The sequence below is a fragment of the Typha latifolia genome, chromosome 9 (genome assembly GCF_019914945.1).
Source record: "Typha latifolia isolate L0001 chromosome 9, TyphaL0001v2, whole genome shotgun sequence".
NCBI classification, from domain to species: domain Eukaryota; kingdom Viridiplantae; phylum Streptophyta; class Magnoliopsida; order Poales; family Typhaceae; genus Typha; species Typha latifolia.
In genome coordinates this window covers 5526416-5598504 of record NC_133094.1, presented here as the reverse complement: position 1 = coordinate 5598504, position 72089 = coordinate 5526416, and the positions used below count along the sequence as shown (strand labels likewise).

Below are 72089 nucleotides of genomic sequence, written 5' to 3'. Positions count from 1 at the left end.
GCCATAGCACCAAAAGAGGGTTCGTATCAAGCTGGTATCAGAGCCTATAGCCGAGGAAGGATCGTACCACATTGAGTCCTCCCTTGTCGGTGTGCTCTCCATAGGTCTCCTTGTTGATGTCATCTTTCTTGTTTCAACCATTAATGGAGGTCTGAGGATCGTTTGCTCTGATACCAATTGATAGGCTATGATATCAATTTGATAAGATCTGGAACCAAAGATAGGCTACGCTAAGATTCCTTCAAGAAATCAAGAAATCAAGAATCTAATTCCCTTCTGAAGTTGGTTGCCATTCACATATTTATAGAGGCTAGCCAACAAGTAAACCCTAATTCTAGAGGATTCCCGTCAATCGCGTTTGAGCGCACTCAAAAAGCCCCTTCTCTGGATTTGCGAACGCGATACAGGCGTTCACAAGTCGTTCGAACGCGGGCGTTCACAAATGCGTTCACAAGGCGTTCACAAGCATTCGAATGCGACTCCACCTACGTTCGAACGTGACTTTCATGAATTTTATTTTAATAAAAATAAAGGCCTAATGCAATAAAAAAAGATCATAACTAAATGTATCAATGGTAGATGTTGTTTAAGTAATGAAGACAAATGGAAAGAAGTGGTCGAGATCTCAAAAAAGAGGGAGGACTCGACAAACGAGGGATATTAGAAGTTAGGAGGGACCTTGCCAACAATAGAGGTGGTAGGTTGGTGAAAATAGAAAAGGAAGATTAGGGTAGAGAAGATAGAGAGAAGATAAGATGCAAGAAACCAATAATCCAATAGCATAATAATTTTGGCTGCCATCCACACCTTTATAGAAGCTAACCAACAAGCCAAAATAATAATTATTAACCCTAATTCTAAAAGATTTCCGTCGATCGCGTTCGAACGCACAAAAGACGTTCTCTGTCGATGCGAACACGATGCAAGCGTACGAACGCCGAGTTTGAATATGCCTGACCGCGTTCTAACGCGCATTTCACATTCTCTATTTTTGCAAACCTGATGTAGGCGTTCACAAATACGTTCGAATGCGACCCCAACCGTGTTCGAATGTGACCTACAAAAATTTATTTTAATAAAAATAAATAACTAATACAATAAGAAAAGACCCTAACTAAGTGTATCAGTCAGTGGGTAGCCACATTGGCTAAGATCGGTAGCCACCTATAAAGCATTATGATGCGCATCGGGTTCATTATCGATTATTAGAATTATCTTGACCTAACTATCTCTCTCTCTCTAACCCTAGCTCTCTCCTCAACGGTAGCCCTAGCGTCGATGCCTTCTTCCTTCTCTATCCGATCGAAGCCCCTAATCTCGTAGGAACGACCTCCTTCTCCCCCCTCTTCTCATCCTTGGTTACTTTATCACCTTCACCATCATTCCGCAAACACCGCCTTCATCTTAGCTAATCATAACTACCACCACCATCCCATGGGTAGACCGCACCACCTTACTCTATCCAACCATTGCTTCGGCCTAGTCAAGCTACTTATTGGAATGTGAATGTATCAAAGAGTAGTGATCATTTTTCGAGCTCTTCATCCATCCTCCCTATGATTTTAAAAATATTTATAGTGCAATTTTTGAAGTTTTTGTTCATCTTATTTTCTTACTATGATAACGTCATGAGCTTTTCAATATGAACTCCGATCAATATTATTTTATATGCATTGAAAAGTTTATTTAATTATCAATAACTCTATCTTTAATGAATATCTTTAAATTCGAACATTTCGAAGGTTTAAAATTTAAATTTGTCAATTTGACTAATAAAATTATCCTTCATTCATTGTCCTTTTATTTTCTCATAAGAACTCGAATTGATCTTATTTTATTTATAAGTATTGAAAAAAATTTCAGTTCTCTACAACTTCATCTCTAATGAGTATTTTCAAATTCGACCATTCTTTAAGCTTAAAATTCACTTATGTTGGTATCTACTAAATTCTACATATACCTATGCAATTTCATCGGTGAGTAAGGTAATTAACTTTTATTCAATTCACTATTTTGCTCTATCTTTTCATATTAACTCTGATTGATATTCTTTTTTATGTATCAAAAAATTTATTCAATTCTCTACAACTTTATCTCTAATGAATATCTTCAAATTCGACTATTTCGAAAGCTTAAAATTTGGTTATGTTCGTACCTATGTAATTCCACAAATATTTACTTAATTTTATCAATAAGTAACGTAATTAACTTTTATTCATTATTTTTCTCATATCTTTTTTCATATTAACTCTCATCAACATTATTTTATATGCATTGAAAAGCTTATTTAGTTCTCTCCAACTTCATATCTCATAAGTATCTTTAAATTTGACTATTTAGGAGTTTTAAAATTTACTTACTTTGGTACCTACGTAATTCTATAGATACCTAAGTAATTTCATTACTGAGTAACATAGTTAACTTTTATTGATTGTTTTACTCATAGCTTTTTTATATGAACTCCTATCAACATTATTTTATATATGTCAAAGAGTTTATTCAGACCTCTACAATTATATATCTTATGATATCTTTAAATTCAATCATTTTGAAGCTAAGATTTAAATTTGTCAATTTGAGTATTATAATTATCTTTCATTCACTCTTTTTTGTCATATATCTTTTTTATAAGAACTCCCATCAACGTTATTTTATATGCATTGAAAATCTTGTTCAGTCTTCTATAAATTTATGTCTAATAAATATATTTAAATTCCACAAGTTTGGAGGCTTAAAGTTTACTTATGTTGGTACCTATGTAATAACATTCGTGAGTAACATAATTCACTTGTATTCACTATTTTGCACATACCATTTTCATATGAACGTTGTCGATATTATTTTATATCTGCTGGAGAGTTTTTTAGTCCTATACAACTTCATATGTCATGAATATGTTCGAATTCGACCATTTCAGAGGTTTCAAATTTAAATATACCAATTTGAATACTAAAATTATCTTTTTTACTCTTTTCGTCATATTTTTTTCATAAAAAGTTCGATCAATGTTATTTTACATGTGTTAGAAAACTTATTCAGTCTTCTACAACTTTATCTCAAATGAATATATTTAAATTCGAGTATTTAGGAGGCTTGAAGTTTAATTATGTTAGTATGTACATAATTCCACAAATACCTCAGTAATTTCATTAGTGAATAACGTAATTAACTTTTATTCACATTTTACTCATATCATTTTCATATGAAATCTGATCAATATTATTTTATATGCGTTTAAAAGATTATTTAGTCATCTACAACTTTATATCTCACAGGTATCTTCAACCATTTCGGAGGTTTAAAACTTAAATTTGTCAATTTAATAATAAAATTATTTTTCATTCACCTTTTTTATTATATTGTTCTCATAAGAATTCCAACTTATGCTATTTTATATACATTAGAAAGTTTTTTCAATTCTCTACAATTTTATCTTAATGAGTGTTTTCAAATTCAACTATTTGAGAGGCTTAAAATTTAATTACCTTGATACCTGCATAATTCTACAAATACCTATGTAATTTGGTCTGTGAGTAAAGTTATCAACACATACGTAGCGCCTTAAGCAGTGAATACATATATTGTGCCACGCCCCTGTATTGCATACCTACAGCTACGCCCTCACATGCTGACCTCTTTTGAAAGTTCAATCGCCAAAATTTCAATCACCTCCACCTTTGTCTGCCCACGATGTCCCTATCAGTGTACAGTATTTGAAACTCTAACCACCAACCTCCATCATGATTTAGAAGACACCTGCTCGACCTTCATTGCAAAGACCCCTCCACTGTGATTTCGACATCTTTGTGTGAACCCTTGATGACCCCCAACGAAAACTCTTCTTGCTGTCTAGTTGGCATTTGAAATGGTAAGTATTGCTGAACTAGTTGGTTTTCTTATTTGTACAGCTCCATTACTCCCCATTGCATGCCATCTTCAACTTTGTACAAGTTCAATACAGGCTATGTTTAACTCCGAACAATTTCATTACATGCCATCTTCCACTTTGTACAAGTTTCAATACAGGCTATGTTTAACTGCGAACAATTTCATTACATGCCATCTTCAACTCTGTACAAGTTCAATAGAGATCATGTTTAACTCCGAACTATTTCATTACATGCCATCTTCAACTGTGTGCAATTTCGAAACATGCCATGTTCAACTCTATACCAATTAATTTCTGTTCAATTCCATTACAGTACTTTGTGTTTCTGATTCTGTTCACTTTCTATACAGTTGTGTTTCTGAAGAATAATTTTCTTTTTGTACATTATGATAAAGATGACATGGGCTTATGTGCTATAGATACTGTTATCATGGATTAGGCAAATAAGCAATATATATATAATATTTTCTTACATAAATTTTCATATCACAGGCTACTGCACCTTCTGAGTGCAATGATATTGTGCCTCGCAAAAGGACATTTGTTTCAGGTAGTTGTATTTCCTTCGTATTAATTATTTTGATAAATTTACATTTCTATCTTTCAAACAGGAATACTACTTTTCCTTTACACACGAGCAGCACTAATATAAAAACATTTTTTGTTTGTGTTAGGTTTATTTATGCTTATATAATTGGCAAATTGTATTTCAAAATATAATTTATATTCATGTAATGTGTCTAAATTTTATGTATGAGCATATGCACAAGGTATGAGATATTTGATGAAAAATATTGAATTGGAAGATTAATTTAAAATTAAAGTATTTGAAACGATTTTAGAATCGTTATTGAAGTGCTTAAACGGTGTCATGATGGTTGAAGTATGAAATTTTATCTAAAAGCATAGGAAAAGGCACTCTACATTCAACTGTTTAGTCTACCATTTGAACAAGATGTTCGAATACACTCTGGGCTTGTTCGAATGCACCTTACAGCCGTTCACACCACGTTCGTACATATAGATAGCTTGTTTGTCCAATCAAACACACCGTATAGGTGTTCACACATACAAAGGTTCATATTTAGCCATCCACAGTGCGTTCACACTTTAAGTCATTATGTTCGAGCACACTTGGGCTGTGTTTGAATGCACCCACATAATTTATAAATTTTGAAGTTATGTGAGATCTAATTTGACTTAGATTTGACTTTATCTCTAAGAGAATCCGTGGAGAATTTTTGAAGAGATATTTATTTTATCTCAAAAGAGATACTTATCTTATCTCTAAGAAGTATATAAAGGGTTTTCATCTAAACTTAAGAGAATTGCCGATAAGTATTAGATTGGATAACACTTTTCTGTTTTAGATGGAATGTACTGAATCGTTCTCATCTCAATGCATCTACATTTGATCTAGAAGAACTACTTCTAGAGGATCACTAAGATGGAAGGATCAACTTCGATGGTCACTAAGGTTTGAAAACCTATCACGGGAAGTAGTGTGTCGCTGGGTCTAGCTAACAAAGTTTGTACAAATTGAGTCGTGAGAATCAACGGGTGATTTGTAAACTTCTTGTTAACTACTACAGGTTTTAATGATTGGTTTCGATCCGAGTTTGGATCCGTAGTTTTTACCCGATTTTGGCTTTTCTACGTAAATTTTTTTATGTTTGCAATCTTATTTTTTACGCTTTATTTTTCGCACTATTATTATCGATAACATATGATAGATCTCATCTTCTAGGGCATTTCTTATGTTTTTTAATTAGTATAAGAGCATACCTGAGTATTCACGTAAGTTATTTTTTTTTTACTTTGCAGTGCCTCGCCCTCTTGGACACAACATAAAGATGATGGAGAAAAAGTTGACCTAAAAATTACTAGTCGTTGCTTTCCAAAGAGTACACGAGACACTTCCCAAAAAGTACACGAGACGCTATGAAGAATTATGTGCTTGAGCCACATTGGGAGGTTCTAAATAATACTAGATTCACTATTTTGAATAATACTCGATTTACACATTGTATCATCAATGGTCATTAGAGGATGAATATTTCATATCAAGTGAATGTAGTATGGAACTGACCTCTAGTGATGTTGCTATATTTTTGGGGGCTTCTACTACAAGCGCAGAAGATATCTCCTGCAAGCAGCGACGAAGTAGAGCTTTTGGTCCGACCACATGTTGTAGGAAAGCAAGATAGGTGATACGATCTTTGCTCTGATACCAGCTTAATACGATCGCCCATTTTTGACCAAGGTTCAATCTATTCTGATTTGTAGATCTGGACAGGATCTAACACAGAATTTAGAAATAGATCTAGAAATATACTGTCCTCGGATTGACGTTATGTTGTAGCCCCGGAAAAGGGCTTTCTAACGAATCAAGTTTTAGGCGAATCGGATGTCGGGATCTCGAGATATCGTCCAATTAGTGGATGAACATTAGGTAGTCTATCTTAAGATCCGTGGATGGAGGCACAAGATCCTAGATGATGGTAGATGGTGGTGGACCGACGTTAATGGGTTGGCACCGGTGAGTAAATGGTGGTGGAAGGGTTATGGATGATGAAACGATTAGGGCAAGTGATGGATAGATTGGAAGAAGGGAAAGAAGATGGCTGCCCCTAAGGGATTAGGGTGATTGGCCGGTCGAGGGAGGTTAGAAGCGGCATCGCCGGGGAACGAGAGAACGAGAGAGAAGAAGATGGAGGAGGTAGGGCAATAACTCAATTCATCAATAATAACTCCATGGTTGCCATCCACACTTTTAGAGACTAACCAAGCAATTCAAAACTGACAATTATTAACCCTAAATAGTACATTTTCGTCGACCGCATTCGAACATGCCCGATCGCGTTCAAACGCACATATTTTGCACTTCTCTGGATTTGCGAACGCGATGCAGGTGTTCGCAGGCGCGTTCGAACGCACATTTTGCACTCTCTTGATGTGCGAACCTGATGCAAGCGTTCACAAGCGCATTTGAATGCACTCCACCCGCGTTCGAACGTGACATATATAAAACTTATTTTTTTTAGAATTAAACACTAAAGCAAGAGGCAAAGACATCCCTAAACTGTATCCATGCACGAGACGACATCGGTGAAGTCCGAATCATATCAATCCACCACGTTTTCGCAACCTTGTCCTCATGGTTTGAAATTAGGGAAGCGATCTTTGAACTCTGACTCAAGCTCCTCCATGATTTGATCCTCTGCATTGGCTCCCTATATATCTAAAAATAGAGGAAGGATTGGTGCTGAAAAGGAGGCGAGCTCACTTGTGTCCGGTTGGTGCGAAAGGGTATCGGCCGCTCTATTCTCGATCCCCTTTTTGTAGACTAGTTCATAGTCATACCCAAGGAGTTTTGTGACCCACCGTTGTTGTTCTGGGGTGTGCACACATTGCTCCATGAAGTAGGGTAAGCTACGCTTGTCCGTGCGGATAGTAAACCGTTGGCCAATCAAGTAGAGTCGCCATTTGGTGACGACACGTAGAATTGCTAGCATTTCACGCTCATAGGTGGATAGCTGTTGCGACCGGTTTGATAATGCCTTGCTCATATATGCCACGGGTTTGCCCTCTTGCATCAAAACTGCTCCAATGCCCTCACACGAAACGTCACATTCCACTACAAAAGGCTTGCTGAAATCTGGTAGTGCTAGAACCGGTGCGGTAGACATGGCTGTCTTCAATGCTTCGAAGGCCTTTATCGCCTTGCCCGTCCATTGAAACCCTCCTTTTCTAAGTAAGGAGGTCAGCGGGGCAGTAATCTTGCCATAGTTGGGAACGAACCGCCTGTAGTACCCCGTCAACCCAAGGAATCCTCTCAATTTCCAATTATTAGTGGGAATCAGTCAATCCATCATATTCATGATCTTACTTGGATCGGCTTCTACTCCTCTTGCTGAGATTATATGTCCCAAGTACTCCACTCGCGGCTCTCCCCAAATGTACTTGCTCATCTTGACTTTTAACTAGTTTTGTCGCAAGATATTTAAGACCTCACGCACATGCCGCAAGTGCTTGCTCCAATTCCTACTATACACTAGAATATCGTCAAAGAAGATGAGCACGTACCGACGCAACAACAGGCGGTAAAGGTCATTCATCAGCCCTTGGAAGGTGGCCGGTGCATTGATGAGCCCAAACGGCATGACTCAAAACTTATAGTGGCCATCGTGAGTTCGGAACGCCGTTTTGTGCACATCTTCCAGGTCGACGTTGATTTGATGGTACCCCACTCTTAAGTCAAGTTTGCTGAAGTAAGCCAACCCTGTGAGTTCATCCAGCAACTCCTCAATCACCAGTATTGGATACCGGTCTTTGACGGTGATCGCATTCAAGGCTCGGTAGTTGACGCAAAATCGCCAATTACCGTCTTTCTTTCGAACCAGCAACATTGGCGACGAGTAAGCACTTCTACTCGGTTGAATAATCCCTTGCTCGAGCATTTCTACTACTAATTTGCTGATCTCTTCCTTCTGGACATGCGGGTACCAATAGGGCCAAACATTTGCTAGTTCAACCCCTAGAATGATCTAGATGAGATGGTCGTGCCGACGGGTCGGCGGTAGTCCTCGGGGTTCCTCGAAGAGATCCTTGAATTCCTACAGCAGCTCTTGCATGTCAACGGTAGTCCTCGGGGTGGTGAAAGTTTGGGCTTGCGCCTTCAATTCGACACCTCCACAAATAAAATCTGCCATCAATGTGGTGCCATCTCCAATCATCACATCGAACCCTTCCATGGGTTCCGACTCGAGCCTAATCTTCCTAAGAAGCCTCTTATCAATGAAAATTTGGGTGGACCCGGTGTTGATCAAGATTCTCACTATGGTTTTCTTGACTACACCGTTCATCCGCAAAGTCTTTCGCGCTGCTGTCCCAGAATAGGCGTGGAGGGTGATCTCGGCCATCATGTCTTCCACTAGTCGTTCCTCAGTTACTCCTCCTTGATGTCCAGCTACACCTACATCTTCAGCTAAAAACTCTTCCTCCACATCCTCCAATCCATCTATTAGCATCACCGATCTCATCGGTTTAGCGCAACGATGTCCGAGTACAAACTTCTCATCACAACAAAAGCATAGGCCTTTGGCTCTTCATTCCTCCACTCGAGCAGGTGTGACTGCTCGTCCCGGACCTCTAGGTGCATACTTCACATCTTGGGATGGCTTTAGGGGTGCTCGAGGAGGCACCATTGCAGCAGCAATTCTTGGTACTCTGGTAACATTCCCTGTCGCTATGGTTGGTTGAGCTTGATTGCAGTAATTCTTTGAAGGCCTCCTTTATGGTTCTAAGCCTTAAAGCCATCACGTCGACTTGTATGTCTCCCCGTAGCCCGAAGATGAAGGTGCTGCGAAGTTGCTGATCCGACCATGGGGGTTGGCATCTGCTACTTATCCTCTCAAATTCTTCTTGGTATGCCCCAACCGTGGTCTTTTGCACCATCTTTGAGAGGAGAGCATCGAAGTCTTCATACCACAACGCTTCAAATCACCGCGTGATATCAGCACAAAAGTCAGCCCAAGTTTCGATAGCCTCATTGGCATTGGCTGCTCGAAACCAATGAAGCGCTGCATCTTCAAGGTGGAAGCTCGCAAGTGTCACCTTATATTCTTCCACCGTACCCTGGTATGTGAAGAATTGCTCCGCCCTATACAACCAATCGATTGGATCGCCACCTTTGAACATGGGGAATTCGAGACGCACGATTTGCCCACGAATGTCGTTGTCTCTATCTGGATCATGTCCAAGTCCTTGTCTAACCGGAGGAGGATGCACCATGAATGGTTGATGATCCCTCCTTCGATTTTGATTAACTCACTGTAGTTTCGGTTCGTATTGCCCCGCCCACGGATCTAGATCTCCAAGGTGATCTCTATAGTGGTTCGCTCATCGGATGGGCTCACCTGCAATTGAACCTAGTGGAACCATTTTTGCTTGTCTCTCTTCCCATAGGGTGGTGGCAGTAGTGGCTCTTGTGGTTGCAAATTCTAAACCGGTGGCGGCGGGTTCATAGGAGTGGACTTGCGTCGTGGCATCGATGGTGCATTCCCATTCGCCATGGCTTCCCTTGTCGCCCGTGATTCCCGCATCATCTCCATCATCATTTGGTTGTTGATGGTCATTTGTTCGGAATGAGACTCCAACATGGCTTAAACACTAGGTTCTTTCATATTCTGATTTGATCGGGCAGTTCCGTAGGTGGAAAGTCCCCGCAACTGTTTCCCCCTCCTCTATTGAGAGAATCTCTTCTTCATCATCTCGTCGTGCAGCCATGACTTTGGTTATCTTCATAGGAAGCGCGTGTTCGAGGAACAGTGGCCTCGATACCAACTTGATACGATCTCTACTCTGATACCAATTTGATACGATCTCTGCTCTAATACCAGCTTGATACGATCTTCCCTTTTTGACCAAGGCTCGATCTATTCCGATTTGCAGATCTGGACAGGATCTAACATAGAACTTTAGAAATAGAGGTTAGAAGTGATGGATAGATTGGAAGAAGGGGGAGGAAAGGGCCGCCCCTAAGGGACTAGGGTGATTGGCCAGTCGAGAGAGGTTAGAAGCGGCGTCGCTGGGGAACGAGAGAACGGGAGAGAAGAAGACGAAGGAGGCAGGGCAATAACTCAATTCATCAATAATAATTCTATGGTTGCCATCCACACCTTTAGAGGCTAACCAAACAATTCAAAAATGGCAATTATTAACCCTAAATAGTACATTTTCACTGACCGCGTTCGAACGTGCCCGATCACGTTCGAAGGCACATATTTTGCACTTCTCTGGATTTGTGAACGCGATGCAGGCGTTCGTAGACACATTCGAATGCGGCGTTCGAATGCACATTTCGAACTCTCTAGATGTGCGAATCTGATGCAAGTGTTCATAAGTGCGTTCGAACGCACTCCACCCGCATTCGAACATGACATACAGAAAACTTATTTTTTCAAAATTAAACACTAAAACAAGAGACAAAGACATCCCTAAAGTGTATCCATGCTCGAGACGACATCGGTGAAGTCCGAATCGTATCAATAGAACTTTAATTGAATGAGCACTTTAAGAATTGTATTCTAGTGTTGAGAAGGAAAAGGCAGAAGATTTTGATAGATATTTTCTACTCCTTATGTTCAATGTTATCTTCTTTCAGCGCAACAACTATTGCTACCCACCTCAATTGCCGAACTATCTCGAAAACATCAACGAGATTAGTGTGTACTCATGCTCCGAGTTTGGATCCGTTGTTTTTTTTGCCGTTTGGGTTTTTCCACGTAAAAATCTTGGTGTTTATCTTTGCTTTACTTTTTAATATTTATTCTGTATATTTACCTAAGTAAAGGGTTGAAATTATTGCTTAGGGTTTAGAAACATACGTGTGTCTAAGTTTTTTCAAAAAAATTTGAATCTTGAAGCAAATAAGTCATGCCATTCAAGGTTATTGAAGCAGTTCTAATAATCTTGAAGCAAATAAGTCATACGTGTTCGAAGTTATAGAAGGTTTTTAGCAGTTCTAATGCACCCTAGCTACCACCCAAAGTTGTTCAAAGATATAAAAACTTGAGTCAGTCCGTTCGAACAGCGATGATTCTCATTTGAATAGGGTTGTGGAATCTGCAAAATCTAGGATTCCATGAGACTTGATTTGACTAAGATTTAGAGTTAGGATGCCCTAACCCTTAAGGACGTCGGTTATTATTTTGAGAAGAAGATTTTGAAGAAACAACATGTAATAACCCAACCCTAAAAGAATTCATGGGCATGACGTGGCCGGCCTACTATGACCAGCGTCGCGCCCATGTAGGTAGCTCATGTGGGGAGGTGCCACGCACCCCCACTCCTGTTGCTACACCAACCTACCTGTGGCCAACTAACTATGGCGGGTCCCACCACTGCACTCCCTCCACTACCTCTCCTTTCTCTAACCCTCCTCTCTCTCTCGTTCCTACTGACGCCGAGGTAAGCTCCCTCCTCCTTTCCTCTCTATTCTCTCTCTCTTTCTCTCTCTCTCTCTCTCTCTCAAGTTGGCCAGACCCGAGCCGCTAGTTAGCCAACAGTAGTCAAACCCCTCCTTATCGACCAAGCTCCCCCTCCCTCCCCTTCTTTTCTTTCTCTTCTTCTTCTTCTTCTTCTTCTTCTTGTCCTTTCATTCTTCTTTCTCCTGGGGCTACTCTTCCTCTCTATAGTAGTGTTGGACTCAGCCCAGCACTGTCTGTGTAGTGAGATGTTTTTCTCCTTTTATTTATGTATTTCATTTTATTTAACTATTGTAAATTAGACTAATTAGGCAACTAATTATTTTTAAGATTATACACTCACTAATATAATTATTAGTTATATATAATTAAGTACAATAAAAAATTAACTATAGTTATAAGCATTTATATGGATATAAATATATCTATAGCCTATATATTATTTTTAGATTAATCCTTATAGTCTTATTAATAATAGTCAAATAGCATATATATTTCAATTCATGTTCATATATACATATATATAATGTATTTCTAGCACCTTATTATTATATAGAAATAAAATACTAAGCCTAAATATTTATTTTTATATTATTAGATAATGACAATTTTCCATATGATTAGTTAACCAAGAGTAAGAATCACAAAATTAATTATAATTAGATCTTATTTATACTTACATTTTTATTTATAATTATAAATATATGTATTTAGCCTTTTATTCTTATTTTATAGTTATATACTTAGACTATTTTTAGGTAAAAAAGAACAACCTTTTATTCTTATTATATCATAGGGATTTTTATAAATCACACTCTATATTTTGCCTATTTTATGATTCGCACCCCGTCTTTAGGGAATTTATAATGCGACCCCTCATTTTTCTTATAATGTTCATTTAATATTCTGAGTTAACTTAACCTAACCATAATCAAACTGAATGATACAAGAAAGAGAATATTCTGTTATAATCCACTATGTAATTTATAACATTCCTAAATTACCCTTGTACTTATCTCTAATTTTATTCATAACTTGAACATCCATACTTGTTGCTTTTTCTTAAACGATGGAGAACATCACCTAAATGCTAAGCCAATCTTAGAGCTTCCAAACTCTAGGCCATAGAGATCTTAAAGCTCCCTAAACGCCAAGCTGATTTTGTAGCTTCTGACCTCAAAGATGGAGAGAGAGATGAAGAAAATTTGGGAAAAGATGGAGAAGAAAAGGGTTTGAGCTAGAAAGATGGAGAAAAATAGGTAAAGTTGGGGGAAGCTTCTAAGGCTTGTACGTGGTAGGTATTTTGGGGGATTCTTGTGGGTTGTGGGTTTTGATATTATAATTTTGTGAGGTAGGGTTTAGTTATAGATAAGAGGTTTTAGATTTTGTGAGGTTAGGGTTTAGTTTAGGAAAGAAGGATTTTGTGGGGATTTAGGTTAGGTCATGACCTTTTAAGGGTATTTTAGTAATCTTTGAACTAGAGTCACATAAACTATATTATATGGTTAATATCAGTTAAAGTAATGTTGGGGTGTTAAATGAATATTATAGAAAAAATGAAGGGTTGCATTATAAAATCCCCGAAGACGGGGTGCGAATCACAAAATAGGCAAAATATAGGGTGTGATTTGTAAAAATCCATATATCATAACTAGCATGTTACAATAATAGTATAATTATAATATTAGAATTGTATCTATAAATCTAGTTATTTAATAAAATAATAAAGAGAAATTTTAAACCTAATAATAACTCATATCTTGAATAAATTATAATGAGATAAATGACTTACTTCATGCTACCAAAATATTTGTATAATAGGAAAATTTATAAAGGTTGGACAGTATTGTATTAATTATATTTGTTGTATCTTGATTGTTCGTCGTAGCCTTTGTGAGTCCTGCTAGGTTAAGTAGTCGTCTAGGATGATTGTTATGGATTTTGATGTTGATATGTTAATATATCTATTTGGATATTAGCATGATTTATTTTGAGATAGTGTTAGAAACCATAGCCGACCTAGATGTAAAAAAATTGTGATATTTCCTGTGGTGGTAGCCTCCATTAGGGTTCCAATAGATTTAGTCATGAGAATCTAGTATTGAAATGAAAAGTTATAAGTAAAATAATAAATGAAGGTCAGAATAGGACAAAACGATAAATATCCGACGTTTGTGTTCATTACCTTCATTGTCAAAAAGTTTAGACATGTGTTGATAAATGTCTAGATGTTAATTAAGTTTCTTTTATCTACCTTTATTTACTAATAAGAATGTTAGAGGAGTTAACTCCTAGATGTCTAGCATTAAATTAGGATTGCATAAATTCTACGAATAAGTGAAAGTTGATAAGCGATTATTTTAGAATTGTGGATGATATTAGCTCTCTTGTTACTGAGTATCTGAACTCTTGATTATTGCCTTGAGTGAATATTTCTACGTATTGCATAATGACGATGTGTAATTTTATACTTCTAATATAGGAATTAGGAGGCTTCAAGGAAATAGAAGGGTAAATATTAATTGGTTATGGGGATAATTCAACCATTTAATGGTATTTGTTCTATTTAAATAATTGAGATGTTATAACGTCATTAAAATAAATTATAGGGGAGCATGATTGAAACTTTTAGTTAATTTCCTTTTGTTAATTAAAATTATGTTTGTGTTAGTGGCTAATAAGGATGTTGAGGAGATGACCGTTCTGCCCCATTATGACCTTTCTCTACTCTTTTATTTATAACTTTTCATTCCGATATTAAATTCTCATGAAACCAGAACCATTGAAACTCTAACTCACGATGCTATCATATAAAATATCACAATTTTCTTACTTCTAGATTAATCCAGATCTGGTTTATAATATTGGTATTAGAGCCGATATTTCTCGGTCGATGATTAGCACGAGATCAAAGAAGATGAACGAGGAAGGAGTAACAATGCACTACTTTTACACTATATCAGTGAATACTTCCTAAGCTTTATGCTCACCACCTTTTGGTGAAAATATTTTTCAGATCGGTAGATGGCCCCAAGCCTGTGAAATATATGGCGAAGATTAGTTTTAGTTTCTTTCTATTTATTTTATTAATGTAAATTATGCAAGATGTGTTGTTGCCCTAATTAGGCACTTTACTTATGTTTTTGAATTTGTATTTTTGAGCATATTATGGCCTTTGGTTTTATGGGCTTTTATGATATGTATTATATAAATAACACTGATACGTTTAGTTAGGATCTTTTTTTACTGCATTAGTTGTTTATTTTTATTCAAATAAAATTCCTGTAAGTCACATTCGAACGCAGGTGGGGTCGCGTTCGAATGCCCTTGCGAATGCCTACATCAGGTTTGCAAACACAGAGAACACATATTGTGTGTTCGAACGCGGTCGGGCGAGTTCGAATGCTCGCGTTTGAATGCATGCATCATGTTCGCACATATAGAGAACGTCTTTTGTGCGTTCGAACGCGATCAGCGAGAATCTTCTAGAATTAGGGTTACATATTGTTTTAGGACTTGTTGGCTAGCCTCTATATATATGTGGATGGCAGCTATTGGATTATTGATTTCTTGCCTCTCTATCATCTATTAGCCCTAATCTCCCTCCTCCCTCTTCACCATCCTTCCACCTCTACTGTTGGCAAGGTTTCTCCTGACTTTTAATCTCTCTCGACTGTCGAGACACCCCTCTTCTTTGAGATCTCGACCATTCGTTCACTTCGTCTACTTCCCTTAGTCACATCCACCATCCACCTTCACCTCCATACCCATCCATAACCCTAACATCCACTCCACCGTCACCACCATCATCACCCACATTATTCTGTATTTTTGTCCTTCTACAGTTCGAATCTATGAAGGGCATAAATATGAAAGTTGTAGATCAGAAAGTTATGGATCTAACCCAATTAGTTTCCTAATTTTAAGACTATCAGCGAATATCTAACGAATATTTTTTCACAGTTGCGCGGACTAATTCTTGTAATACATCCAAATCTTCAAATTCGAGAATCTATCAATTGGTATCAGAGCCTATCAATTTGGTATCAGAGTCTATCAAATTGGTATCAGAGCCTAACAAGTGGTATCAAAGCAGGCGAACCTCAGACCTCTATTAATGGTTAAAATAAGGAAGATGACATCAACAAGGAGACCTATAGAGAGCACACCGACAAGGGAAGACTCAATCCATGATGACCCTAACCGTGAGGCCGATTCCTTTGGAGCGACCACGATAGGACCGAGTCAACCAATGCCCATGAGTGCAAATATGGATGAACTTTGGGGCATGTTTCATACATTGATGCATAGAGTTGACTCAATTCAAAAGGATCACAATGATTTCAAGGAATATATCATGAACCGATTTGATTCGTCATCTCCTTGACGACGATCAGAGTTTCAAGAAGGACCAACGGTGGGACCTCATTGAACTGATACCCCACAGGTCTAGGTGCGTCATGCGAGTGTCAATGATCCCCTCTTATCTATTCCCACACATCATTCCCCACTTTCGTTGCAAAACCTAAGACCGGGGGTGGTGGAACCAAGAGGTGCGCTTCGTCGATGATGAGGATTGATACTTTGAGGATGAAGTTGATCCCTTTGGAGATGGTGATAGACATGCTCGAAAATTTAGAGAAGAGGATCAACTTGCACAAAGGTTTAGATTTGAACCAAAGATCTTTCGCGAACCCGACAATGCTATTCGGGGAAGAACTGCACGCTTGGATTTCCCAAAATTCCAAGGCGATGATCCAATAGATTGGGTGTTTCAAGTTGAACAATATTTTGATTGTCAAGATACAATAGAAGTTGCAAAAGTCCAAATGGCAGGCTTTCACCTTCAAGGAACGGCATTGCATTAGTATAGATCGATTATTCATGATGGAGGATTTACCGGATTGGCTGATTTTTGTAAGAGGATTACACGCAGATTTGGGACAGCGGTATATGAAGATTTTGCTGTCGCATTAAGCAAGATGATTCACCAAGCTGAGTACCAAGCTGAGTTTGAAAGAGTTAGTAGTCGTTGTGAGCCACCTTGGCCCGAACCGATATTAATGAGCATATTTATTTCAGGGTTGTGGGATAAGATTCAAGCAAATGTTCGTGTTCTTTGTCCTACTAATCTTGAGGAGGCCTTTGAGAAGGCCATGAGGATGGAGCAAAAACATAAGGTTCTAAAGATGGCAACGAAAACCAATCAGGGCAACCGAGAAGTGTGATGCTTTGAGTATTAGACCACGACCACCTTTGAGACGTTCTTCCAATGTTAGAGGAGGCACAAGACCCCCCGTTCGAACTCTCACACCTGTCGAGGTGGAGGAGCAAAGAGCGAAGGGCCTTTGCTTTCGATGTGATGAGCATTTCACCTTCGGTCATCAGTGTTCTAAACCAATCGGGAGTGTGATGCTTATAGATGGTCTTGAGGAGAATGATGAGGTTGTTGATGATGGAAAGTGTCCAGAGGAGGTCCATGAAGAGGCCGTTGAGGTGGGTGTGAAAGAAGATATCCAAGTTGAAATATCGATGCATGTATATTCGGGTACTTCTGTGCCGAGGACATTATGCGTAGACGGACTCGTTAGAAAGCATTGTGTGCACATTCTTATCGATTTGAGGAGTACACATAATTTTCTAGACGAGAGGTTAGTGAGGAGATTGGGTTTGGATGCTAAACTGACCACGGGATTTGACGTTGCTATTAGAGATGGCACGAAGCTTAAGGCAGAAAGCTTGTGTCGCCGGGTCGATATACGGGTGCAAGGACACGACATCATTGTGGCACTGTGAGGCGCTGTGAGGAGCAAGAAATGAGCCTCAAACGAGTTCAGGTACTACCATTGAATTGTCTAATTTATTAGATAACTTTTCTGCACTGTTTGAGGAGCCACAGGAGTTGCCACCGAGGAGAGCGACGGACCATCGCATAGAGATTGTACATGGGACTGCACTGGCGAATGTAAGGCCATATCAGTATCCACATGTGCAAAAACAAGTTATCTCAAAGACGATAGCCGAGATGTTGGAGCAAGGTCTCATTCAACGAAGTCATAGATCATACTCATCCCCCGTGGTATTGGTGCGGAAAAGGACGAGACATGGCATTTTTGTGTCGACTATCGGGCACTAAATGCTATTACCATCAAGGACCGATATTCTATTCTAATTATCGATGAGTTGCTAGGCGAGCTTGCAGGGGCGACTATATTCAGCAAGCTTGACTTGAGGGTCGAGTATCATCAAATTAGAGTTCACCTGGCGGATGTGCACAAAACTGCGTTTTAAATTCCGGACGGACATTACGAGTTCCGGGTGATGCATTTTGGTCTCACCAATGCTCTAGCTGCCTCATATGATATATTTCGGCCTCTCTTGTGAAGGTATGTCTTGGTATTTTTTTATGACATTTTGGTGTATAGCAAGACTGAATTGGAGCATTGGAGGCATTTGAAAAATGTGCTGAAATTGTTGAAGCAAAACCAATTGGAGATTAAGAAGTCCAACTGCCTATGGGGAGTACCACAAGTAGAGTATTTAGGCCACATCATTTTAGCGGATGGTATAGCGGCGGATCCTTAAAAGGTTGCATGCATGACCGCTTAGCCAATTCCTATTACTACCACCAGATTGAGAGGATTTTTGGGGCTGACGGGATATTATCGTCGATTCATCGTCAAATATGGCAAGATTGCTGCTCCTCTCACTTCTTTATTGAAGGACACTTTTAGATGGACAGAAGAAGCCACTATAGCCTTTGAAAAACTGAAAAAGCACCAGATTAAGAGGATTTTTAGGGCTGACGGGATATTATCATCGATTCATCGTCAAATATGGCAAGATTGCTGCTTCTCTCACTTCTTTATTGAAGGACTCTTTTAGATGGACAGAAGAAGCCACTATAGCCTTTGAAAATCTGAAAAAAGCAATGACGATGGCACCCGTTCTAGCGTTGCTAGACTTCACCAAAGAGTTCATTGTGGAATGTGATGCATCGGGTGTTGGCATAAGCGCTGTACTAATACAAGGATTACGTCTCATTGCCTATCTTAGTAAGGCTTAGTCACAAAAATCTTAGCAATTATCGACTTATGAGAGAGAGATGTTAGCAATTCTGCATGTAGTGACAAAGTGGATGACTTATTTGATCGATAGATGATTCATTATACAAACCGATCAAATGAATCTTCCATACTTTATGGGACAGCATATACACACTCCGACACAACAGAGATGGCTCACAAAATTATTGGGGTATGATTATAAAATACAATACAAGAAGGGAATAGAAAATAGAGCGGCGGATGACCTATCGCGCCAAACTGATACCGCCAAGCTTGTAGCCTATTCTTCTCCTACCTTTTTCTTCCTTGACGAGCTGAGGTATGCATGTACATCTGACCCAGATGTTTTGAGATTATTGTAGGAGGTGTTGGATGATCCGGAGCACCATCCAGAGTTGGGGAACCGAGGCGGTCTACTGCTGGACCACGAATGCATTCGGGTGCCCGCAAATGATAGATTGCAGCAGAAATTGTTGGAGCACTTCCACTAAACTCCAAAGGCTGGTCATGAGGGTGTCTTGATGACTTATAGGAGGATATCTCAGAGTTGCACATGGCTAGGATTGAGGCAGGATGTAAGGAGTTTTGTCCGTGCTTGCGAAGTCTATCAAAGGGCTAAGGCAACCACATTGAAACCGGCCGGATTACTATAGCCTTTACCTATACCAGACCATGTTGGGGAAGACATTTCTATGAATTTTGAAAAACCCCTAAATACAAGTATGTATCTAAATACTAGGCAATGATATCATTTGTTCGCTTACGTAAAAGTGTGAAGAAATACTAACAACGAAAGCAGAGATGAACGCCAAGATTTTAACGTGGAAAAACCCAAACGGGAAAAAACCACAGATCCAAACTCGGATCAAAACCAATCACTAGGATAGTAGCAGTTACAAGACTGACTCACAAAACAACCCGTCGATCCAAACGACTTTGTTCCTCTCAGTCTTGCTCGCTAGAACCCACGATTCACTACTTCTCGTGATTGATGTCCAACCTCAGTAATCCTCGAGATTGATCTTTCGTCTAGATAGCTCTTAAGATGAAAGATTAAGCTTTTTATAAAAGCTTAAACCTTGTTCTTTGAAGAACCGATGAAGCCTCAAGAAGTCTCCTTCAAAATTGCTTCTTCAACACCCCTAGAGTTAGGGCATCACAATACTTATATATGATCTCCAAGATAGAGCCAAATCCAACTCTTATATGAACTTACAAAAGTCCAAGAATTTTAAAATTCGTTGGTGCGTTCGAACACAGCCTAGGTGCGTTCGAATGGCCTGACTTGATCTCAAGTGCGGTCGAATAGGCCCAAGTACATTCGAACGCGACAGCTTGAAATTTTTAGGTTACGTTCGAACGCGTTTGTGAACGCTGCTCTCTGTCTGTGTGAACGCATGTACCCGCGTTCGAACACGTTTGTGAACGTAGCTCTCGGTCTGTGTGAACACATAAGGCCGCATTCGAACGCGCTTATGAACACGGTGTGAACTCAAAAGCTTTTCTCCAATAATCTTGCAATTATTCAAACCAGAGATTTTCTAGACTTGTATAAAGCTGATATACATCTATAACTTAGAATATTTTGTACACAATTGCCAACAATTAAAAACCTAATAATCTCCCCTTTTGACAATTTGCGACAAAACATCTAGATTACAAAATATTACAAAGAATTCAAAATGAGCATTCAACAAGTCTAGAACATTTAGCACATCAATCCCTGCAAATAAAAATATACCAATCCAAGATCAAGTGAAAATACCTAGAAGTAAAAAAAATAATTCAAACACAAGTTCACAAGTTTTCAAGCAAACACAAGTTCACAAAATCTTCAAGCAAAGTTATTAGCTAGTAAACTTAAACTAGTAAACTCCCCCTATGCCAGTACTCCCCCTACACCAGTAAACTCTAAACTCACTCATACTCCACCTACATTAGTAAACTCTAAACTCACTCCGAACATCTAAACTCTCCCCCTTTTTGACACAAATTCCAAAGACTAAGAATTAGGAGGAAACTGACAATGAAGAATAGACAACACAAAGTCGAGCACGGTCTCCTAACGAGCTTGCTCAGCTCGTAAATCATTCACGACCGAATGGAGGTCCTACACCTGAGTGCTAAGCTGATCAAAATGGTCAGAGAACTGTGGTAACTCTCCCTTAGGATGAGATGAATCATCGTCAGAACTGTCATCAGAAATATCGAGGTGTGATGGACGTCCAGCGGCGGAAGAGAAGGATGGCTTGAGAGGAGGCGGCTGATCATGAGCTTGACTTCGCTTCAGTGTTATCCGATCCAACGGTTTTTGAGCAGTAAGCGAAGCTTCTAAGGCATTCACTCGCACCCCACTCTGAGTGCACAAATTGGTAATAAAAATACCAAACGGCAACCCTTCACGACGCACTTCTTTATGTGCAGCTGTCAGAATGGAATCATATATAACAGCATATGCAGTCCCGTTTAAACAATGATACAACACAATAGTCAAACCGACTTAGTATTTAAATTTGCACTTTTGAACTTATTCTCCATAACATAATAGGAATTTTTCCTATAATTTTTTTTATACTGAAACCATATAGATGTAATGATGGCATTTCACACATGAGTAAGTAGCCCTTTTCTTGTAGTACATATCAAACAATGTGTGAGAAGATATTCACAAATAATAATAAAAAATTATTTAATTTGCAAGCAATGTACCGAGTCAAACTGGACTTTAAATAAGATAGCTTTCACACTAACTCATTGTAGCCCTTTTCATTGATCTTTTATGAACACATTTTTTATGACTAAGCATGAGGTCAAATTATGCAAATCAAAGTCAATAGTGAGCTAATTAAAAAATATATTTCATGATGTCATGCTCACTCAAGAATATACACACGTTATGAGTGTATTAAATTTAGTTTAATTATCATAAAAGTCGAGAGAGTGAATAAATCACAAATGATACAATAGACTACAAGATGACAAAATTTACTATAATAACTCATAATCAAGAGAAAAATCATATTTATATGTCAAGAGTATATTATTGAATCTATGAGTGCATCAATTTTTTTATATAACAAAGACTCTCGACAAATCTGAAACTAAAACCAAAGAGAAAATTTCAGAATAAAGAAAACCTTAAAAAAAACGAAATGAAATAAAAAAAACACGCAAACAAAAAAAATACGAAGATACTCAAATCTCTGTAAATCCAAAGGTTTTGTAAATAGATCACCCAACTATTTCTCCGTCTCAACATGTTCCAGTGCTATTATTTTGTCTTCAACTAACTTGCGTATAAAATGATGTCGAATATCAATATGTTTTATACGCGAGTGTTGAACAGGATTTTTCGATATATTAATAGCATTCATGTTGTCACAATAAAGCACCATAGTATCTTGTTCAATGCCATAATCTTTAACTATCTGTTTCATCCATAGTAACTGATAAGAATAATTTCCCGCTACAATGTACTCGGCCTCCGCAATACATAAAGATATCGAGTTTTGTTTCTTATTGTGCCAAGCAACCCGATTGTTTCCAATATAAAAACATCCACTTGAGTTACTTTTTCTATCATCACATGAACCTGCCCAAATCGAATCCGTGTATCCAGATATGATAGCTCCCGAATCATAAGTAAACCAGATACCTAAATCAATTGTGCCACCGACATATTTTATGATACATTTCATAGCAAACAAATGTGTCTCCTTAGGTTCAGACTAAAACCTAGCACACACACCGACGCTAAATGCAATATCAGGTCTACTAGCAGTTAAGTACAAAAGACTACCAATCATGCTCCTATATAGTGTTTGATCAACACTTTTTCCTAAAATATCCTTACCTAGATTGGTAGTTGTACTCATAGGAGTTCTAGCATGTTTTGCATTTTCTAAACCGAAATTAGTCACAAGATCCTTAGCATACTTGGTTTGAGCGATAAATATCCCTCTTTCCAATTGAGTAATTTGAAGTCCCAAAAAGAACTTCAACTCACCCATCATGCTCATCTCAAAATGACTATGCATGAGATCTGCAAACTCCTTAGCTAAAGATTGACTCGTTGCCCCGAAGACAATGTCATCTACATATATTTGAGCCACAACTACACTCTTGTTCACACGTCTAATGAACAATATCTTGTCCACTCCCCCTCGAGTGAACCCCGCATCCACTAAAAAAGTGGTCAACTTCTCATACCAAGCTCTTGGAGTTTGTTTTAGCCCATAGAGACCCTTTTTCAGTTTAAACACATGATAAGGAAATTTTTGATCTTCGAACCCCTTTGGTTGTTCCACATAAACGTTTTCATTCAGAGTACTATTCAAGACAGCACTTTTAACATCCATTTGAAACAATTTAAATTTTAAATGACAAGCAATAGCAAGCAGTATACGAATAGACTCTAATCTAGCAACAGAAGCAAATGTCTCATAAAAATCTATACCCTCAACCTGAGTATATATCTGTGCTACTAGTCTAGCTTTATTTTGAACTATATTGCCATGTTCATCACTTTTATTCTTGTATATTCACTTTGTTCCAATGACGTTCACATTCTTAGGTCTAGGAACTAGGTACCAAACATCATTCCTAGATAATTGCTCTAATTCCTCATGCATAGCATTAACTCAAGAATCGTCTAACAATGCTTCCTTTATATTTTTAGGTTCAAAAGAAGATGTATAACAAGTAAATGATGCCTCACTTTGGATTTGTCATCTTGTCTTAATTGGTTCATTCACATCTCCGATCACTTGTGACAGTGGATGATTTAATTTTACTTTGGCAGATTGTTCTGGTACATTGCAATCATCTTTGTTCATTTCAACTTTGTCCTCGTCCTAATTCTCAATTTCCAAATCAAGCTCCTTTCCAATTTCTTCGTCATATGTACCTACAGAAACAAAATTAGAAGTAGCTTCAGTTATATCTATCGTGGATTCATCTGTCATAACATTAGCAGATTCCATAATAGTAGAAGTGTCAAGATTGAATACTCTGTAGGCTCTGCTATTATTAGAATACCCTAAGAAGATGCCTTCGCTACTTCTAGTACCAAATTTAGTCAAATGTTCTCGATCACGCAAGATATAACATTTACTACCAAAAACTCGAAAATATTTAACACTAGGTTTCTTATCTTTCCAGATTTCATATGCAGTCATTTTTGTACCTGGTTTTAGATAAACATGATTTATCATATGTATCGTTGTATTGACCGCCTCTACCCAAAATCTTTGAGTAATCTTTTTAATGTGAAGCATAACCCTAGCCATTTCCTACACAACTCGATTCTTTCTTTTCACAATCCCGTTCTATTGTGGAATTATAGGAGCTGAAAATTCTTGAATACCAAGAGAATCGCAAAATATGGAAAAAATTTCATTTTCAAATTCTCTACTATGATCAGAACGAATCCTAACTAGGGTAGTAGATTTTTTATTCCTAAATTTTAAGCATAGTGATTTAAAAACTTCAAAGGTTTCAGACTTCTCACGTAAAAAGGCAACCTAGGTATATCTGGATTAATCATCTACCATTAAGAATATATAGTGTTTACCTCCAAGACTTTCCATTTTTGTTGGACACGGTCAATGGTAGCTACATTTACCTTCTTGTGTGAGATCCTAATTTGTTTTCCAATTTGACACAAACCGCACATTCATTTTGACATTTCTTTTATCTTAGGTATTCCTCTTACCACTTCTTGTTTGGACAGATTAAATAATTCCTTATGATTCACATGTCCAAGACGTTGATGTCAAAGATCTGCAATGTCGAAAGAGGCACTGTTACATTTCAGTTTATGTGACGTTCCAACAATATAGCAATTTTTAGATGTTCTAGATCCATAACATACAACATTACTATCATGATCTAGAATGGTACAATCATTTTTCGAGAATTTTATCTCATAATCTTCATCACAAAATTGACTGATGCTTAGAAGATTTACTTTCAAGCCTTTAACATAAAGAATATTTTTAAGAATAGAAACCCTTGGGAACTTACCTTTCCTTTACCTATTACCTTGGATGAATTACCATCTCCGAATGTCACAACTCCCCCTTCATATTCTTTGAGATTAGAAAATAAGGACTTGTCACCCGACATATGTCTAGAACAGCCACTATCTAAACACCACAAATCAGAATTTAAAGCTTTCAAGGCTGTATGCACAACATAACATTTCAAATCACTTTTCTTGACCCATATAGCCTTTATTTTCATCCCATAAATGAAAGCACTTCTAGGTTTTCGTAAAAAATGAGGTTGAATATGCCCTAAAATATCGTAATGAAAGCATGTCAGAATAAACCTTTTTCAACTCACTTTTTGTTGAGGAGTGTGACTAAAGTTTACCTTTGACGCCGCTAAAGAGTTACCAGATTGTTGGTTAAACTTTAGTTTAGAGACATTTATCCAGGATTGCTTTGAAAATGCGGTCGATGACCTCAAGTTATCTTCATTTTGTTTACCTGCAGAAACAAAGACAGTTTTATTATTATTTGAATTACAAGAGTATCCAATACTATACCTGTCTTTTCTAGAAATCTGAGCTTTTAAAATCTCGTCTAGTTTGTTCTTCCCATTAAGAAATATCACTTCTTTCTGTAATCGCTCTAGCTCAACTTCATCAGTCTTCATCTTATTTTTCGCATCGTCAAGTTGTTTAGAAAGGTTTTTGATACGTTCAAGTTCTAATTTGTACTTCTCCTCAAATTGATTTCTTTCTGATTCGATTGTCTTGAGTCGTTGAAGTACAAGTCATTATATGCCTTTTGTATTTCAAATTCATCTTCCTCAGCTAGTAACATATCCAGATCATCTGTACTATTAGTATCAACTACAAAGTCAGTATTAAGAAAAGAGGAGGCAAAAGCTACAAAGTTTTCTTCGTCTTTCTCAGAATCATCATCGATCCATCTTGAGTCATCCCAAGTGACTTTCGTAGCTTTACCCTTCCTTTTAAGATGATTAGGGCATTCTTGTGCAATGTGTCCAAAACCAGAACATTCAAAACATCGAACTTTATTCTCAGAATTCTTATTTTTCTGTTTGACATTGTTGTTGCTTACCCCTGTATTCGAACTCATAGTATTCTTCTTTTTCACAAAAAGCTTTGTTCTTCTAAAATTTTTCAGCATTCAACTTGTTTGGCTTCCAAAAGAATTTATTAAACTTTTTGACGAGCATAGCCAACATCCCAACATCTAAATCACCTTCATCATCAGACTCCTCTATATTTTGTTCAATTGTGGATAGGGCAATCCCTTTGGACTTCCTCGGTCTCGAAAGGCTGGACTTAAATGTTTGTAAATTTTCTACCAATTGTTCAACTTTCATAGAATCGATGTCCTTACTTTCCTCAATAGCTATAACTTTCGCCTGAAACCTTTATGGAAGAGACCTAAGGATTTTACGAACAATTATATTTTCAGGAATTTTCTCTCCTAGGTTTAAACTTGAGTTGACTATATCACTCAGCTTTGCATAGAACTCATCAAATGTCTCATTCTCCTCCATACGTAGAGTTTCAAAACTAGTAGTCAACCTCTGAAGTTTAGAAAGTTTTATAGCCATAATTCCTTCGTGAGTAGTTTCTAAGATCGTCCAAGCTTCTTTTGCTATCTCACAAGTAGAAATTCTTTTAAATTCTTCCGAAAAACACAACTAAAAATTGTATTTATTGCCTTGCTATTCCATCCAACTTTTTCATAATCTATCCTATCCCATGACTCTATCGGTTTTTCAGCAAGTTTATCATCCACCATGTACATTGGTGGACTCCAACTGTTCACAATAGCAAACCATACTCGCTCGTCTATAGACTTCAAGTAAGCTATCATCCTAGCTTTCTAATATCCATAATTTGATCCATCTAGAATAGGAGGTCTAATAGACAATGGTCCATCTCTATGAAAATCCATGCCTATCTAATCTCTCTCTTCGGGTGAGAGAACCTGCTCTGATACCAATTGAAAAACCCCTAGATACAAGTATGTATCTAAATACTAGGCAATGATATCACTTGTTCGCTTAAGTAAAAGTCCGAAGAAATATTAAAAACGAAAGCAGAGATGAACGCCAAGATTTTAACGTGGAAAAACCCAAACGAGAAAAAACCACGGATCCAAACTCGAATCAAAACTAATCACTAGGATAGTAGTAGTTACAAGACTGACTCACAAAACAACCCATCGATTCAAACGATTTTGTTCCTCTTAGTCTTGCTCGCTAGAACCCACGATTCATTGCTTCTCGTAATTGATGTCCAACCTCAATAACCCGCGAGATTGATCTTTCGTCTAGATAGCCCTTAAAACGAAAGATTAAGCTTTTTAGAAAAGTAGGACCTTGTTCGTTGAAGAACCGATATAGCCTCAAGAAGTCTCCTTCAAAATTTCTTCTTCAACACCCCTAGAGTTAGGGCATCATTGTACTTATATATGATCTCCAAGATAGAGCTAAATTCAAGTCTTATCCGAACTCACGAAAGTCCAAGAATTTCAAACTTCGTTTGTGCATTCGGATGTAGCCCAGGTGCGTTCGAACGGCTTGACTTAATCTCAGGTGCTTTCGAACGGGCCAAAGTGCGTTCGAATGCGACAGCTTGAATTTTTCAGGTTGCATTTGAACGCATTTATGAATGCTGCTCTCAGTCTGTGTGAACGCATGTACCCATGTTCGAATGCGTTTGTGAACGTAGCTCTCGGTCTGTATGAATGAATGTACCCGCGTTTGAACGGGTTTGTGAACGCAGCTCTCGGTCTGTGTGAATGTTACGATCACGCCTCTGGCTATGGAGCTCTGATACCAGCTTGTTACGATCACGCCTCTAGCTATGGAGCTCTGATACCAGCTTGATACGATCTCGCCTTTTTGGTAAAGGGTCGATCTCTTCCAATTCTTGATCTAGACTAAATCTGGCATGGAATTTGAAATAAGATCCCAAAATATTCCGCCGTTGGATCGATGTGAAATTTTGATATGTCTTCGCCCTAGAAAAGAGCTTTCCAATAAATCAAGTTTTAGGCGAATCGGAGTTGTGGATCTCGAGATACCGTCCGATTAGTGGATGAACATCAGGATGCTCTATTTTGGATTCGTGGATGGAGGCACGAGATCCTAGATAATGATGGTTGGTGGAGGACCGGCGTTAATGTGGTGGCACCAGTGAAAAGTGATGGTGGAAGGGTTGTAGTTGATGGAAGGATTAGGGCAAGTGTGGGATAGATTGGACGAAGGGGGAGAAGAGGGCCACCCCTAAGAGACTAGGGTGATTAGACGGACGAGGAAGGTTAGAAGCGGCGTCGCCGGGGATTGAGAGAACGGGAGCGAAGAAGACAAAGGAGGCAAGGCAAAACTCAATCTCAATAATCAATAATCAATTTGGTTGCCTACCACATCCTTTTATAGGCTAACCAACAACTCAAATTAACCCTAAAAACATAATTTTTGTCGACCGCGTTCGAACTCGCCTGACCGCGTTCGAACGCACCGAGTTCGCTCTTCTGGATTTGTGAACGCAATGCAGGCGTTCGAACGCGCGATCGAACGCGCCTGTCGGTATTTGCGAACGCGATGCAGGCGTTCACAGTGCGTTCGAACGCATTGCATTCGAACGCACAGTACATTCTCTTCACCACGTTCACAACCCCGTTCACAAACCGCGTTCGAACTCACTCCACCCGCGTTCGAACGCGACTTACAGAAAACTTATTTTAATGGAAATTAAACACTAAAACATGAAATAAAAACACTCCTAAAGTGAATCCATGCTCGAGACAACGTCGGTGAAGTCCGAATCGTATCAATCCACCACGCTTTCGCAACCTTGTCCTCAAGGTTTGAAGTTTGGAAAGCGATCCATGATATCTGACTCTAGCTCCCAGGTAGACTCGTCAGTAGATTTGCCCAGCCACTTAATTAACACTTCAGTCTCTAATCTGGTCCCATGGCGTCTTCTCCTGCGGCCTAATACTCGGACCGGTTCAGTGGGGCCATCCTCCTCCATTAGTTCGGGTAAGGCCGAACCCACCACATGGTTAGGCCCGATCTGGGCCTTCAATGCTAATACATGGAAGACTGGATGTATCCTGGTTCCTTCAGGTAGGTCCAACCGGAAAGCTACTAGACCGATTCGTTGTAGCACTCGGTACGGACCGTAGTACTTGTAACCCAACTTTTGGTTCAAAATTGGTCTCAATGTGGATTGCCGATACGGTTGAGCTCGAACAAACACCAATTGATCCACCTCAAATTCTCGCTCACGTCGGCCTTTGTCATGAGTTTGCTTCATGCGGTTTTGGGCTGTGCCTAGGTGAGTCTTGAGCAGTCTCAATGTTTCATCTTGATCAGCAAGCTCCAAGTCAAGCTCGGTCCTATCCGCCGTCGCGAGTCTATCATAGGCACGCAAGACAGGGGGAGTGCACCCCTAAACCGCCTCAAAGGGGGTCATGCCGATGCTAGAGTGATGAGCAGTATTGTATGACCACTCAGCCCATGGAAGGAATTTGACCCAATCTTTTGGTCGTTCCGCCACAAAGCATCGCAAGTATTGTTCCAGTCCGCGATTCACCACCTCGGTTTGGCCATCCGTCTCGGGGTGATAAGCTGAACTCAGGTTGATTTGAGTCCCTTGCAATCTGAAGAACTCGGACCAAAACTTACTGATGAAGATGCGATCCCGGTCTGACACGATCGTCCTAGGCATCCCATGCAAGCGTGCCACTTCCCGAACAAAACTTTCAGCAACCCTTTTTGCTGAAAACGGGTGAGACAATGTTATGAAATGAGCATATTTGCTCAGTCTATCCACCACAACAAACACCACCGATTGTCCCTGAACCTCCGGCAGCCCCTCGATGAAGTCCATGGAGATATCCTCCCAAATACGCTCTGGTATAGGTAGTGGTTGTAGCAGCCCGCTAGGCTTGAGTGCCTCCGATTTGACTCGTTGGCAGATTTGACATTCACTCACTTACTTCTTCACGTCCGTCTTCATCGCTGTCCATGTACAATTTTGGGCCAGCCACTTGTAGGTACGTAATACCCCTTCATGCCCTGCTATAGGAGTATCATGGAAGTGTGCCATCAATAGTCTCTGTAGCTCTTCGTTCCGGGGTACCTTGATTCGCCCACAATCTAGTACTAACCCATCGCGCTCCTCGTGCTCGGGGTGGCTTGAGGGGTTCTCTCTCAAACTCCTCCATGAGTTGGACCAGCTCACTATCCTCTGCACTAGCTCTCCGCAGATCTGAGAAGAAAGGAAAGGTGGGCGCCGAGAAAGAAGCGAGCTCCCTTGCGACCCCTTCATTTGGAAGTTCAAGCAGCGGTTGGCTTCCATCTAGTAGCACTCTCTTGTCATTTCTCCAAAATGTCAATGTGAGGCTTATAAAATCAAATGTCACGGGCCCTAAGCTTTGAAGCCATTGGGTCCCCAAAACAATATCGGCACTTTGCAAGGCCAACGGATAAAGGTCCAATGTGAAAGTTTGGCCTTGCACCTTCAATTCCACACCTCCACAAATAAAATCTGCTCGCAATGTGGTGCAATCTCCGATCGTCACATTGAACCCTTCCGTGGGTTCCGACTCAAGCCCAATCTTCCTAAGGAGCCTCTCGTCAATAAAGTTGTGGGTGGACCCGATGTCAATCAAGATTCTCACTGTGGTTTTCTTGACTACCCCATTCACCCGCAAGGTCTTTGGCGCAGCTGTTCCCGAATAGGCGTGGAGGGAGATTTCGGCTATCATGTCCTCCACGGGTTGCTCCTCAGCTTCTTCTCCTTGATGTCCAGCCACATCTGCACCTTCAGCTGCAAACTCGTCCTCCGCTTCCTCCAATCCATCGATTAGCATCACCGATCCCATCGGTTTAGCGCAGCGATGCCCGGGTACAAACTTCTCATCACAACGGAAGCATAGGCCCTTGGCTCTACTTGGGCTGGTGTGAGTGCTCGTCCCGGACCTCTAGGTGCATACTTCACATCTTGGGATGGCTTCAAGGGTGCTCGAGGAGGTACCACTGTAGCAGCAACCCTTGGTACTCCGATAGTATTTCCCGCCGCTATGTTTGGTTGAGCTTGATTGCGGCTTCCTTGGCTTGTCCAACTCTACTTCAGGTGTATCTTCATGGCCCTATGTTTGTCTTCCATAAGCACCGCATCTTCGAAGGCCTCTTTTAAGGTTCTAGACCTTAAAGCCCTCACATCGGCTTGTATGTCACCCCGCAGCCCGGAGATGAAGGTGCTATGAAGTTGCTGATCCGTCCATGGTGGATGACATCGGCTACTAATCCTCTCAAATTCTTCTTGGTATGACCCAACCGTGGTCTTTTGCACCGTCTTTGAGAGGAGAGCATCAAAGTCTTCATATCCCGATGCTCCAAATCGCCGTGTGATATCGGCGCAAAATTCAGCCCAAGTTTTGGTAGCCTTAGTGGCATTGGCTGCTTGAAACCAATGAAGCGCCGCATCCTCAAGGTGGAAGCTCGCAAGCGTCACCTTGTACTCTTCCGCCGTTCCTTGGTATGCAAAGAATTGCTCCGCCCTATACAACCAATCGATCGGGTCGCCACCTTTGAACTTGGGAAATTCGAGACGCACGACTTGTCCACGGATGCCATTGTCTCGTTCCAGATCATGTCCTTGTCTAACCGGGGGAGGATGCACCATGAAGGGTTGATGATCCCTCCTTCGGTTTTGATTAACTTGCCGTGGTTCCGGATCGTATTGACCCGCCCACGGATCTTGATCTCCAAGGCGGTCTCCATAGTGGTTCACCCGTCGGATGGGTTCACCTGCAACTGGACCTGGTGTAACCATCCTTGCTTGCCTCTGCCCATAGGGTGGTAGTAGCAGCGGCTCTTGTGGTTGCAAAGGCTAAACCGGTGGCGGTGGGTTCAAGGGGGTGGACTCGTGTCGTGGGGTCGATGGTGCTTTCCCGTTCGCCATTGCTTCCCTTGTCGCCCGTAGTTCCCGCATCATCTCCATCATCATCTGGTTGTTGATGGCCATTTGCTCTGAAAGAGACCCCAACACGGCTTGAACGCTAGGTTCTTCCGTATTCTGATTAGATCGGGTGGTTCCACGAGTGGAAGTCCCTACAATCATTTCTCCCTCCTCTATTGGGAGAATCTCTTCTTCATCATCTCGCCGTGCAGCCATGGATCTGGTTGTCGTCATTGGAAGCGCTTGTCCGAGGAATGGTGGCTCTGATACCAGCTTGTTACGATCACGCCTCAAGCTATGGAGCTCTGATACCAGCTTGTTACGATCACGCCTCTGGCTATGGAGCTATGATACCAGCTTGATACGATCTCGCCTTTTTGGTAAAGGGTCGATCTCTTCCAATTCTTGATCTAGACTAGATCTGGCACAGAACTTTGAAATAAGATCCCAAAATATTTCGTCATTGGATCGATGTGAAATTATGATATGTTGTCGCCCTAGAAAAGAGCTTTCCAACAAATCAAGTTTCAGGTGAATCGGAGTTGTGGATCTCGAGATACTGTCCGATTAGTGGATGAACATCAGGATGCTCTATTTTGGATTCGTGGATGGAGGCACGAGATCCTAGGTAATGATGGTTGGTGGAGGACCGGCGTTAATGTGGTGGCACCGGTGAAAAGTGATGGTGGAAGGGTTGTGGTTGATGGAAGGATTAGGGCAAGTGTGGGATAGATTGGACGAAAGGGGAGAAGAGGGCCACCCCTAAGAGACTAGGGTGATTAGCCGGACGAGGAAGGTTAGAAGCGGCGTCGCTGGGGATTGAGAGAACGGGAGCGAAGAAGACGAAGGAGGCAAGGCAAAACTCAATCTCAATAATCAATAATCAATTTGGTTGCCTACCACATCCTTTTATAGGCTAACCAACAACTCAAATTAACCCTAAAAACACAATTTTCGTCGACCGCGTTCGAACTCGCCCGACCGCGTTCGAACGCACCGAGTTCGCTCTTCTGGATTTGTGAACGCAATGCAGGCGTTCGAACGCGCGATCGAACGCGCCTGTCGGTATTTGCGAACGCGATGCAGGCGTTCACGATGCGTTCGAACGCGGTGCGTTCGAACGCACAGTACATTCTCTTCACCACGTTCACAACCCCGTTCACAAACCGCGTTCGAACTCACTCCACCCACGTTCGAACGCGACTTACAGAAAACTTATTTTAATGGAAATTAAACACTAAAACATGAAATAAAAACACTCCTAAAGTGAATCCATGCTCGAGACGACGTCGGTGAAGTCCGAATCGTATCAGTGAACGCATGTACGCGCGTTCGAATGCGTTTGTGAACGCAGCTCTCGGTCTGTGTGAACGCATGTACCCACGTTCGAACGCGTTTGTAAACACAGCTCCCGGTCTGTGTGAACACATGAGGCCACGTTCGAACGCGCTTGTAAACGTGGTGTGAACTCAAAATCTTTTCTCGAATAATCTTGCAATTCTTCAAACTAGAGATTTTCTAGACTTGTATAAAGCTCATATACATCTATAAATACACTTAGAATATTTTATACACAATTGCCAATAATTAAATACCTAATAGATTTTATAGAGGTTTTTTCGCTAGTACGTGGTTATTTTGTTATCTTTGTGGTGGTTGACAGATTTAGTATGTATGCACATTTTTCAGCATTGTCTCATCCGTTGTCAATACCGGACCGTGTTTAGAGATGTTGCTCGATTACATGGCATGCCACGCACAATTGTCTCGGATTATGATCGTGTATTTATGAGCGACTTTTGGATTGAGTTTTTCATATTGTAGGGGACTCGATTGAACTTCAAATCAGCCTACTATTAACAAACGGACGGTCAAACCGAGGTGGTCATTCGAGGCATTGAGAAGTACTTTAGGTGCTTTGTTTGAGAGATGTCGAGACGATGGTTGGAGTTCTTACCGTGGGCATTTGAACGCGATCAGCGGGAATATTCTAGAATTAGGATTACATATTATTTTAGGACTTGCTGGCTAGCCTTTATGCTATTGGATTATTGATTTCTTGCCTCTATTATCTATCTACCCTAATCTCCCTCCTCTCTTTTCACTATCCTTCCACCTCTATCGTTGGAGGGGTTTCTCCTAACTTCTAATCTCCTTCGACTGTCGAGCCACCCCTCTTCTTTGAGATCTCGACCACTTCGTTCCCTTCGTCTACTTCCCTTAATCACATCCACCATCCACCTTCACCTCCATACCCATCCATAACCCTAACATTCACTCCACCCGTCACCACCACCATCACCCATGTTATTCTGTTTTTTTCTTCCCTGCTACAGTTTGAATTTGTAAAGGGCGTAAATACAAAAGTTGTAGATCAGGAAGTTACAGAGATCTACTCAATTAGTTTCGTAATTTTCTAACTACCGAAGAATATCTAACGAATATTTTCTCACGTCTACACAGACTGATTCTTATAATACATCTAGATTTTGAAGGAATCGTTATGTAGCTTTTCTTTAGTTCGAGAATCTATCAATTGGTATCAAAGCCTATCAATTTGATATCAGAGCCTATGAAATTGGTATCAGAGCGAAACAAACACCTTATGATTTTATTACAAATAAAGTTGGGCTTTTTACACGTTATTTGCATTTGATTTTTTTTTAATTTGTAATTATGAACTCTAACAAAATATATATATCGAATATAGAAAAAATATATAATTTGTCTTCTATGATAAATTGTAAAAAAATCAACTATAAGTAAATCGTAAAAGCCCCCACACTCAATCAATTAATAGATAAATATAATTTATGGACCATCAAGTTAATTTAATTATAGAACCAAATAAAGCCTTCAAAATTATATTAAACATCAAATTTTATAAGATCAACAGATACAAAACTAGTTTTGTTTAATCTAAAAAACATATTAAAAAAGTAAGAAATAATTCAAAAAATATAAAAATAAAATTTTTAACTTGAAGTGTTGCTCATATTTCTTAACAAATATGAGCTTTATATAAATAACGAAAAGATATAACTTTATATACAATAGAGTGCTTCTTCAATGCCCTAGAGATAAGTGTTTATCAATATGCTTAATTAGGATCTAACGGTTAAGATTCTCAAGGGTATAATAGGAATGTAAAAAATATAAAAGGTATTACCGATTCAATAGGAAATTATTTATTTTTAAAATAGATTACCTACATGTTACTTTTGACAATTATATTATCTTAAATTCCATCTCTTTGATTATTTTCTAATTATTTATATATATCTCTTATTAGTTGAGGATTGATTTAAACTAAATTTTGATAATAGAAAATAATGAAATTTAAATTGAAGTCTATTTCTTACAAAGGTAAACAAATCAGATTTAAATTATCTAGTATTAAATGATGTCTCCTATAATTAAAGCATAATGAGAGATGTTAATGGAAAAAAATTTATTTATAGGGAGTTATTTATATTCTCTATAAACTTTCATAAGTAGAAGGATTAAAAAGACAGGTCCCACCGGGAGTCGAACCCAGGTCGCCAGATTCAAAGTCTGAAGTGCTAACCACTACACCATGGAACCAGATAACGACACAATATTTTTAGATAATTAATATAATAAAACCTTCTTCTTAACAAAAATTTTCCTCATTTGATTTTAAAGATTAGTTACACTTTTACCTTAACCTCAATCTTAAAACGTACACAGGAGTATGGACTTTAAATGAGTTTTTGTTTAATATAATTGAATTCAAATCATAAATGGGTTGACCAAGCAAACCTAATTAATTGGGTTAGGTCCATGCTTATTATATCAACTTATTTAAAGCAATGACATACTCGTCAAACTGTTTATCATACCGTAACTTGATTATAATCAAAATAGCTCGTTTATCATATGAATAATCTATTTATAATACGAAAAGGAATCAATTATAAAATGAACAAATTTATGTATAACCCAAATGAACTTGTTTATAATCTAAATTATTTATATAATTTTAAATAATTTGATCACCCGATAACTTGTTTATGATACATGTAACATATTTAATAAATAGGCCGTACGTGCATTTAGAAATTTTGACCTGCTTAGTAAACATGTCGTATTCATGTATGTATTACCATAACCTCTACTATCCTGTATTAATGTCTTTTCTAATTTAAAGTTAATTTGACTCATTTATATCATAATTTTTTATTGAGAAAATTAATGTAAAGGTATTTTTAAAATATTAAATGTTAAATAAAATATTGAATGTTAAATATTAATATAGTAGGATGTGAATATTAATAAAAGTAAAATGCATGGCTTTCTAATAAATTACCCTATTTTTAGCCTTGCAGGTTTCAGTGAGAAGGGTTGACGAGTTAGATCAAGACTTAATTAACCAATTAGGCTAAATCTAGAGTCAGAAAAGGCCATCAATCGAGGGCATTTTGCTACTTCTGGTCCTTGCATCCCACACAATTGTTAACCCGTTCTTAGATAACAGGTGATTTTAATATTTTATGTTCTAAAATTCTCCTTTTTGGGTTGCCACATTAAAACGGCCCAAAAGGTAGACCCGATTAAAATGAGTTGAGATTTTATAATTTTAAATAAGAGAAATTTATATATAACACAATGTCTTTTAACGAAATTATAACTTACACAATATATTTTTATTATTTATAAATTGAGCCATATAATTTAGCGAATATATATACAGAAAATATTCTGTTATTATATATGTTAGTTACTTAACCAAACCTCTGAGTTTTAACTATATTAAATAGTTACGAAAATATTCTCAACCAAGTCATAGCAAAGGCATTTTAATTATTTTAAAAATAAAATATTTTTACTTAATAGAAAATTCTTATGGTATTAATTCAAATCTAATACATAATATTTTCTGCACACATTTGCTAAATCATAAGAGTTAATTTATAAATAGTGAAAAATATACAGGGCAAATCGTAATTTTGCTATAAAGTAGAGTGTTATCTACAAAATTTTCTTTAAATACTTAAAAAAAGTGTAAGTTATATTTTAATATTGGGATAATTCCCTTTTCACCCTTAAACTATCACCTATTTCCACATTGACCCCTGAACTTCTTTTTGGTACATTGACCCCTCAAACTATCAAAAATACCTCACTTGACCCCTTCCGTTAGGGTTCTGTTATTCATTTCCATCCAAAGATGTCACGTGATGATCACCTGACAAATATATGACAATTTTACCCTCATACATGTGCAAGTCACATGCTAAGTCATGAGAAACTTTTATGTGGACGAAAATACCCCTCATTCTCTTCCTCCATTGCTGCGGTCACAACCTAGCCCACTGTAGCCTCCACGCCATTACTGTCATCGCCTCTTCTACATCCACGGCGTTGACCACCGTTGCCTCCTCTGCAGCCTGCCGTCGCCCTCCTCTTCGGTGTGCTCCAGCTCGGATCCACCGCAAGATATGCATCCCCATCGAAGCTGGATCTTGGATTAGTGTAGCTTCGACAGCTACGCCGTTGCCTCTAGCGACTATGGCCAATCAAGGCGAGACAAATTTGCCTCTTCTCCGAGCCCAGCGTCGCCATTGCAGTCTTCTCCAAGCCCTTTCTCTCTCTCCAAATTTCTCCCTATCGTCATCACCCTCTTCTCCGAGCTCTCTCTCTCTCAAAATGCCTCACACCCTCTCCCAAGGCCTCGAAGGCTTACTTCAAGTCTCTGTTCACCAAATGCTCTAAGGCGATAGACTTCACAAGAAGAAGAACCCATTTGGGCAAATCCAAAGCAAAGATGAAGATGATGGCGGGCAAAAGAGGTCATTTTAGAGTGCCTTCGTGCGGCATTCGACGATGACTGCCTCAAATTTTGGGAGGTGAGGGCCTGTGCTAAGTCTGATGGTGAAGGAGCAGTAGAGAAGGAAGAGGGTGGGGGAGAAAATCGAAGCGGGCTCGGCAGGAGAGATAGGTTGGCCGACATACACTTCACGTGGGCGGTCAATCACGTCATCACCCTCGGCATCCCGCTCGGAGGAGGAAGGAGAAAAGAGATGTAACAACCCAAACCAACAAAAAAAATTTTATTTAATTTTGGGCACGACATGGCCGGCCACACTGTGGCCGACCTCGTGCCCATGCAAGCTGCTCATGTAGCTTGCGTGGCGGGGGCGCCACGCACCCACTATCGTAACCGCAGCCAGCTGGCCGCGGTGGGCCCCGGTGCCACCGCTACCCCTTCTCCACCGCCTCCCCTCTCTCTCTCGTTAAATCTCTCTCTCGGTCTCTCTCTCACTCCACTTTCTCTCCACTATCTTTCGCATTGCTTCGTCTCCTCGTTGCCGACGTCGGCCCGCCGCCACCTCCCCTGAAGTTGCCACCGCCGATGAGATCCCTTATCCCCCCCCTCTCTTTCCTTTTCTTCCTCTCTCTCTCTCTCTCTTTCTTGCCCCGAGCTCGGGCTCGTCGGAGCCGAGCCGCCAGCTGGCCAGCAGCGGCCGGTGCCCTCCCCGCCGGCCCAGGTCCGCACCTCCCTCCTTTTCCTTCCCTTTTTCTCTTCTCTTCTTCTTCTTCTTTCTTTCTTTCTTTTTTTTTTCTTCTTCTTCCTCGGCTTCTTCTCCTTTTTTCTACAGAGTGCTCGGCCGAGCCAGCACTAATGGCAGAATTAATTAATTAATTAATTTATTTATTTATTTATTTATGTTATTTATATAAGTATTTTTCTTCTTAATTAATGCAAATAGATTATTTAGACATTCACTATTTTAATAATATTATATATTCTTCAATATAATTTTATTAATGATAATTTTTATAATTAATGATTAATTAGGTATAAATATAGGTAATACTTATATTTATTTATTTCTATATCTATTATATTAATAGATAGATTTGTAAATTATAATTATTAGATTTATATTCTAATACCCTCATCATATATATTTTAAGTATTTCTATTAATTTTATGATTATTCTGTAACAAATAAAATACTAAGCTTATTTAGTTATTTATTTATTATTTTATCGAGTAAAGACTGCATAGTCCCTAATTAATCAAGATAGTGTATGAATTATAAAATTAATTATAATTAGACCTTGTATATACTTATATTATTTAGTCCCCTAGACGCCTTTCTCAAATTAGGATATATTATATCTTATGTACACGCATGTTTTGGCCTCCAGCATGATTATATGACTTTATATAGATATATTGTTATATTCGGTGATGATATGTTATACATGATATGTTGTTATATTCGGTGATGTTATATGATAATTTCATCATGTATATATTTTTGGTTGAGGATATAATATGCTCATTCATGAGAATTGATTTCATTCATATATATGTCATTGAGGATACATATATACATGCTCATACATGGCATCATGCTACTTTCTAATTCATATTATCCAGTACACGATTTACTCTCTGTTTGGCATCATTGATTCGGGGTAAGGTCTATTCACTGAGCCTTTTGCTCATAACTCTCCTTATTTCTTTTCTAACTCCCATAGATAATATGGTACGTGATACCGATTCGAGATATTCCGAGAAAATATTTTAGAAAGATGAGGTGAGCTATAGACGCGAGATGGTATAGAAGATAGTTTAATCAGATATTGAGTTGTACAATTATTTTATATTTGTACTTCATTGTATAGACGATAATTGGTATAATACAGGTCAGACTATAGTGTACTCTTGTATCAACTATTTAATTGTACCTTGATGGTTTGTTGTGGCCTGTGTGGGTCCTGCCAAATTACTTAGTGGTTTAGTATATATTATTGTGGACTTGGATATTCACATGTTAACAGGTTTATTTGGTTGATAGTATGTTTTATTTGGTGTTGGATTATGTGAGCATGGATATATTAGGAGGTAGTATTTGATAATGTCATGATTGTATGTGCAAAGAAGAGTATCTATGCGTGACGGGCCCCGCCCGACCTATCGCGTGCGACACGCGTGCTGTGTGGGCGTGTGGGCATGTACGTGCCCATACCGGGCGGGGGCATTACAGGAGAGCTCTTGAAGATAGATTTAAAGAAGGCGAGAGAAAGAGGCCAACAGTGGTGCGGCGCGTCCCTCGAGGTCTATTGACAACTTCACCATCAATGGCGGTGTGGCCTCTCCTTCATCTTGCATGCAAGAGGCTGAATGCAGAGGCCAAGCCGGAGCCACGCATCCATCCGTTCTCACCACTCAGTATCTGATGACGGTATGTTTGGACACTAGTGGGAAGAAGACCAAGGGATGCACCATTGCCAGCTTCGAGCTCTTTGAGGGGAGAGGAATGAAAAATTTTGGGAGAAAAGATATTTGGGAAGAAAGCAATGTAGGAATTTTAAAAAATATTAAAATATCCCACTATTATAAGTGGAGAGGCAATCTAGTCAATTCACTAATTCTATTAACAACATTAGGGGGGTAAGGTATTTCTCATAGTTCAGGAGGTCAGTGTGTACCAAAAAAAAGTTTAGGGAGTCATTGTGGAAATCAGTGATAGTTCAAGGGGTGAAAATGAAATTATTCCTTTAATATTTTATACTCTAATACCCAAAAGTTAGACGAGTTTTTCTTCCTTTTTTCACTGTATGAAAATAGGCCGAAAATTAATTTGTTCAATTTGTGTCTAGACTAACATATTCATGTTGAATATAGAACAGTAGATATTCTTTTTATTTTATTTTTAATGTATTTTATAAGGCTCTTGGCTTTCTTTTTATGCATTAGAGGAAGTTATCGGCCTGGATTTGTACTTATTTTATTTTTATATTAAGTTGTCGTCTGCAATATTTGGTATTATAAATCACATCTATGTACATCACGTATGTACCATTTCTTATATACCTAGTACGTATTCGTAGTAATACTAAACAAATTTTAATTACTACTTCGTAATCCACTTAATTCTTTGGTCAAGAAATACAAGAGGATACCAATGTCATGTACTAGAGAGTGTGCAGCTTTGCTAGTGTAATAGTGTGAAGTATAGAAAATTATGGCTCTTCTCTTCCTTTCAACTTCCTTTCTACGTGAAATAATTTATTTTAACTAATTAATAATAATTGTCACAGTCTGTGATTCTATGAATATCCAAGGAATCACTATACTAAAATGATTTTGGTATATTCGTCTTCAAGATAGAGACATGACCGGCTAAGAAATTGCATACACATGTATATGCCAAGAAAAAAAATGCAAACTTTTTTTTAATTTTTTGAGAGAAGAAAATGCCAACTTGTTCCGGTGAAAATGATCTCAAAACCTCTCCCTTCATGCTAACGTGGATTTGTTTGAGCTCACAAACTTGACAAGGGACCTTCCACTTCCTATCTTTATGGGAAGTAGATCCTCTGCAATCCCTGTTACTGGAATTTGCTGCAGCGTAGTGCTTGGAAGCCTGTGATTTGCTCTCAAATAACTTTATAAGCCTAAAATTTGAATAGTTAAAGGAGCAGGTTATTAATTTTATTATTACTATTTTAATTACTTTAACTTATTGTTAAGCTGAGGACAAATCAAGGAATGCCAAGTGCAGCAACTGCATGCAAGGACTCCTTGCAGCCAAACATGGAGGATCAGGTCTTCCACCAATCTTATTCTGCAACCCTTTGTGAAATTTAGCTATCATATTTTCCTCATTTATCAATACCACAATGACTCCATGACCATAGAATGGATTCAGCGAACGTGGTCTCTTCACTGCCCTCCAAGATCACACACCCTATCCAGAGACCACAAGCTCTGCTCATCAAATACCCAAGCAAAGAAAAAGGAACTCACAGTTACTCCACAGACAGAGAGAGGTCGAGAGAGAGAGAGAGAGAGAGAGTTTGATCACTAGCTATGGCTCAATCTATGCTCATGTCTAGCCTTGGTGGGCAACTCTTGGCCTCAAAGAGGGAGCCATTGCTCCAATCCCTCCGGCCGACGCCGTTCTCGCGCCTTGTGCTCTCTGAGACCGCTCACAAACACCTTCCATCCCCTTCTTCTTCCTGCATGCCAACCCTTGCTCTATTCAAGTCCAAGGCTAAAGCACCACCAAAGAAGGTTCTAAATCTACGCACATCTTATATATACATGTATCCTTCAAGTCTTGTTATTAACTAGCTCTGGTTAGTACTTATATACATATATGACCACAGGTAGAGAAGCCAAAGGTTAAGGTTGAAGATGGCATCTTTGGCACCTCTGGTGGCATTGGATTCACCAAGCAGAATGAGCTTTTTGTTGGTCGTGTTGCCATGATTGGCTTCGCGGTGAGTTGAAGTTTGTAATAGTTAGTTATTAACAAGCTTTTGAAGTAAATTATAAGACTGCTAATATATATTATATATAATAGGCATCTCTACTAGGAGAAGCGATCACTGGGAAGGGGATCTTAGCACAGCTAAACTTGGAAACTGGAATTCCAATCTATGAAGCCGAGCCGCTCCTCCTCTTCTTCATCCTCTTCACTCTCCTCGGCGCCATTGGAGCTCTTGGCGATCGTGGGCGCTTCGTCGACGACACCACCGGACTTGAGAAGGCCGTCATCGCCCCAGGGAAGGGATTTAGATCTGCATTAGGACTCAAAGAAGGAGGTAATATTAAAAACATTAACTTTACTCAGTTACCTTTCTTTGTGAATATAAGGAAAATGACAAAGAAACACAACAATAGATTCATAAAAAGGGAGTCGTTGATGCATTTTGGTCTATAAAAAATAAATCTCTTTTGAAGGTCCTCTGTTCGGATTTACCAAGGCGAACGAGCTGTTCGTCGGGAGATTAGCGCAGCTGGGCATCGCATTCTCGTTAATCGGAGAGATTATTACGGGCAAGGGAGCTCTCGGGCAACTAAACATCGAGACCGGCGTGCCCATCAATGAGATCGAGCCGCTCGTGTTGTTCAATGTTGCCTTCTTCTTCTTTGCAGCACTGAATCCGGGAAATGGGAAATTTGTAACAGATGAAGAGGAGGATTAAGCCGTAGGAGGTCAATTGACAGTTACTTCGGTTACACTATGATTAATGTCCTTAAATGTAGTGCTTGTGGCCTTATGTAATTACGTTGTGAGAATTGTATCAATGAAGTGCAAATTCTTGAGCTAGAATTCATATTTTACGACAGCGCACTTGAATCTATGATTATTTCTATTACACAGCTGCCAACATATGTCTAGATAATCACACAGATAGATAGAGAGAGAGAGATAGTAGTAGGGCTGTCAAAATAAAAGAGCGGCTCAGGCTCGACTCGACTGAAGCTCGAGTTCAGCGCAACTCGGTTTGAGCTGAGCTAAGCCTGAGTTGGAGCTGGCTCACTCAGGCTCGGCTCGAAAAGCTCAAAATTATACTATTCTTCGAGTGATTAGGCTTACGACTAAGGTCCTTAGTGTACGATGGTGGACAATCGTCGAGTGATGGCTAGACGATTCTACCGCTGAGGTCTACTCTCCCTTGGTGAGGAAGTATACGTACGGTTAACGACAACGTTGCAAACATACAATAGAGTGGCAACAACAGACCGATTGAAGCTGGACTTAAAATTGATCGTTAGGGATGAGACCTTGAGGAGATTGAAGGAGCATCACATAGCAGCTCAAAACCGCATGAAATAGGTCTTTGACCGAGGGCATCACGAGCGAGAATTTGTTGTGGACGATTTGATTTATTTTAGACCAAAAGCTGTCTTTCTGATATTTTGGACCCTATAAGGTCAAGGCGAGAGTTGGACCTGTTGCATATTTATTGGACTTACTAGAGGGGACATGAGTTCATCCAATGTTCCATGTGTCAGTTCTGAAGGTGAAGATTAGACCTAATATCACAGTGTGGACCGACTTGCTCGAATAGGTTGTAGAACAAGATATAACTGAGCCAGTTCGGATTTTGGCCAAGCGTAGGCGATGACATGATGGGTGGTTAGAGACAGAAATCTTAGAGATGTGGTTTGGTCGACCCATTGACGAGGCGACATTGGAGCTAGAGGACGAATTGATGGATCGTTTTCCTCACTTGGCACCTTGAGAACAAGGTGATAGAAGCGTGGTGGATTGTTGCAGTTGTTGATTTAGATACATATTAGATATGATCAAACTGATTCAAATTGTATCATTTTCTATTTCTGTTTTAGGAAAATAAGATAACTTCTGGCATGTGCGTTCGAAGGCAAGTGAGGATGTTCTAATGCGGCGTTTGAATTTTAATTCATTTTCGTACATCTAGAGTACAGTTTTTGTCCATTCGAACGTCGGATTCGCATTCACACATACAAAGCCCTATTTTGGGGACGCTTAAACGCGATCAAGCAGCGTTCGAACGCGCAACAAATAAGTTGTGTCGTAATAAGATTTGTTTAGACGATTGACTAGCTTCCAAATATGTGGAAAAGCAGCCAACTTGGAATTATTAATTATTGGAACTTGTTTTGCATCTAGGCTTGAACCAACTTCTCCCTCCTCCTTCCTCCCCCTCAAGATCCAACCCGAGCCCTCATCTATGGTAGAGGTTAATTCTCCATTGCTTCTCCCTTGCTCATTCCAGCGACCAGCCATATTTAGAAACTCTATCTCTCACCTCATCTTGTTCAAAGCATGAACCCATCCACCATAACCATCATTATCTCTCATAATCCTAACCACATAATCCACATCCATCCCATCACCTCCTGATTTTTTATCATTGTTTCCTTTATAACTTTTGATCTACTAAGCTGATTTATGAGATTCTGATTGCATTGGATTCCTAACTTCTAGAGAAATAAATAACTGAATCTCAAATCATTCCAATAGTTGGATCGACCCTTATTGCCTTCGCAAGTTCCATATTGAGTTATGTCTAAATTAACAAATTAGATAGATAATCATCTTCCTCGAGGGTGACCATAACACTAAGACCATGGTGAGTGCGACATTACCACGAGTCAAGTTGAATTTGTGTCAAATCAGTTTGGCCAACATAGCCCATTTTTGAGTCCGGGTGCTCCTAATAAATGAAAGCTTAAGGGAGCTTGCTATGATGGATCAAGGGTGATTGAGCTCAACTTCAAAGGGACGCAAATGACTAGAGCTATACTAGCAACGCCGATTCGGACTGATCCACCCAAACCAAGTCGAGGAATATTGAAGAGCAACTCGTCCACCGATCACTTTGAGGACGAAGTGAGTGAAAGCATGGTGGATTGATGAACCGCGAACCACCTCGTGGACTTTAGGCTCATGGCTTAAGTCACTTATCTAGATAAAGAGTTATTTCAGCACTTAGTTTAAGTTATTTACAGCTTACGTTAATCGAGTTGGTCTAACATTGGACTTATCGTAGTTTGGGTAACTATTTAGTCTCTAATATATAATGTGGAGTGCAATCTAAATTAAGAATGTTTTGATGAATAAGTTTTTCTAACTATGGAACGCGATGAAGGGGCGGGCCGTTCAAACACCCCACGATGAGAATGATTGTATTAGGGTTATCTTTTTCTTAGTTGTTTGGATGTTAGGCTACCTCTAAATATGTTGAAGGCAGCCTCGTTAGGTTTTTATCAAATGAATCATTAAGTTAACTTATCTTCTCCCAACTGATCTTAAGCTCCCTCCTCGGTCAAACCCTAGCCACACGCCACCTCGTTGCCCGCTGTTTGTTACCCCTAGCCTCCTTCGACTATTGGGCTCTCCCTCCTTTTTGAGATATTGGCCATCTTCCTCCCCCCTCTCCTTCACCCTACTACACATTGTGCAAACCACCCAAAACCCATGTCCGCTCCATCCCCACCATTATCACCAACACCACCACCGTATTTCACCCTAGCTACAGTACAAATATGCAAAGAGTGTAAATATGAAAAACGTATATCAAAAAGTTACAGATAACACATCTGGTTTCATAATTTTTTAGCTATAGGAAAATATTTGGTGGTATTTTTCTCTTACTGTGCGGATTGCCTTCCTAAATTCAAAATGATCGGGTCATAACATATCATTTATTGTCTCATATTTGGACAAATTGAATAGTTCATTGTGGTTCACATATCCAAATCATTGGTGCCACAGAACAACAATTTTTAAAGTAGTTATGTTATATTTCAAATTATTTGAAATTTTAACTATATAGCAATTATCAGATGTTGTAGATTTATAACATATTACATTACCTTCATGATATAAAATTGTACAATCATTTTTAGAGAATTTTACCTTATAATTTTTATCACAGAACTGATTGATACTCAGGAGATTCACTTTTAAACCTTCAATAAACAAAATATTTTCAAGAATAAGCACACATAGAGTACTTATCTTTTCTTTACCAATTACCTTAGTTGAATTTTCGTCTCCAAAGGTCACAACTCCCCATTCATAGTCTTTGACTTTAGAAATTATGGATTTATCACTGGACATATGACTTGAGCAACCACTATCTAAATACCATACTTTTGAGTTTAAAGCTTTCAAAGTAGTAAGTACAGCACAGCATTTCAAATCACTTTTCTTATTTTAAATAAACTTAGTTTTCACACCATAAATAAAAGCACTCGTAGGTTTTTGCAAGAGTTTACAATCTGGTCTGGTATGCCCTAGAATGCCATAATGATAAGATATGAAAGCTTTTCTTTTTACCTTTTCTCGAGGAGTGTTATTCATGTTTACCTTTTTCTCTTTTGAAGTTTCACCGTGATGTTAATTCAATTATGACGTCGAGAATTTTGTCTAAGTTTGCTTTGGAGGTTCATTTCATGATTTCATGTTATCTCTCTTTTGAATGTCTGCAAAAACAAAGACAATCCTTTTATTACTTAATTTATATGTATATCTAAGTTTATATATGTCTTTTCCAAAAAATTGAACTTTCAATGTCTCGTCCAGTTTGTTCTTCTCTTTTAAAAAGATCCCTTCCTTCAAATCGCCCTTATACAGTCTCTGTGGTCTTTGTCTTTTCTTTTGCTCCGTTCAGTTGTGTGAGAATTTTGATCCATTCACTTCCACATTGTATTTCTCTTCGAATTGGATTTTTTTTTTCAGCTTCAATTATCTTGAGTCTTTGGAGTAGCTTTAGGTTGTTTTTATTTAACTTTAATTACTCTAAGTACAATTTATTGTATGCCTTTTGAATTTTAGAGTCTTCTTCTCCTTCAGGTGGTAACAATTCTTGCTCATCTGTACTATGAGAATCAACGTTAGAGTCATTGTGAGAGAGAGATGGTAAAAGTTATATAGTTATCTTGTTTTTCTCGGAAGCATCATTTGAGTCATCTCAATAGACCTTTATAGCCTTACCCTTGCTCTTGAGCCAATTGGGACATTCCTGAGCAATATGATCAAAATCAGAAACTCATAATGTCAAATTTAATTATCATGACTTTTAATTTTCTGTTTAGAGTTATTGTTAGCCATCCCAACATTTGCACTTACATGATTTTTATCTTTCTTAGAATTTTTAATTTTCTCAAACTTCTTAGCATCTAACTTGTTTGGCTTCTTAAAAAATTTGTTAAACTTTTTAAAACATAGTCATCCTTTGAATATCTATTTCACTATCATCATCAGACTCTTCTAGATCATTTTTAATTGTAGTTAAGAACATACTTTTGGACTTCCTAGGTTTAGAAAGACTGGATTCAAAAGTTTATAAATTACCTACCAATTATTAATCCTTAATTTTGTTGATGCTCTTACTTTTCTCAATAGTAGTGACTTTAGCCTAAAACCTTTCAAATAGAGACCTAAGGATCTTTTGTGCAATTCAATGTTCAAAAATTCTTTCTCCTAGGTTAAAATTAGAATTGACAATATCACTAAGTTTTGCATAAAATTCATTGAAAGTTTCATTCTCCTATATGCGAAGAGTTTCAAAACTTGTTGTCAATTTATGAAGTTTTGAGAGCTTAACTTTAGTAGTTCCCTCATGTATAGTTTATATGATCAACAAGCATCTCTAGCAATCTCCTATATAGAAATTCTTCAAAATTCATTAAAAAAACACAACTAAAAATAATATTTATTACTTTGCTATTACAGTCAACCTTTTCATAATTTGACCTATACCAAAACTAGTAGGTTTTTCAACAACTTATTGTTCACTAAGTGCATAGGTGCACTCCAACAGTTTACTATGATAAGCCAAACATGCTAGTCTCAATTTCATGTAAGCTCTCATCTTAATTTTCCAATAACCATAGTTACTGCATCAAGAATAGGAGGTATAATTAAAGATTATCCATCTTTATGGAAATCCATGCCTAGTAACTCTCTCTCTCTCTCTCTAAAGTAGGAGAGCATGCTCTAATTCCAATTAAAAATACTTAGACACATGTATATATCTAAATCTTAGGCAATATTTCTAACTATTTGCTTAAGTAAATATATGAAATAAAAATTAACGAGCAAAGCAAAGATGAACACCAGGATTTTTATGTAGAAAAACTTAAATGGGAAAAAAATTACAGATTCAAACTTGGATCAAACCAATCACTAATAAACTATAGTAGTTTATCAGACTAATTTTCTAAACAACATGTCAATCCCCACAACTTTATTTTACTCAATTTTGATTGTTAGTGCCTGTGATTCACTATTTCCCATGATTAATTATTAATCTCAGTAACCCTTGATATTGATCTTTTGTCTTGATGACCTTTAAGACGAAAGTCTCGATGTGTAGAAGATGAGACGGACTTTAGTCAGTGAACGAACATTGTATCTTCAAAAACTCAACTTTAGAAGCAATAGCTAATCTCTCTAGGTTTAGAGCGTCCTAACCCTTATATACCTTATAAAGATGAGGTCAAATCTAAATCAAATCAAGTCACACATGACTCCAAATTTTCAAATTACGTGAGGGCATTCAAATGCGGCCTGAGTGCGTTCAAACGCGATGATTTATTTTCTCAAGCTCATTTGAACGACTAAATATGCACCTCTATATATGTGAACGCATTGTGAACAATTGCAAGGTGCATTCGAACTACCAGAACACCATCTCTATATGTGCGAGCACTTGTAGGGTGCGCTCGTATAGCAAAAACAAACTCTCTATATGTGCGAACACCTACAGGGTGTATTCAAACGCATTGTGAATGTAGCATATACTCATATACAAATTTTATCTAAAGAATTTTAGTCCAAATTTTATCTAAACTTGTAGATATACTCATATACAAATATAGAGACACTAAAAATATTTTATACATATTTGCCAACACTGAAAACCTAATATTAACTATCATGTAGCATACATTCATTTTATCATAACAATAATTTAATCAAGATAGATCTTTGAGCAAAAGCATAGCAAAAACTTACACTACTGCATATAGACAATGTCAAAATCTAGAAGTGAATGCATAAATCAACAGCAAAGCATATTTGGACGTAATCTTTTTTATGATTAAGCTGATTTGGCGAGCACATTTGTCATATAACATTATGGAGATTATGGTTGATATCAATCTGATTCTCCCTACCCAGCATATCTATCACAACTTGGTTGATATGATGTTCAACAAAACTAGGCAAAACATTGCCTTGTCGTAGTATTATTCTGCAATTCAGATCCTGCAAAAAAAGTACATAAAATGAAATTTCAATCAGAGGTAGATCTGAATACTAAAATCTGTCATACCAGGAACAGTTAATCCCGGTTGAAAACTTGAAAATCAATTCAATGTTTGTAGCAAAATGATGCTTACAATTTTACAAAACACTAGCAAGAAAAAAAAGAGGAAAGGAAGTTCAAACAAAACAACTCCAAAATAAGCAAACCACATGCATTAGGGAAAATATGGAAGAGAATCAGATCAAAGAGAGACTATCGTAGGAGATCAACCAAATTCTCGAATCTCTTTGCCTCATTTCTTTCATTTTCTTCCTGTTCAAGCAAATAATGCAAGCAAGGCGCTTTAAATGATCTATACATTACACTCAATATGTCGGTCTCTTTGAGTACAAGAGAACAACTTTCAGAGTAAACATCAAACAGTTCTCTGGGAGATAAACATAACCCCAACTTATGCTTCCATAGTATTGGAACTCTGCAAATCAAGCTTGTAATATACTTTAATCAAAACATTAAGCTCCTTTGCAAATAAAAGAAGCCCAACATAATTTATATCTCAGAAAGAAGCAGGAAGGAAAATGTTAAACCTATTTAAGCAAATAGGAAATAATACTTGTTGCCATCTCCAATATAATCACGAGTTTTAGCATTCTAAAGTTCTATTGATCAAAAGTCAATTGATTGACTGCTGCCTACACAGAAAATAAAAGCACACAGATAAGCACAAAGAAATCCGAATATATGGAAAGTCCTAATAGACATCGGTCTATTACATTTTCATAAACAGATTTAAACAAGTCCCATATTACAATCCAAATTAGATTATGTGTCTTTAGTGGTTCTTTTACAGACTTACTGAGGGAATTGTTGCATAAAGAAATTCGCACAGTAAATATGTACAGCTAGAAGGTATGGTTTTGGAACTCTAATGTATTCATGGAGAGGGTTGATCTGAAGAGATAAGGGATAAGGATACTTTCTCTATGTTCCTCTTGGAAAAAGATGATGAACTTCTGGTAGCGTGAAGTGAACTCTGAGAATTAGCAACTGGACCTGAAGCAGCTACGGTAGCAGAGAGAAGGCTAGTACTTCTACTACCACTGGTAACACTAAGTGAACTATCTGTGGACTTTGGAGCTGGAGGCCTTTCAATTTCCATAATCCCTTCCAACATCTGAACCACCTTCCCCATAGATGGCCTCTGTGAAGGTTGCTCTTGAATGCACCAGAAGCTCACTTGAACTGCCCTCTCCACCTGACCCATGTCCACTTCCTGCTCCACGAGCCTCTTATCAACTATGCTTCTGATGTTCCCTTTCTCAAACTCTTCATATGCCCATATTGAAAACTTCTTTCTGCCAGTCTCCTCAGAAACATCAAAGTTCCGCCGTCCGCTCACAATCTCCAGCAACACCATCCCATAGCTGTAGACATCGGACTTGGATGTGATCGGTAGATTTGCGAGCCATTCTGGGGCTAAGTATCCCCTAGTCCCTCGAACGCTAGTCAGAGTCCGGTGACGATGATCTTTCGAGTTTATGAGCTTAGCTAGACCGAAATCAGATACTTTGGCATTGAAGTTCTCATCAAGAAGGATGTTCTCTGGCTTGATATCACAGTGGACAATGCAATCACGGCACTCTTCATGCAAATATGTAATCCCTCGAGCTGTCCCTATGGCCACACTAAACCTCACCATCCATGGCAACTTCCCCGATGACTCCCCATAGAAAAGGAAACTGTCCAAAGAACAATTTTTCATGAATTCATAGACAAGCAATCTATGGCGTCCCTCAGAGCAAAACCCAATCAACCTAACCAAATTCAGATGGTGGGTGCTACTAATGGTGGCAACCTCCATCCTGAACTGCTTCTCCCCTTGCTCAATCCCCTCAAGCTGCTTCACTGCGACCACCGTTCGGTTAGCCAGCACTCCCCTGTAGACAGCTCCAAATCCTCCAGCCCCAAGCTTCTCTTTGAAGCCTTTCGTCGAGCGCTGCAGTTCTCTAAAAGAGAACTGAACTGGCGCGCCGGAGGCATACTCAAGAAGGGCATACTGAGCTGACGACGGCCCATATTTAGGACTATTGCGGCAGAAGAACCACCACAGCCCTGACTCCAACACTACCAAGCCCAAGACAGTGACCACAACCACAACCACCACCACCCAGGAATGCAATCTTGATAATTTCTGCTGAGTCTCACCCAAAGCGGATGAAGGCGGGTTAGGGGCAGCCGGAAGGCAGACCTTGACATAAGAAGTGCTTGGAAGCGCTGCGGATTGATAACCGCTTACAAAATTCGATATCTTGATATAGCACAGGCCCGAACCATCTGCACGAGCCGTCGAGGCAACGCAGGAGGGCCCAGAGAGGCAATTTGACTTGCACGCAGAAATCCCAACAAAGAACTGTTCTTGATTGATTTCAGGATAGTAAGTCAAGAATTGGGTATGATCAAGCTCCAACATAGTAGAATTCCCAGGACAATCCTGGATCTCAGTCTTCCTCTTACACCCTTTCTTGTTATCATTAGGATCAATGAACTCAAAATTTTGTGACGGACAACCGCAAATCGGTGACGTGTCATTGTAACTGCAAATGCCCATGTTTCCGCAGAATCCAAAAACCTCGCATTGATCAGAAACAGCCGACCATTGCTCCGTCTGGATGCCACTTCCCTTTGCAGAACTATAAGCTCTAAAATTTCCATCAGAATCTAATCTCATAAATCTAACCATGACGCCGGTCTCGCCGTAGTTGCTACTATAAGCTATAGCAACAGTAGTATTGAGGGAATCATCATAGAGTGAGACAATTCCATTGGTTTGGAGAGTAAGAACAGGAGAGATGAGGGTCTTATTAGCAGTGAAGGAGGAATTGAAACCCTTGTTGAAGTAACGAACACTGTCATTCCAAAGGAGACTTAAATTTCCCGATTCGAGGAGAGAGAAGGAGTAAATTCCTGAACGCAATACCTTCCCCAAGGTGAAATTTTGAGACTCGAGGATGGTGTCGGTGGGGTTTTCGAAGGATTCCCAGATGACAGCGGTCGCGTTCTTGAGAACCAAGTTCCCGGTGTCGAGAAGGGAGGCGGCGGTGACGCCCTTGCTGGAGGTGTTGGATTCCCAGACGACGGAACCGCTGCCGTTGAGGAGGCAGAGGTTGCCGTCGAGGCGGAGCTGGAGGGAGCCGGAGGAGTTGACAGCGCCGTCGGCGGACCAGACGGGGATGCCGCCGGAGTAGGTGATGGCGGCGACGTGGAGAGAGGGATTTGAGGAGGAGGAGATGAAGCCGAAGGAGAAGGTTTGGCTAGAAGAAGTCCAAGAAGAGGAGTTGGATGGGGTAAGAGTGGAGCCTAAAGGGATGTCGGAAGCTTGAGACTGGACAAGGAAGAGGAGGAGGAGGAGAGAGGAGAGAAATGATAAAAATCCCATCTTTGGATAAAAAGGATCTTGGCTTTTAATACAGCTTTTGAGCTCTCTATCTGGGTCTCTTCTTCTTTGTGAAAAAATTTGGAAGAAGTAGAAGAAGAGAGAGAAACAGAAAGAAACTGAGGAAAAGACACACCTTTATCCCTCTACCTCTCTGTTCTTAGTCTCTCTTCTCTTCAATTGGGTAAGAAGCTAAGAAAGAAGAGCAGAAACACTTCTTCTACGTCTTCTCTCTCTCTCTCGGGCTTCTCTTAAATTGGGGGTTAAATCTCGAAGAAAGGTGAGTAAAAGGAGGCCACAGTTGGTCTCCCTCTCTCCTGACTCTTGAATTAGAACAAAGAACTGAGGAAAAAGACTTTCCAACGATGAAGGCTCTGCGACCAGAACCATGGCAGAGTTGGCACGGTTCTTGATCTCGGATCCACTGCTTCTGTAGTTGTTGGAATCTACTCAAGCTGAGTATATTTTCGCGCTTCGAATCAATGCCGTGACATGAAATTCTTGCATTCAGATCCGCAGAGAATCCGCTCCTCGTTTTGTGGACACTATATTTCTGATGGCGTAGAGGAACGACCAAATCATGGCCGTCTGATACGATAATCAGACATTGAACGAACGGCTGCTATGCAGAGTTGATTTTAAGTGGGACCAACTGGTGTAGAAAAATGGGTTTTTCCCATGGACTAGTATGGTCAACAAATATGAGCCGGCTTGGTCAATTATAAACATTTGCTTTTATTTTCTTACCAACAGATTTAAAGAAAGAAAAAAAAAACCTATTAAGAGCTTACGAAATGGTCTTTGCCACCCTACCGTATGGTGTGACACATTTAGGGATATATGGTGTTGAAATAATTCAAGAACACGGTAACACAATTTTTGGTTTTTGTGCATGTCTTGTTAGAGAAAATTCATTAACCTTAGTAATAACTTGATACACATAAAGGGTTTTTTAAATTAAAAATAACAATTAAAATCAGCTAACCAGACTCGACTCAATATCAAGTAGATAGTGTAAAAAATTGGACACCAGCCTTTGGAAATAAGTCTCATGTTTTGCTAACATTGGCCGCATGAGAAATAATACAACAAGAAACTTGAAAGAATACACCTTCTAGCTCAATTGACACTGTAGTAAATATTATATTTTACTCTATGTGGTTTGACCTGATTTTAATTTATCTGAACTCAAGCATTTATCTCCTGTGATTTAAATCATTTATAGTTGTTAGCCATTATTAACTGTGATATAAAAGATTCAATAATCCCCATGAAACTATAGTCTAATTTGAAGGTGGTAGAATAACTTGGTCATTTTAGTATTTAAATTTAAATTATAAGAAGGTAAGTTAAAATCGAGCTAAAGTGGTCAATGACTAAGTTAAGGTCCCAATCAATGTGATTTTATTTATTTTAAAAAATAATAATTTATGAAAGATTTAAGAGCAACTTAGCCCATACATGAGTTAAACAACTAGGGCTTATGTTTCTCATTGAAATGGACTACAAATTGACCAAATTTATGCTACTTGCTAAATACTTTGTACATATTTATATCCATGAAGATTTTCTTTGTATGCAGAGGATCCGACTTCCCATTCACAGTACCAGTAGTTGGGACTCAGGTCCTATCAATGTGGGGTTTGAAGGAGAGATATTTGCAACTCTAACTCAGTTATTAGTGGTGACTTTTACAATTTAATTATATTTGAGTTTTTAATTTGTGATAGTGGACTTTTGTGTGCACTGCATATGTACATTATGTGCACTATATTATAACAAAATGTATATCAACTATATACTTAGTTTTATATACTAAATTAAAAATTAAATGTAATTAAATTATAAAAGTGTCTGATATGATTCGATCCATATTGGCTCTACTCACGACATTGGGTTCATTAGGATGAACCTATTTATCTAGTTGATCTTTGTTTGAAGAAATAAAAGAATTTTACCGAGGGGCGTTCTAATAGGCCATGTGAACGCCTACACATGTTTACAAAAACAGAGAACACGATTTGCGCATTTGAACTGGCTCGGGTTGTTCGAACACGATCGTTCGAATGCCTACATACGTTTGCAATGATAGAGAACTATAATTTCACGTTCGAACGCGATCGAGTGCGTTCATATGCACCGCAACGAAAATTATTAGTTTGTTATGATTTTTAACTTAGTTGATGGTCCTAAGGTGAGCCTTTATAAATATATGGAGGAAACTATAATTGGAGTTTATCTGATAATTAAAATGACATTGTGCCTTTATCTCATTCTTTTTTGCTCTAGCCATTGACGCCTCTTTCACCTCCTTCCTTCCACCGCCTAAGTCTTTAGTCGACTTTCTCTAACTCCTAATCCCCCCTCTTATACAACAACTTCTCTTATTTTTCACCAAGGAATTAATCTAGCACTTATTTGGCCAATTGAAGGGCTATCAAGCTAGGGTTTGCGTGACCTTCGGCCACTATTCGGTTGATATCTTAAGATCTAGCCATTCAAACCCTATAATCTTGAATTCATTGGAAAACTTTTTTCAAAGGCAATAACATATTCAAAATTTAAGAAGATCCAATAGCTAGATTATTCACAGCTTTCTTCGAAAATCACATCCTCAATCTAGTCTAAAATCATTACGGATCAGATCAAGCCGGTTCGTAACATTGTCGTTATTAGAAATACTCTCTATTTGGAAAATTATCCAAATTAAGTTTCTCTGTGGCCTACTTATGATCTATTAATAAATGTATGCATTTAAGTTGTAGCTATCTTTATCTCGTTACCATATATCATTACCTAGCCAAGATCCAGACATTAGTAAATAGACGTCCTAAAATTAGTTGGACTAATTATATCTTTACCTCTATCACTCTTTATTATATTCACCTTCTCAAGAAAAAAATTGGAGAAATATACCCCCTTAATTATTTAAATGTATAATTAAGTTTGTCGATCTTTTGTTAAAAATTTTGATATAAAGATTTGGGTAAGTTAATAGATGAGCAAAAAATGCCCCCACCTTCCTTCCATATCCTTTTATATTATCCATTAGTGATCTTTATAATAACTTTTTCAAATATTAAGCAACTTAAAACAAGAGAGGTGAAGAGAAAATAAGATTTTGTTCATCTAATTAATTAATCAAAATTTTAATATAATTAGATACTTCAGTGGTATATGTGTCTATTTTTTTCTTAATGAAGTGAAAGTAACACTAATAGTTGAACGGGTCAAAATGCAATTAACGTTTTTTAGATATAATATTTTAGATTTTGACATACATACATACATACATACACACATACATACATACATATTTATTTATTTATATATAGTTTAAAGTATATACTCACCAATTCAAACTTGGCAAATAAGGATAAGTGAGCTTAATTTGAATTCATCATAGGACTTTTACCTGGGTGTAATTATTTAAAGAATAATTAGATCAGATTCTAGATTAGAGCGCTTTTATTGAAGGTTCAAAGAAAAAATAAATTAAAAGCTTATTAGAATTATATAGTTATTAGTTTCAATATATACCAAGAAGATATTTAGTTTCTCTTTAAATCTTCCTTCTCCTCTTTCCTCTGTTTTCTAGTAAATCGTTTTACTACTAATTCATTTGTTTCATTTAAACTATATTCCATCTAATAGTTAATTTATTTCTTTAAGACAGCTTAGCCATAAACCCAAAGAATAGCTCATGTAATATTTTTATATCCTAAATTGGCAAAGTTTTAAATATAAATATAATCTATTTGATATAAAAGTTAGAAGAGAATGTTATCATAGATTTAAAAACTTCTCACAATCAAACTTAATGAGCTGAGCCTAATCGTAAATCCTAAGCTCAAATATTCAATTTGAACCAATGGTGAATAAATTAGAAGAAATCAACCAAAAATGGAAAAAATAAAAGCCAGATTATTAAACTACTTATTATAAAGTGTTAATTATATCTTTACATCTTAACCGTAGCTAGATATTATCATTCTCACCCCTTCAAGAAAAATAGAGAACATATACACATTTTAAATTATCTTGTAGTTATGCCCAAAATTATTTTACTCATGTATTTCAAAAAATCTCAAATCAATCCCTATATTTATAACTAAAGTGAGACTATTAATTTTTTTATTAAACTTAATTAAGCGACATGACTATTTTATTTGTCTCAAAATCTACATGTCTTATGTAATAAACATGATGAGATATTAGTGATTATTTTGGCATTATTCAGTTAAATTTAATATAAAAATAAATAGTTTCATTTTTAGTCATAAATATAGAAACTGGTTTGAGACTTTTTGAAATACATGAGGTTAAAGTGATTCTACGCATCAGTAATAGTGGTAAAATATATTTAACCCTTACATGTGTCACTTAATAATCTTTCATTTCAATAGAAATAATCTTAAATTTTGAATAAATGGTAATTTTTCTAAATATTAAATACTAAATTGATATTATCTAATTCCTTTAAAATCTACAAAAATTTTCTATAATTATCAATGTGTTTTAAAATATTCTAAATATGTAACTATGTTTAGAAATTTTTAATGAGCATATGCACAAGTTTTGTGAATGTTGACTAGGAAAATTGAAGCGAATAATGAAATAAATTAAAGTGAAAAATAAGTTTTCTTGAAGGTGTTCGCAAAGTGTTCGACGACTTAGAACGTTTACAAATATAGAAATCATAATTTTTGGAGTTGCATGCATTTGAATGAAAGTTCAAATAGGATTTAAATGGGCTTAAAATTTTAGATTTTAAGTCATCGCCTTCATACGTGAATTGGTCACACTTGAACATTGTTGCGAATCTTCAACTGATTAGATAATTTTTTGAAATTTCATAAGAACTTTTGCCGTATTTGAAGGAGGTATTTAAGAGTTAAAAAAAAACTTAGCCATACTAGCCATTAAGCATCTCTTTTTATTATCTATTAGTTGCTATTGGAGATTGCTTCCTAGGTTTTGATGAAATATACTAGATTGAGTTCTACAGTATATCTGTTAGGTATGGAAAAACTATATTTGAAAGATTATTGAGGTCAAAAAAATAATGCATCACGAGATCCGGTGAACAAGATTATTAAATATTAAAGTATAGAGATCCATGCATAATAAAGTAATATCAAATAATTATTGAGAGGGTTAAAATATAATTAACCCTATTATAAATGGTCGAGAGAATAGTAGGAAGAAAACAACTACCCTAGCATAATAAATGAAGATTGTTAGGTTTGAAAGCAATAAATTCTTTTGTCCTCTTGCTGGGATCCTCTACAGTTTTTGTAGGGTTACATAACTATGGATGACCCTTTTTCTTTTTTTTTTTTTTTTTTTTTTGACTGCATGGATGACCCTCTTTTCACCAAATAATTAGAAAGAGAGTGCTCAATGCCCTTGTGTGATTGTATCAAGTTGAGCATGTCTCCCACTTGCTTATCTTTATTGTGCCCTAGAGGAGAAACGAGGGAGATGAAGTAATACCAAGGAAGAGAAATGAGAGGAAATAAAGTTACAAGGAGTTTGATAAGTCTTTTTAAATATTTTATATATTATAAAGATGCACTGATATTTGATGTGCTTAAAAATAAAACTAAGTAAACTAAAATAATCAATTAAGTATTAGGAGTGAAAATAGGGATAAAAATAGATTGTATACGGATTGGATATTAGTCAACCTACATAAAGATTCATACTTTTGCTTTCGGGTACGAATACAGATTTAGATATGGATATTAATTGAATACTAAATCAGATCTTATGATACGAATATAAATCGAACCTTAAAATGATTCAAATACAAATTAAATCGTAAATACATTTAGATATAAATTGAACACTGATGAGGGCTTAAAAAACACAAATAAAGTAAGGATTTATATAGATTTGAAAGATAAATGAAAATATATCCAAATTTTGCGGACCATAAGATCTACGAAATTTTGTGGATGTTCAATATCCTAAATAAAGTTATTTATTATATGTTTACTAATGAAAAAATATTTGAATGCTCTATATTTAATAATAGAATGTGGATTAATATTAAACCCATTTAGGAGAGCTCGAAATTTTGAAAAATTATTAAATACTAGTGAATTCAAGTTATATATTTATGAATAAATAGATACCCTAATATATAGTTGAATCTATATCCAAATAAAATTCATCTAATCTATATTGGAATTCTAATCGAAAGTTTTTAAAATTTCTATTCGTATTGTAATCCGAGTTAGGTTGGGTTGAAATTTTGCAACCCATATCCTACACTTTCGAATATGGAACTGGTTGTATAGGATATTATCTGACCCATTTTCACTATTATGGCCTTTAGTTATTGTCGTCTCAACATAACTAGGAAACCTAAATTTTTTGCTAAATCTTCAACAAATTGGCTCAAAACCTTTTCAAAGATTTTGTGCATTTGAATAGCTCTGTCAGATATTCTAACACAAACTTAAACTTCCTAATAAGTTCAAATGCAATTCAAATTGTTTTTGAACAAATGTTTTCTTTTTAAGTGTATTCAAATAGATTTAAGGGTATTCGAACAGATTCATTCAAACGGACTTCAACATTTTTTAAAAGCCATCAATAGAATTGATCCAAAACTATGTACTTTGTCTTCTATCTTTTACCTACTGTTATGATAACTTGTATAACTTGTATCTTTTGCCTCTGTGATTACATGCTATGAAAGAATATGTGTTTTAATTAATTACAAATATTAACACTAAACCCCTTCCATGCATTTTTTTTCCTTTCCTCTTTGGACCAATTGCACTATTCCATTAGATTTAGTTGCTGTGCCGACTTATCCAGATGCATGCATCTCATAAGACTCCATTAATTCAAGGCTTATTCTCCAATACCTACTTTTGCCACCCATCTTTATTTACTCTATCGTTCTTCTCTCATTCTATCACCCTTCTTATCCAAAGTTCCTGCAGTTGGATAGTTGGTAGCTTTTCATTGGATTCGAGAATTCGGCAGCGGACGACGGGTTGCCAAGTGTTGTGCTTATGATAATTTCCTGCATCTGGCTTACAGAAGATCAGCTCAACTTCATCCAATATTAAATAGCAGCATGGTACTACAATAAATTGACAACAAATTCAGATCAAGAGAGCCTCAGGCAAAAGACATCCAGAATTGAGACTTGAACAGTTTCTACAACATACGGTTAAAGAAGAGGAATAGTAAACTAGATAGACTCTGAGCAAGTCTACTTCATCAATGTCATTATGCACAGATCCGTCTCCTTCATCTACTTGCAGTTGAGTCTTTATCAGTAGTATCTACTATAGAGGCTTTGCCGTTTGGAGTTTTCGTTTCATTTATTTTCTATCATATAGAGGTTAATGTTCGACGTTTATATTAATAGCAGTTTTATCCATTTCCGCTGGAGGATAGTTTATTTTTATAGGACTACATTTTGAGTATGGAGTTTGCTATAATTATGGAGAGCATATTTTGGTATCTCGTTGATATATCTTGGCATGTTATGACTATGACTTGATTATGACTATCTTGATGAACTTGACTATATATTTGTTCACCTATGTCATTTGCTTGATCATTTATATTGTTACTTTAATGTATACCTTGATTGTATGATTGACATAATAGCGGGCGATAATTTGCAAAATGGATAAAAGGAATCAAATCTATATGGGGGATGGCTCGCCGATGGTGATGTTGAGGGCATCAGAGGAGATGATGAAGAATGAATTCAATTTGAAGCTCTCTATGGTGGTGATATGAACCGAACGTCTGTTTCTCGATCTAGATAGAATGTAGAAAAATAGCCCACACAGTTGGAGCAAAATAGACATTAGATATTCTACCGTAGATAGAAAATTGCGAAACTACGGGTGATCGATCCGTAATCTACGTTTTTAGTATTTAAGCCCCTCGCAGATTTTGACTAGCACTGGGATGAAAATACGTAAAAGTAGTGGTGATGATGAGGTGAGGGATGATAATGGCGATGGGGTGGATAGATTGTGGTGTTTATGGGATAAGGAAGAAGGGGTTGAGATCCTAAGGAGGAGGGAGGACTCGACAGACAAGGGAGGTTAGAGGATTACTGATGTCGAGATGGCGTACGACTAGGGTTTGAACGAAGGGGAAGAAAGATTGGAGTAAAGAGGGAGGAAAGGGGATAGAATTCAATATTCATTTCTCATCATATTTTTGGTTGCCATCCACACCTTAATAGGCTAACCAACAAACTAAAAATGAAAAAATAATAACCCTAGAAATAACAAATTCTTGTCAATCGCGTTCGAACGAGGTCGAACACTTTGAACATGGATTTTACGTTTTCTACCAATACGAACGTATGCATGCATTCACATGCAGGCGTTCGAATGGGGTTTGTGCGTTTGAACGCACAAATTGCATCCTCTATCGATGTGAACACCTACAAGTATTTACAAGGAGCGTTTGAACGCGACATACAAAATCCTTATTTCTAAAAGAAACAACTAAAACACAATAAGAGAAGACTCCCATAGGGTGTATCTATGCTCAAGATAACTTGGTGAGGTCCAAATCACATCATTCCACTATGCTACTGCTCACTTTGTCCTCAAAGTGCAAATTCAGGATATTGCTCCATCATGGCTACCTCGGTTTCCTATGTAGCCTGCTCGTGTTTGTCCCATCCAGCTTACCAGCACTTTCTCCAGAGTGGGCTCAACTGTCTCTAATTCGGGCTTGGGTAGTTGTGTTGCAACTTGCTCAACTGGACCAACTTGGTTCTCTAGTTGGATACATAAAAAATCGGGTGAACTCGGGATGACTCAGGTAGATCCAGCTTATATGCAACTGCTCCCACCTTCTCCAGGATCTAAAATGGACCAAAGAAGTGATGTGCCAACTTTTGGTTCTAAATAGTTCGTATCGAGATTTGCTAGTACAGTTGGAGTTGAACATAGACTCAATCGGCAACTTTATAGCTTCTTTCCTGGTATTTGTGATCATACACCTACTTCATTCAGTTCTGTGCCACTGTTAGATGAAGCTCAAGCTGCTTGAATACTTCATCCCGTTCCACTAGTACTTCATCTATGTCGGTACGATCAGGTGTGCTTGACCGATCATATGATCTCAATTTTGAGGGTACGTGCCCAGAGATAGCCTCAAAAGAAGTCATCCCAATAGCGGTGTGATAAGCCATGTTGTATGAATACACCAAGGGCAGGTAAGCTAGCCATCTCTTCGGTTTCTCCCCCACGAAGTATTGCAAATATTGCTCAAGGCAACGATTAACAACTTCAGATTGCCCATCGATTTACAGATTTACAATGTCATCTTTAGTTCAGTACCTTGCTGTTTGAAGTACTGTTGCCAAAAGTGACTCATGAGGATTGGATCACGATTTGAAACTATTGACTTTGGCATTCCATTCAACCGGGCTATTTTCTTCACAAAAATTTCCTTCGTCAATCGGTCGACCACCACCATTACTATCGTATGTCCTTTGACTTGGGACAGTCCATCAATCAAATCCATTGTCACTTCTTCCCAAATTTGCTCCGAAATAAGTGGGGGTTGCAGTAGCCCCATTTGTTTGGTGGAGTCCGCCTTCACGCGTTGACAAATTTCATATGCTCGAACATAGGATAGTACCTCTTTTTTCACCCCTGCCCATACACAATTTTGTGTCAACCTCTTATAGGTTCTAAAGGTTCCCTCATGCCCCACCATAGGAGTATCGTGGAAGTGGTGAATCAAAGTCACCTATAGTTAGGGTTTGGCTGGTACATGTACTCACCCTCAGTCTAGTAGTAGACAGTCCTTCACTTCTAACCTGAGATAGCTAGATGGTTCTTCCTCAACCTTCTTCATGAGCTCCCTCATCTCTGGATCTTCCACACATGCAGATCTAATCTCTAAAAGGAAGGGAAAGATTGGAATAGAAATCATGGTTAGGTTGGCTGGTTCAAGCTGCTGCAATAGTGCATCAGCGACCCGATTTTTAGTTCCCTTCTTATACACCAATTCGTACTCGTAGCCCAACAACTTTATCACCCACCGCTGCTGTGCTAGTGTAACGCCCCCGCTCGACACGGGCATGGGCACGCCCACGCGCCCACACGGCACGTGCGGCGCATGCGACAGGTCGGGCGGGGCCCGTCACGTACATATGCTTTTCTGTGGACATATAATCATGACGTCATCAAATAATACCTGCTAACCTATCCATGATCACATAATCTATCACCAAATAAATCATACTATTAATTAAATAAACCTGTTAACATATGAATATCCAAGTCCATAATAATATACACTAGACCACTACATAATTTGGTAGGACCCACAAAGGCCACAACAAACTATCAAGATACAACTAAAATAACTAATACAGGAGTACGTCATGATTCGACTTGTATTATACAAATCATCGTCTAATACAAAAGAGTACATATATTGTAACGCCCCTACCCGGCAAGGGCACGTGCATGCCCACGCGCCCACATGGCACGCGCGGCGCAAGCGATAGGACGGGCGGGGCTCGTCACGCACAGATACTCTCATATGCACATATAATCATAATATCATCAAATAAAATCTGCTAACCTATCCATGATCACATAATCCATCACCAAATAAATCATACTATTAACCAAATAAACATGTTAACATATGAATATCCAAGTCCATAATAATATATACTAGACCACTACAAAATTTGACAGGACCCACAGAGGCCACAACAAACCATCAAGATACAACTAAAACAACTAATACAAGAGTACGCCATGATTCGACTTGTATTATACAAATCATCGTCTAATACAAAAGAGTACAAATATTGTAACGCCCCTGCCCGGCAAGGGCCCGTGCACGCCCACGCGCCCACACGACACGCACGGCGCAAGCGATAGGACGGGCGGGGCTTTCACACACCAGATACTCTCCTGTGCACATATAATCATGACATCATCAAATAAAATCTGCTAACCTATCCATGATTACATAATCCATCACTAAATAAATCATACTATTAACCAAATAAACTTGTTAACATATGAATATCCAAGTTCATAATATTATACACTAGACCACTACATAATCTGGTAGGACCCACACAGGCCACAACAAACCATCAAGATACAACTAAAACAACTAATACAAGAGTACGCCATGATTCGACTTGTATTATACAAATCATCGTCAAATACAAAAGAGTACAAATATCAAATACTAGTACAACTCAACTTCTATATAAACTATCATCTATACCGTCTCGCATTTATAGCTCACCTCATCTTTACTCTAAAATATCTTATCAGGATATCTCAAGTCAGTATCACGTACTATAATATCTGTGGGGGTTAAACAAGAAATAAGGGAGTCATGAGAAAAAGGCTCAGTGAATAGACCTTACCCCGAATCAGTGATGCCAAATAGAAAGTAAATCATGTATTAGATAATATGAATCAGAAAGAGCATCATATCATAAATGAGTATATGAATGTTCCTCAATAATACATAAATAAAAAATAGATAGCATGTCATGACTGATAAATTGTATAATCCTTGATACTGAATAAACAAATCTCTATGTTATACTATCATCATAACTCTCTCTCAAATATGACACATGATGCATGCCGACCATGACTATGCTAGGATATCAACCATATATGATATATATTGATTACTCGATAATCAGGTAATCAAATGATAATGAAATCATATGCATTTCTCAACATCTCAGTCATCAATATCAGCTCTATATGTCATCATCATACTATACCACTATGCATAGTCAACATCCAGTACCCGGTCTCAACATCATGTCCGAAGGCTCCAAGCATACTCTGCCATCCGCAAGAAGTATCTCAATATAATCATACCCTGCCATCCGCTAAGGGTATCAACATCCATCCAGACCGGGCATCCTTCTAGCTGATAGAAATTTCGTGAAGATAACTCGCCACATATGCCCTGATGAATGACATGTGTCCGAATGTCTGCTGCGCACACTGACTAATGACCTCGAACGTAAGGCCAATAGGATCGCGACTATGTCAAGCGATCAATCATCTACCAAGCGCGTCCTAACCCTCGCACCCTCTCGGGTATCCTCACGCTTTCTATCAACTATGCTATAAATCATATTTCATGCTTTTTTTCTAAATGATAGATTATATGCATATATACAATACGATAACCAATCAATTCACAATAGAAATTTAAGTGGAACAGGAATCAAGAGAAAAATGATGTAATGTAGTCTTCAACCATGTAGTCAACACATGCATACTCATACTAATCTATCACAAGCATACTCGTACTACAGATCAATTGAACATAACATTATAATAGTATAATCATCTCTCATCATCTCTATATATATCACCAATGTACTCATATCCCAAATCAACCTAATCAAATGCATGAGAAAATATGCTCGACTGTAATCATCTCTAGATAAAGTCATATAATCATGCTGGAGGCCAAAACATGCATGTACATAATATATAATATAACATAATTTGAGAAAGGCGTCTAGAGGATAATACTACTCACTCTTGATCAGAAGACACGAATCACGCAACTCTCACGTCCATCAGTCAGACACCAACTCAACGTTAGGGTCCACGAGGTCTCACATAAGGGGTTTGGGGTCTGAAAATATTTAAGTAGCACGAAGTTAGTCATTCATCTAATTAAAATCTGTTCATGTAATATATGATGATTTAGAAGGTTTTAGAATTTCTACTTATCTTTATAACTAGCTAGATTTTTAATTACATCTAAAAATAAAAATAAAAATATAGATGAAAACCTAACTATAATTATATCTTGATTAATTAGAGATTACTTTATAAAATAATAAATAAATACATAAGCCTAGTATTCTATTTGTTACAAAAATAATAATATATAGTAAATTAATAGAATTACTTAAAATATATATCATTAGAGATTACTTTAGGCTAAGGTTCGATCTCTTCCAATTCTTTGATCTGAATTAAATCTGGTACGGAACTTTGAAATAAGATCCCAAAAGATGCCGCCGTCGGATCGACGTGAAATTTAGATATGTTGTAGCCCCAGAAAAGAGCTTTCCAACAAATCAAGTTTTAAGAGAATCGGATTGGGGATCTCGAGATATCGTCCTATTAGTGGACGAACATCAGGGTGGTCTGTTTAGGATCCGTGGATGGAGGCACGAGATCCTAGGATGGTGGTGGTTGGAGGTGGACCGGCATTTGTGGGGTGGCACCGGTGAAAAGTGATGGAAAGGTTATGGTTGATGGAAGGGTTAGGACAAGTGTTGGATAGATTGGAAGACGGGGAAGGAGAGGGCTGCCCCTAAGGGTCTAGGGTGATTGATTGGTCGAGGGAGGTTAGAAGCGGCGTCGCCGGGGATTGAGAGAACGAGAGCGAAGAAGATGAAGGAGGCAAGGCAAAACTCAATTCTTCAATAATAATCTTTTGGTTGCCATTCACATCCCTTTTAGAGGCTAACCCAAACAACTCAAAATGAACCATAAACAATACAATTTCACCGAGTTCGTTCTTCTCTGGATTTGTGAACGCGATGCAAGCGTTCGAACGTGCCTATTTCCCACTTCTCTAGATTTGCGAACGCGATGCAGGCGTTCACAGTACATTCGAACGAGGTGTTCGAATGGGGCATTCAAATGGGGCGTTCGAACGCACAATGCACACTCTTCACCCACGTTCTCGACCGCGTTCACAACCGCTTTCAAACTCACTCCACCCGCGTTCGAACGCAAATTAAAGAAAACTTATTTTGATGGAAACTAAACACTAAAATAAGAAACAAAGATACTCCTAAAGTGAATCCATGCTCGAGACGATATCGGTAAAGTTCGAATCGTATCAATCCATTATGCTTCCGTAACCTTGTCCTCAAGGTTTGAAATTTGGGAAGCGATCTTTGATCTCTAACTCCAGCTCCTCCATGGTATGATCTTCTGAATTGGTTCCCCACATATCTGAAAATAGAGGAAATATTGGTGCTGAAAAAAAGGCAAGCTCACTTGTGCCCGGTTGGCGCGAAAGGGCATCGGCCACCCGATTCTCGATCCCTTTTTTGTAAACTAATTCGTAGTTACACCCAAGGAGTTACGTGACCTACTGTTGTTGGGCTGGGGTGTGCACATGTTGCTTCATGAAGTAGGGTAAGCTACGCTGGTTCGTGTGGATAGTAAACCATTGGCCAATCAAGTAAGGTCGCCATTTGGTGACGGCGTGTAGAATCGCTAGCATTTCGTGCTCGTAGGTGGATAGCTGTCGTGACTGATTTGATAATACTTTGCTCATATATGCCACGGGTCTGCCCTCTTGCATCAAAACTGCTCCAATGCCCTCACCCGAAGCATCGCATTCTACCACAAAGGGCTTGCCGAAATCCGGTAGTGCTAGAATCGGAGCGGTAGATATAGCTGTCTTCAAGGCTTCGAAGGCCTCCATCGCTTTGCCCGTCCATTGAAACCCACATTTTCTGAGTAAGGAGGTCAACAGGGTGGCAATTTTTCCATAGTTGGCAACGAATCGCTGGTAGTACCCCGTCAATCTAAGGAATCCCCTCAATTCCCGCTGATTAGTATGAATCGGCCAGCCCACCATATTCTTGATCTTGCTTGGATCGACTTACACTCCTCTTGCTGAGATTATATGCCCCAAGTACTCCACTCGTGACTCTCCCCAAAGACACTTGCTCATCTTGACTTTTAACTGTTTTTGTTGCAAGATTTTTAATACCTCCCGCACATGCCGCAAGTGCTTGCTCCAATTCCTGCTATACACTAGAATATCATCAAAGAAGACGAGCACATATCGACGCGAAAGCGTGCGGAAAAGCTCATTCATCAGCCCTTGGAAGGTGGCCGGTGTATTGGTGAGCCCAAACGGCATCACTCGGAACTCATAGTGGCCATCGTGAGTTCGGAACACCGTTTTGTGCACATCTTTCAGGTCGACGCGGATTTGATGGTACCCGCTCTTAAGTCAAGTTTGCTGAAGTAGGCCGACCCTGTGAGTTTATCCAGCAACTCCTCGATCACCGGTATTGGATATCGATCCTTGATAGTAATTGCATTCAAGGCTCGGTAGTCGATGCAAAACCTCCAACTCTTGTGTTTCTTCCGAACTAGTAGCACCAGCGACGAGTAGGCACTTCTACTCAGTTGAATAATCCCTTGCTCGAGCATTTCCACCACCAATTTACTAATCTCTTCCTTCTGGACATGCGGGTACTAATTGGGCCGGACATTTGCTGTTTCAGCCCCTGGAATGATATGAAAAACCCCTAGACACAAGTATGTATCTAAATACTAGGCAATGATATCATTCGTTCGCTTAAGTAAAAGTCCATAGAAATATTAGGAATGAAAGCAGAGATGAATGCCAAGATTTTAACATGGAAAAACCCAAACAGGAAAAAATCACGGATCCAAACTCGGATCAAAACTAATCACTAGAATAGTAGCAGTTACAAGACTAACTCACAAAACAACTTGTCGATCCAAACGACTTTGTTCTTCTCAGTCTTGCTCGCTAGAACCCACGATTCACTGCTTCTCATGATTGAAGTCCAACCTCAGTAACCCTCGAGATTGATCTTTCGTCTAGATAGCCTTTAAGACGAAAGATTAAGTTTTGTAGATGAGTGGAACCTTGATAGTTGAAGAACCGATGTAGCCTCAAGAAGTCTCCTTCAATAATGCTTCTTCAACCACTCTAGAGATAGGGCATCACAATCCTTATATATGATCTCTAAAATAGAGCCAAATCCAAGTCTTATCTGTACTCACGAAAGTCCAAATTTATCAAACTTCGTTGGTACGTTCGAACGCGGCCCGGGTGCGTTTGAACGGCATGACTTGATCTCAGGTGCGTTCGAACGGGCCCAAGTGCGTTCGAACGCGACAATTTGAATTCTTCAGATTGCGTTCGAACGTGTTTGTGAACGCAGCTCTCGGTCTGTGTGAACGTAGTACCCGCATTCGAACGCGTTTGTGAACGCGACTCTTTGTCTGTGTGAACGCAGTACCCGCGTTCGAACACGTTTGTGAACGCGGCTCTCTATCTGTGTGAACACAGTACTCGCGTTTGAAGCGTTTGTGAACGCGGCTCTCTGTCTGTGTGAACGCAGATTCCACGTTCGAACGCGTTTGTGAACGCGGTGTGAACTCAACGGCTTTTCTCCAATAATCTTGCAATTCTTCAAACCAGAGATATTCTAGACTTGTGTAAAGCTCATATACATGAAAAAATACACTTAGAATATTTTGTACACAATTGCCAACAAATAAAAACCTAACAATCTCCCCCTTTGGCAATTTGTGACAAAACACCTAGGTTACAAGATATTACAAAGACTTCAAATTGAGCAATCAATAAGACTAGAATATTTTGCACATCAATCCCTACAAATAAACATATACCAATCCAAGATCAAGTGAAAATAACTTGAAATGAATAAACAATCCAAACGCAAGTTATCAATGGAGCATAAGTTCAAAAATACTTAAACAGACAAAGTTCACAATTTCTCCAAGCAAAGTTATAAGTAAGATTAGAAAGACAGAAAGACTCTAATAAACTCCCCCTATTACCATGCTCCCCCTACACACCTAGACACCTAGACACTCTCCCTCTTTTTGCCACAAATGCCAAAGACTAGGAACTCGGAGGAAACTGACGCTAAAAAATCGTCAACACAGAGTCAAGGACAGTCCCCTGACGAGCTTGCTCAGCTCGTAAATCATTCACGGACGAATGGAGATCCTGCACTTGAGTACTAAGCTGATCAAAACGGTCAGAGTTCTGTGGTAACTCCCCCTTAGAGTGAGATGTGTCACCGTCAGGTGTAACTTCATGGCCTTGTGTTTGTCCTCCATAAGCACCGTATCTTCGAAGGCCTCCTTTAAAGTTCTAGGCCTTAAAACTTTCACATCGGCTTGTATGTCTCCCCGTAGCCCGGAGATGAAGGTGCTGCGAAGTTGCTGATCCGTCCATGGTGGATGACATCGGCTACTTATCCTCTCGAATTCTACTTGGTATGCCCCAACCGTGTTCTTTTGAGTGGAGAGCATCAAAGTCTTCATACCCCGACGCTCCAAATTACCGTGTGATATCAGCACAAAATTTAGTCCAAGTATCGATAGCCTCATTGGCATTGGCTACTCGAAACCAATGAAGCACCGCATCCTCAAAGTGGAAGCTCGCAAGCGTCACCTTGTATTCTTCTGCTGTACCTTGGTATGCGAAGAATTGCTCCACCCTATACAACCAATCAATTGGATCGCCACCTTTGAACCTGGGGAATTCGAGACGCACGATTTGTCCACGGATGCCATTGTCTCATTCCGGATCACGTCCAAGTCCTTATCTAACCAGAGGAGGATGCACCATGAAGGGTTGATGATCCCTCCTTCGGTTTTGATTAACTCATCGTGGTTCCGGATCGTATTAACCCGCCCACGGATCTTGATCTCCAAGGTGGTCTCCATAGTGGTTCGCTTGTTGGATGGGTTCACCTGCAACTGGGCCTGGTGTAACCATCCTTGCTTGTCTCTGCCCATAGGGTGGTGGCAGCAGCGGCTCTTGTGGTTGCAAAGGCTAAACCAGTGGTGGTGGGTTCATAGGTGTGGACTTGCGTCGTGGGGTCGATGGTGCGTTCCCATTCGCCATGGCTTCCCTTGTCGCCCGTAATTCCCGCATCATCTTCATCATCATCTGGTTATTGATGGCCATTTGTTCGGATAGAGACACCAACACGGCTTGAACACTAGGTTCTTCCATATTCCGATTAGATCGGGTAGTTTCGCGGGTGGAAGTCCCCGCAGCCATTTCCCCCTCCTCTATTAGGAGAATCTCTTCTTCATCTTCTCGCCGTGCAGCCATGGCTCTGGTGGTCGTCATAGGAAGCGCTTGTCCAAGGAACGGTGGCTCTAATACCAGCTTGATATAATATCCCTTTAAACTAAGGTTCGATCTCTTCCAATTCTTTGATCTGAACTAGATCTGGTACGGAACTTTGAAATAAATCCCAAAAGATGCCGCCATTAGATCGACGTGAAATTTGGATATGTTGTAACTCCAGAAAAGAGCTTTCCAATAAATCAAGTTTTTAGGAGAATCGAATGTGGGGATCTCGAAATATCGTTCGATTAGTGGACGAACATTAGGGTGGTCTGTTTAGGATCCGTGGATAGAGGCACGAGATCCTAGGATGATGGTGGTTGGAGGTGGACCGGCGTTTGTGGGGTGGCACCGATGAAAAGTGGTGATGGAAAGGTTATGGTTGATGGAAGGGTTAAGGCAAGTGTTGGATAGATTGAAAGAAGGGGAAGGAGAGGGCCGCCCCTAAGGGTCTAGGGTGATTGGCCAATCGAGGGAGGTTAGAAGCGGCGTCGCCGGGGATTGAGAGAACGAGAGCGAAGAAGACGAAGGAGACAAGGCAAAACTCAATTCTTCAATAATAATCTTTTGGTTGCCATCCACATCCCTTTTAGAAGCTTACCCAAACAACTCAAAATGAACCCTAAACAATACAATTTTGCCAACCGCGTTCAAACACACCGAGTTCGCTCTTCTCTGGATTTGCGAACGCGATGTAGGCGTTCGAACGCACCGGTTTCCCACTTCTCTAGATTTGTGAATGTGATGTAGGCATTCAAAGTGCGTTCGAACGCACACTCTTCACCCACGTTCTCGACCGCGTTCACAACCGCGTTCGAACTCACTCCACCCGTGTTCGAACGAGAATTATAGAAAACTTATTTTCATGGAAATTAAACACTAAAACAAGAAACAAAGACACTCCTAAAGTGAATCCATGCTCAAGACGACATCGGTGAAGTCTGAATCGTATCAATCCACCACGCTTCCGTAACCTTGTCCTCAAGGTTTGAAATTTGGGAAGTGATCTTTGATCTCTAACTCCAGCTCCTCCATGGTATGATCTTCTACATTGGTTCCCCACATATCTAAAAATAGAGGAAATGTTGGTGTTGAAAAAGAGGCAAGCTCACTTGTGTCTGTTGCGCACACAGACTAATGACCTCAGACGTAAGGCCAACAGGATCGCGACTATGTCGAGCAATCAATCATCTCCAGGCATGCCCTAACCCTCGCGCCCATTCGGGTATCCTCATGCTTTCTATCAATTATCCTATCAATCACATTTAATATTTTC

General features: G+C 38.8%; 2 protein-coding genes and 1 non-coding gene across 3 annotated transcripts; 1 reads left to right on the top strand and 2 right to left on the bottom strand.

Annotated features, from left to right (window-relative positions):
* Positions 1-35424: 35424 nt before the first annotated feature.
* TRNAQ-UUG (transfer RNA glutamine (anticodon UUG)) lies at positions 35425-35496 on the bottom strand. Its single transcript has one exon. It is a non-coding gene; the product is annotated as a tRNA-Gln (tRNA).
* Positions 35497-41498: 6002 nt separating this feature from the next.
* LOC140794665 (photosystem II 22 kDa protein 1, chloroplastic) lies at positions 41499-43013 on the top strand. The gene is made up of 4 exons (XM_073146790.1): positions 41499-41968; positions 42064-42177; positions 42261-42501; positions 42641-43013. The coding sequence occupies exons 1-4, from the start codon at positions 41765-41767 to the stop codon at positions 42883-42885; spliced, it is 804 nt and encodes a 267-aa protein (XP_073002891.1). The 5' UTR covers positions 41499-41764; the 3' UTR covers positions 42886-43013.
* A 7176-nt stretch (positions 43014-50189) lies between these two features.
* LOC140795568 (G-type lectin S-receptor-like serine/threonine-protein kinase At1g34300) lies at positions 50190-53390 on the bottom strand. The gene has a single exon (XM_073148232.1). It carries the CDS (start codon positions 52883-52885, stop codon positions 50384-50386), a length of 2502 nt encoding a protein of 833 aa, XP_073004333.1. The 5' UTR covers positions 52886-53390; the 3' UTR covers positions 50190-50383.
* Between the last annotated feature and the right edge of the window lie 18699 nt (positions 53391-72089).

Excerpts from the sequence above, each read along its gene's own strand:
- LOC140794665 (XM_073146790.1), top strand. The coding sequence starts at position 41,765 with ATGGCTCAATCTATGCTCATGTCTAGCCTTGGTGGGCAACTCTTGGCC. Across the intron at positions 42,178-42,260 it reads TTGCCATGATTGGCTTCGCG|GCATCTCTACTAGGAGAAGC; the intron begins GTGAGTTGAAGT and ends TATATATAATAG. Across the intron at positions 42,502-42,640 it reads ATTAGGACTCAAAGAAGGAG|GTCCTCTGTTCGGATTTACC; the intron begins GTAATATTAAAA and ends TCTCTTTTGAAG.
- LOC140795568 (XM_073148232.1), bottom strand. The coding sequence starts at position 52,885 with ATGGGATTTTTATCATTTCTCTCCTCTCTCCTCCTCCTCCTCTTCCTT.